Raw genomic sequence first — 62,182 nt, forward strand, 5'->3', positions numbered from 1 at the left:
CTTTCTTTTATCTCGATCATGCGTGCGCGCACACACACACATCCCACGTATACATGTATACCTCTCACACATGCATGTTCAAGGTCTCTATGTCTCCATACATAGTTAATTACCCTCAACCCTAACGCCACATCGAATCGTTCTCTTCTTGTGTGCACATAACTTCCGCCTGGATGGGTAAAACACACACTCACACTTAACAATCTCCTTCTAGCTACCCCCCTCTCACTCTTCCCCTATATCCCCGAAACCAATAAGACCATCCCTTCGTTTAATTCCCGCCTACATGCACCATCGATATATAGTAGTCTTCATTGGTGTCTCTCGAACAAACACGTTCTCTCGATGTCGACTACTCTCAAGCGCATGCACCTTCTCTTCCCTCTCTACGGGCATTTTCTCTCTCGCACCCCATCGTTGGTGGCCTCTGCCATACACATCTGAAAGCACAAGTGCTCCCTGGGTGATTTTGATAATTAATGTCAACATATATCTTGTTGGACTAATGTTTCTATCTAGTATGTTTCAGATAAGTTCAACAATGGAGTGGCGTGGACAAGAGGATGTGGAACCCCTTCAAGTGCCAAAAGACAAGATTGGCTCAAGCTCAAAGCTCAGGACTCTACATTTTCTATTTTAGTGATCAAGATCACATTGAGTCCATAGGAAAGCCAATACTATTAAGAAGGGATGAGGTGTTGCTTAATGGCTTACTTGCTCAAAAGTGCTTAGTGATATGCTCCAAAGCCCTCACCCACTTACTCATTTCCACATCTGTCCCAAACCCAAAAAGTCCAACTCGGCCTCACCGATTCTTTCTATCCGGCGCCACCGAGTTCAGTTGACATAGCCACTGCTAGAAACCCTAATCAGTTCGGTCTCACCGATGGGATCTCGGTCTCACCGAGATGGGCTTGCAAACTCTCTCTTGCCTATTGCAATAATTTCGGTCCCACCGAGATATGCAATCGGTCCCACCAAGTTTGCTTGGCCAACTCTCTGTTTCGCTCATTACCAAAATTGGTCCCACCGAGTTTGCGTAATCGGTCAAACCGAGTTTTCGATTTACCCTAACCCTAGCACATCGGTCCCACCGAGTTGATCCAGTCGGTCCCACCGAAACACCTAACGGTCACATTATGAACCAATTCGGTCTGACCGAGTTCTCTGAATCGGTCCCACCGAGTTTGGTGATTTGTGTGTAACGGTTAGATTTTGTGTGGAGGCTATATATACCCCTCCACCCACTCTTCATTCATGGAGAGAGCCATCAGAACATGCCTACACTTCCAACACATATTTTTTGAGAGAGAACCACCTACACTTGTGTTGAGGTCAAGATATTCCATTCCAACCACATAAATCTTGATCTCTAGCCTTCCCTAAGTTTCTTTCCACTCAAATCTTCTTTCTACCAAATCCAATCCTATGAGAGAGAGAGAGTTGAGTGTTGGGGAGACTATCATTTTAAGCACAAGAGCAAGGAGTTCATCATCAACACACCATTTTTTGTTACTTCTTGGAGAGTGGTGTCTCCTAGATTGGCTAGGTGTCACTTGGGAGCCTCCGACAAGATTGTGGAGTTGAACCAAGGAGTTTGTAAGGGCAAGGAGATCGCCTACTTCATGAAGATCTACCCTAGTGAGGCAAGTCCTTCGTGGGCGACGGCCATGGTGGGATAGACAAGGTTGCTTCTTCGTGGACCCTTCGTGGGTGGAGCCCTCCGTGGACTCGCGCAACCGTTACCCTTCGTGGTTGAAGTCTCCATCAATGTGGATGTACGATAGCACCACCTATCGGAACCACGGATAAAAATCTCCGTCTCTCCAAATTGCGTTTGCATACTCCAATCCCTTCTCTTTACTTTCTTGCAACTTGCATGCTTTACTTTCCGTTGCTCATATACTCTTTGTATGCTTGCATGCTTGCTTGATAAGTATTGTGAATGTTTAAACTTGTGCTAAAACTCCACATAAACCTAAAGAATTAAAAACTGCAACTTTTCTTGATTAGCGTCTATTCACCCCCCTCTAGACACCTCTTCTCGATCCTTTCAATTGGTATCAGAGCTTTGGTCTCCATTGCCTTGGTTTAAACACCTTTGGAGGAAGATGGATGTGTCTACTTTGGGGAGTCTTAGACGTAGAGTGCATATTCTTGATGAAGAGTTCTTCTATGAGTGGAAAAATGAAATGCTTGAGATTTTCAATGAATATCATTTGAACAAGTACATTACTAGTCCTTGTGCACCTCATATTGATCCTTTGCATCCTACACCCGAAGAGGATCTTGACATGATTCGCAATCTTAGAACTATCAATCTTATCATTAGAGGATTACCCAAAAATTTGATTGCTAGTTTGCCTACTCTTGATTGTGCCTATACTATGTGGAGATTTCTTGAGGAACGATTTCCAAATTATTCCTTGAAAAACTTAGACAAAATTCTCCATACATCCATTGCCTTGAGTAAGATGAATTCTAGTGATCCTAGCTTTGGTGATTGTCTATTTGAGCTTACCAATCTCATGCGTGCCAAAGGAGATGTTGGAATCATTAGCAATATCATCTCCGAAGCTATTAGAATTCATAAAGATAACCATAGCAATGATCATTTATCTAATGAATTACCCTCTCTGCAAGTTGATCAATCACAAGATGATGTTGAACATGGATAGTATGATGAGGATGATGATAGTGACTATGATCTTGATGATGCAATGAGACACTTTGGTCTTATGGCAATCTTCGCGGCTACATGGCTGGAGGAAAGGAATGGGTCCTTGATAGTGGATGTACTGATCATATGACCGGAGATAAAGATATGTTCCGTGAGCTTGCTGAAAATGACGGCCCTCGAAAGTATGTCACTTTTGGTGATAACTCAAAGGGTAAGGTAGTTGGCCTGGGTAAGGTGGCCATCTCACATGATAGCTCCATACAAAATGTCATGCTCGTTGAATCTCTTGGGTACAATTTACTTTCAGTATCTAGACTTGCTGATTTCGGTTTCAATGTCCTGTTTACTAAGGTAGATTGCCAAGTGTTTCGAAGAGACAATCGTAAAATGGTCTTTACCGGTATACGTAGAGGTGATCTCTACATAGTTGATTTCACTAAAAAGGCTCAACCTAGAACTTGCTTAATTGCTAAATCTTCTAAGGGTTGGTTGTGGCATAGAAGGCTAGGTCATGTGGGTATGAGAAATCTTGATGAGCTTATTAAGGGTGATCATATCCTTGGAATAAAAGATGTCATATTTGACAAGGATAGACTTTGTGGTGCTTGTCAGGCAGGAAAACAAGTTGGAGGAAGTCATCGCGCTAAGAACATCATGACCACAAGAAGACCACTCAACCTACTTCACATGGATCTCTTTGGTCCCAATGCCTACAAGAGTCTCAGTGGTAACTCATTTGGTCTAGTCATAGTTGATGATTTTTCAAGATTTACGTGGGTGTTCTTTCTTGATGACAAATCGCAGGTCCAAAAGATCTTCAAAAACTTCGCTAGGAAGGCCCAAAATCAATTTGACGTGAAGATCAAGAAGGTTCGGAGCGACAACGGAATGGAGTTCAAGAACGCAAATGTGGATACCTTTCTTGACGACGAGGGGATTTCACATAAGTTCTCGGCTATGTACACACCTCAACAAAATGGAGTTGTTGAGAGGAAGAACCGGACTCTTATTGAGATGGCAAGAACGATGCTTGATGAGTACAAGACTCCAAAACACTTTTGGGCGGAAGCGGTTGAGACAGCTTGTCATGCAACAAATCGCTTGTATCTTCACAAGCTACTCGGCAATACGGCATACGAGCTCCTCACCGGTAACAAACCCCAAGTTGGATACTTTCGAGTATTCGGCTCAAAGTCCTACATTCTTGATAAGCATCGTCGTTCTAAATTTGCTCCTAAATCTCATGAAGTTTTCCTACTTGGTTATGGCTCAAACTCTCACACTTACCGTGTCTACAACAATTTCACCCGAAAGGTTGAAGAGACGGTAGATGTGAAGTTTGATGAATGTAACGGCTCGCAAGTAGAGCAATTGCCAATTGATGTAGGAGACAAAGACCCTTCGGAAGCAATCCAAGACTTGCCTATTGGCAAGATTTGTCCAACGGAGGTGAAGGAGAGTACCTCGTCCGTCCAAGTGGAATCTTCCACCTCACGACAAGGTGAACCAAGAATTGATATGGAAGCATCCACAAGCGGGGCGCACCAAGACGAAGAAAACGAGGAAGTACACCAAGATGAACATCAACAACCTCCTTCTCCACTACCACAAGAGAATGACAACGTCAATAATGAAGAAGACCAAGAAGAAGAACAAGATGAAGAGGATGTTCCACCCCGAGCCAAGCCAAAGCTTACACGAGTTCGAGCAAGAATCGGCAAAGACCATCCCGTCGAGCAAATCTACAATGATATCCAAACCGGGAGAATCACTCGCTCTAAAACTCGTTTGGCTAACTTTTGTGAACATTAATCATTCATCTCTAGCATTGACCTATGAAGTTTGAAGAAGCATTGGAAGATCCAGATTGGATTAACGCTATGCATGAAGAGCTACACAACTTTGAGGGAAACCAAGTATGGACATTGGTCGAAAAGCCCGACAACAACCACAACATCATTGGTACCAAATGGGTGTTTCGCAACAAGCAAGATGAAGATGGTCAAGTCGTCCGCAACAAATCACGCCTAGTCGCCCAAGGCTACACACAAGTCGAAGGTATCGACTATGGTGAGACGTATGCTCCCATTGCTAGACTTGAGTCCATTCGCATCTTACTTGCCTATGCTAATCACCATGATATCACCTTGTACCAAATGGACATTAAAAGTGCTTTTCTAAATGGTTGATGAGGAAGTTTATGTTAAGCAACCTCCCGGCTTTGTCAATCCTAAGAAACCTAATCATGTTTACAAACTTCACAAAGCCCTTTATGGTCTTAAACAAGCTCCTAGAGCTTGGTATAAATGCTTGACAAGGTTCCTTATTGAAAAAGGCTTTGAAATTGGTAAAATTGATTCTACTCTTTTTACTAAAAGGGTTAATGGACAACTATTTGTGTGCCAAATTTATGTTCATGATATTATATTTGGTTCGACTAACCCTCATTTTAGTGAGAAGTTTGGAAAGCTAATGTCGGAGAAGTTTGAGATGTCTATGATGAGTGAACTCAAATTCTTTCTTGGTTTGCAAATCAAGCAAACTAAGGAAGGTACCTTTGTTTCTCAAACAAAGTACACCAAGGACTTATTCAAGAAGTTCAATATGCAATAATGCAAAGGTATGTCTACACCCATGCCTACTAGTGGACATCTTGATTTGACCAAAGATGGTGAACCGGTTGATCAAAAGTTTACCGCTCTATGATTGGTTCATTATTATATCTATGTGCCTCTCGTCCTGATATTATGCTAAGTGTGTGCATGTGTGCACGATATCAAGCGGCCCCAAAAGAGTGTCATCTTAAGGCTGTGAAAAGGATAGTGAGATACTTAATACACACACCAAATTTTGGCATTTGGTATCCTAAGAGGTCTTCTTTCGATCTTCTTGGTTACTCCGATTCGGACTATGCCGGAGACAAGGTTGATAGAAAGTCCACTTCGGGTACTTGTCAATTTCTTGGTAGATCTCTTGTGTCTTGGTCCTCCAAGAAACAAAACTCGGTATCCTTATCCACCGCCGAAGCGGAATACATTGCCGTTGGTTCATGTTGTGCTCAATTACTATGGGTGACCCAAACTCTTAAACATTATGGGATATATGTGAAACATGTTCCATTGCTTTGTGACAATGAAAGTGCTATCAAGATTGCTCACAATCCCGTGCAACATTCTCGAACTAAGCATATTTAAGTTCGTCATCATTTCATTCGAGATCACGTTGCCAAATGGGATATTGATATTAAGCATGTTCGTACCGATAAGCAACTAGCGGATATATTCACCAAACCGCTTGATGAGAAAGTCTTTTGCCGTTTGAGAGGTGAATTGAACATCATTGATGCTTCAAACTTGGAGTAGGAACTCCATTTGGACACATGCAAGGCATGAACCTTTGACTAATCCTTGATATTCTCTCATGATGCTATCTATATGTCTTGGATATTCTTGCACCCTTGCATGCAATCTAACCCTTGTAGGTACTTGGATGAATCAAAATCCATGAAATTGCAACTCACTCATATCTTGAGCAATTTCTACATCACCAACTCTCTACACAATGGTGGTTGAAGACAAGGAAGCACAAAACCCCTCAAATATATCCTTTGACCAATTCTATGTTAAATTTTATGATTGTCATTTTGGATACACAAGTGCTCTTCCTTGCAAAACTAACCCGTGTAGGTAGATGAACTCAAATTCCAAGTGGTGCTCCCAACTCTTGATGAGCTGTATCAACCTTGAGCAACCCACACAAGTTCAACTACATGACCAAGATCAACACCACCACCCAAGGTATGTTATTCCATCTTAGAGAAGCTTTACTCCAAGTCATGGGTTAAAGCAACTCAACAAGATGTGAATACATCAAGATGCTTAAACGAAAAATGGTAACCCCATTTTGAGCCTAAACGATGAGTGTGACCAAAGATCAAGTGACCTCACTTGACTCCTAAGTCAATATACTCTAACATAGGTGACTTTGTCACCACTCAATTCTAGATGAAGTTCTGTTGTGTTTCTCCCTTTAGAAAAAACTTCATGTAGATTCCTTTTCTGTTTATTTGTGTTCTGCATTCCCTGCATCCAATTCATTGCAAATCTTTCAGCTAATTCCTTGCAAATCCTTGTGAGATCTTACTTGCCTAGTGAGCTGAGGTGACAAGTGTTTTCACTGTGATGAACTCGGTCACACCGATTTGTTTCTTTCGGTCCAACCGAATCCTTTCGGTGCAACCAAAGCACACAACTCGGAGCTACCGATTTCACTACAGAAAAGACAACTTGCCACTTGTTCCTGTATTCTTTTTGCTCCAGCTCCACTAAATGATTCTTGTCCTCTACCAGCATCACATTCGACTTGTTGCTGTGTTCTGTGACTCAAGGACCAAACCCTTTTGTAACAAAATCAAGAAGAGCCCTTCTTGGAAATTGATGTCAAAGGGGGAGAGAGAGTTCACATCAAAGCTTAATCATTTCTATAGGGGGAGAGTGTAAGAAACCCAGATGCTTGGTGTTCAAGAGGAGAGAAGACACATGTCTTTAAAAGGGGGAAGGCATGTTCATATTTGATTGTGTCAATTAGCTCTGTTTCTTTCTTTGATTTGATTTTCTCTTCCCTATCTTCTCCAATATCCCATGCAAGATTCAGGGGGAGCAAGACATCTAAGGGAAGGAAATCCTCGAATTCTTTGCACACCTTTACCCTTGGGGACATGTCTATATCCAATAGAGTACTCAGTACTCACTACCTACATGTCATCCCAGTCTTGGTACTCTTGTGGTTTCTTCTGTTTGCTCTGGCTATTAGATGTATCTGTGTTATCTAACCTTGTTTACTCAGGTTCATTCTTTACAAAGCCAACTCAAAGACCACAAGGTAAGTATATGCATCTCAGTCATGTGTATGAGGATCTCTTACTATTGTACATACTGTTTGCAAGGACTCATGAGCATGAAGGAACATTTCCTATATTTACATCATTCACTCTGATGCATATAGCCAAGATACATGTAACACATGGCTTACTCTGTCATGCTTATGCATTCACATGCTCCTATGTTTCATATTTATATGATTGCATACATATAGGGGGAGCCTTTGCATGTTACATGTCCTTCCAAAGCTTTACTTGTTGTTCTCTATATCTTTATCTAAAGCTTTGATGTATGTTGTCCTCAATTACCAAAAAGGGGGGAGATTGAAAGCACAAGTGCTCCCTGGGTGATTTTGGTAATTAATGTCAACATATCTTTTGTTGGACTAATGTTTCTATCTAGTATGTTTCAGATAAGTTCAACAATGGAGTGGCGTGGACAAGAGGATGTGGAACCCCTTCAAGTGCCAAAAGACAAAGGATTGGCTCAAGCTCAAAGCTCAGGACTCTACATTTTCTATTTTAGTGATCCAAGATCACATTGAGTCCATAGGAAAGCCAATACTATTAATGTAACACCCCGGATGTAACTTTCCATATTTGTAACACCAACTCTTGCCATTTTCGGCTATGTGCTATGATATTCCCTCCGTGGTCGGGTTTTGTCTTTCGTTTTGCATTTTGTTCATGTCATGCATCTCATATCATGTCATCATGTGCATTGCATTTGCATATGTGTTCGTCTCATGCATCCGAGCATTTTCCCCGTTGTCCGTTTTGCAATCCGGCGCTCCCATCTCCTCCGGCGCACCCCTCTTGTTTTCTTTCGTGAGCGGGTGTCAAACATTCTCGGAATGGACCGAGGCTTGTCAAGTGGCCTTGGTATACCACCGGTAGACCACCGGTCAAGTTTTGTTCCATTTGGAGGTCGTTTGCTACTCCAACGGTTAACCGGGTAACCGCAGATACCTTCTGTGTGTTGCAACAAAACCTCCTCTCTAAACAGCCCAAAACCCACCAACTCTCTTCCATGCTGTAGGTCGTTCGATCACGATCATGTGGGCGAAAACCGCACCTCATTTGGACTCTCCTAGCACCCTCTAGCAATATATTTGCATCCATCCCGAGATACTTGCGCAGATAAAACCCTAACCCTATCCCTTCGCGCCGCCGGACACGTCCGTACGTCGCTGGACAGACCCGCCGCCGCCCGCAGCCTCTCCGCGCCCGCCACGTGGCGCGCCGCCGCTCGCCGCCGAAGCCGGCCCGCGAGCCCGCGCGGGGCCCTCCGGGCCCATCTCCGCCCGCGCCCCGCCTCCTTCCTCCCGAGCCGACGCCGCCGCCCGTCTTCTCCAGCGCCGTCGCCCCGCCGCCATCGTCGCTGGCCGGGGCAGCACCACCGTCACCGGCGAGCTCGCCCGTCGCCGCCCGCAGGTCCCTCCGCTGCCCCGCGCCCCTTCTCCTCCTTCCTCTCTCTCTCTCTCTCTCAGGTCTCTCTCCCTCTCTGCAGTGCGTCAGGCGCCGCCTCACCTCCATCTCCGGCGAACAGGAGCTCCGGCGAGCCGAACCCTAGCTGAGCCCCGATCGGATCTGGAGAGCACCGACGGTTGACTTTTCCCCGCATCCCGAAATTTCCCCGTCTTTTGCATTTTCACATTATATACCCCTGTTCATCATGGCATAACTCTCTACATATAGCTCCGTTTCGTGTATTTAATATATCAAAATGTTCGACTAGTGATGCTCTTTATTTTGTTACATTGCACCATGTTCATTTCAGGCCATCTTGATGCCGAAATCTCTGGTGCAAGAATGCTAGTTGCTGTTGTCTGCTGTTACTTAGCAGAACTTGAGGAATTGTTATTTTTGTATCATTTAATCTGTGCATCTTATGGGCATGAGCTCTACATTTGTTTTGTTGTATTCCATTCCATCTTTTCAGTGGTGTATGCCATGTATTTTTGTGATCTCTGTGGTGACTAGCACAAGCATGCAAACTAGGCTTCGTAATGTTTCTGATTTCAGGGACTTTGATTTCTCTAAGTCTGTCTGCTGTTATTTTGTTGCCATGTAAACTTGATGCTACAGAGAGATCCATGCATATTTTGGAGATGTTCAGTAAGGATGTTTTGTATATATTATTGTAATAGATCCATTCCCGCCCTTGTTTGCAATTATGGAGTGACATAGCATGACTCAATCTTGCTCTACTTTTGCTATAAAATATTTATGGCAGATTCTTAACATGATATTCAATTTTTCCAAGCTTGTTGTAGTTGATCCATACATGCTATGCTTTTGTTCTTGCAATGGATAGCTTCATGAACATTCCATCTTGCTGTAGGTATGCTTATTTTGTCAGGCATTGCTTTGTGGTGAGTGCATTAAGCTCACAAAGATGCTGCATATTATTGTTTCTGCCATGCTCTGTTTTCTGCAAAGTCTGAAACCTGTTAACGAAACTTGCTATGTTTACATGGTTGCCATCATATCTTCCGGTCCTTTTTGGCTTATGGTCAGTAAGGGACGTTTGTCATATGCATGTAGCATGTTCATTTCGTGCTCTGAACATTGCTACCTGATGCTGTTTCAGGCATGTCCAGTAATTTCACCAAGTCTGTGAACCTGATTTTTTTGCACTTTTGCCATGCTTGTTTGAGCTTGTTATGTTGTGAACTAGCCAAGCTCAGTGTTCATCTTTTGTCAAGCATCTCCTGTATATTACTGCCATATGCTTTGTTGCTACACCTCCAGAATTGTCTCCTTGCACGGCATTCCACAATTGATTTCTTCTGATCGTGGAAGCATCTTCACCTCTAAGTTCTGGGACTCCTTCCAGAAGGCCATGGGCACCAACATTCGGTTCAGCACAGCTTTCCATCCTCAAACTAGTGGCCAAGTCGAGCGAGTCAATCAAATTCTTGAAGATATGCTCAGGGCTTGTGTCATTTCCTTTGGCATGAAATGGGAGGATTGTCTTCCATATGCTGAATTCTCCTACAACAACAGCTTCCAAGCAAGTTCGGGCAAGGCCCCATTCGAGATTCTCTATGGCAGAAAGTGCCGTACTCCTCTCAATTGGTCAGAGACTGGTGAACGCCAACTTCTTGGCAATGACTTAATCACAGAGGCTGAAGAAATGTGTAAAGTCATCCGTGAAAATCTCAAAGCCGCACAATCGCGCCAGAAGAGTTACTATGATAGTACGCACCGTGATGTTGTTTTCGAGATCGGAGACCATGTCTACCTCCGCGTCTCTCCAATGAAAGGCACTCGTCGCTTCGGTATCAAAGGGAAGCTTGCCCCTAGATACGTGGGTCCTTTCAAGATCATTGGCAAAAGAGGCGACCTCGCTTATCAACTTGAGCTTCCTTCCAACTTCGCGAATGTGCACGATGTGTTCCACGTGTCACAGCTTTGCAAGTGCTTCAAGATGCCTGAGCGCATCATCGACTTCGAAGAGATTGACCTCCAAGAAGATTTGTCTTATCATGAGCACCCCATTGCTATTCTTGAAGAAACTGAGCGCAAGACTCGCAACAAGTCAACCAAATTCCTGAAAGTGAAGTGGTCGCACCATTCCGACCGGGAAGCCACCTGGGAACGCGAGGACCATCTCCGTTCCGAATATCCGGAGTTCTTTCAGTCCTAGATCTCGGGACGAGATCCTCTCGTAGTGGTGGAGTGTTGTAACACCCCGGATGTAACTTTCCATATTTGTAACTCCAACTCTTGCTATGTGCTATGATATTCCCTCCGTGGCCGGGTTTTGTCTTTCGTTTTGCATTTTGTTCATGTCATGCATCTCATATCATGTCATCATGTGCATTGCATTTGCATACGTGTTCGTCTCATGCATCCGAGCATTTTCCCCGTTGTCCGTTTTGCAATCCGGCGCTCCCATCTCCTCCTACGCACCCCTCTTGTTTTCTTTCGTGAGCGGGTGTCAAACATTCTCGGAATGGACCGAGGCTTGTCAAGTGGCCTTGGTATACCACCGGTAGACCACCGGTCAAGTTTCATTCCATTTGGAGGTCGTTTGCTACTGCAACGGTTAACCGGGTAACCGCAGATGCCTTCTGTGTGTTGCAGCAAAACCCCCTCTCTAAACAGCCCAAAACCCACCAAACTCTCTTCCATGCTGTAGGTCGTTCGATCACGATCGTGTGGGCGAAAACCGCACCTCATTTGGACTCTCCTAGCTCCCTCTAGCTATATATTTGCATCCATCCCGAGATACTTTCACAGATAAAACCCTAACCCTATCCCTCCGCGCCGCCGGACACGTCCGTACGTCGCCGGACAGACCCGCCGCCGCCCGCAGCCTCTCTGCGCCCGCCACATGGCGCGCCGCCGCTCGCCGCCGACGCCGGCCCGCGAGCCCGCGCGGGGCCCTCCGGGCCCGTCTCCGCCCCCGCCCCGCCTCCTTCCTCCCGAGCCGACGTCGCCGCCCGTCTTCTCCAGCGCCGTCGCCCCGCCGCCATCGTCGCCGGCCGGGGCCGCACCAACGTCGCCGGCGAGCTCGCCCGTCGCCACCCGCAGGTCCCTTTGCCGCCCCGCGCCCCTTCTCCTCCTTCCTCTCTCTCTCTCTCAGGTCTCTCTCCCTCTCTGCAGTGCGCCGGGCGCCGCCTCACCTCCATCTCCGGCGAACAGGAGCTCCGGCGAGCCGAACCCTAGCTGAGCCCCGATCGGATCTGGAGAGCACCGACGGTTGACTTTTCCCCGCATCCCGAAATTTCCCGTCTTTTGCATTTTCACATTATATATCCTTGTTCATCATGGCATAACTCTCTACATGTAGCTCCGTTTCGTGCGTCTAATATATCAAAATGTTCGTCTCGTGATGCTCTTCATTTTGTTCCATTGCATCATGTTCATTTGGGTCAATCTTGATGCCGAAATCTCTGGTGCAAGAGTGCTAGTTGCTGTTGTCTGCTGTTACTTAGCAGAACTTGAGGATTTGTTATTTTTGTATCATTTAATCTGTGCATCTTATGGGCATGAGCTCTACATGTGTTTTGTTGTATGCCATGCCATATTTCCAGTGGTGTATGCCATGTATTTTTGTGATCTCTGTGGTGACTAGCACAAGCATGCAAACTAGGCTCCGTAATGTTTCTGATTTCAGGGACTGATTTCTCCAAGTCTGTCTGCTGTTATTTTGTTTTCATGTAAACTTGATGCTACAGAGAGATCCATGCATATTGTGGAGATGTTCAGTAAGGATGTTTTGTATATATTGTTGTAATTGATCCATTTCTGCCCTTGTTTGCAATTATGGAGTGCCATAGCATGACCCAATATTTCTCTACTTTTGCTATAAAATATTTCTGGCAGATTCTTAACATGATATTCAATTTTTCCAAGCTTGTTGTAGTTGATCCATACATGCTATGTTTTTGTTCTTGCAATCTATAGCTTCATGAACATGCCATCTTGCTGTAGGTATGTTTTGTTTGTCATGCATTGCTTTGTGGTGAGTGCATCAAGCTCACAAAAATGCATGCATATTATTGTTTCTGCCATGCTCTGTTTTCTGCTAAGTCTGAAACCTGTTAACGAAACTTGCTATGTTTACATGGTTGCCATCATATCTTCCGGTCCTTTTTGGCTTATGGTCAGTAAGGGACGTTTGTCATATGCATTTAGTGGAATACTGCCATGCCTTGTTTTGCCATGTTAACTTGCTGTAGCATGTTGATTTCGTGCTCTGAACATTGCTACCTGATGCTGTTTCAGGCATGTCCAGTAATTTCACCAAGTCTGTGAACCTGATTTCTTTTGCACTTTTGCCATGCTTGTTTGAGCTTGTTATGTTGTGAACTAGCCAAGCTCAGTGTTCATCTTTTGTCAAGCATCTCCTGTATATTACTGCCATATGCTTTGTTGCTACGTTGGAGTGTTGTAGCATTGTTACTTGTTGCATTTTAAGTGCTATCATGCTGTTAATCGCAGATTCGTGTCATTCTTGTTTTGCTTGCCATTTGCAAACCGTGCATCCGTTTCCGGTGATCTTTATATCGATTTCGACCGAAATCATCTCATCTTTCCAGTGGCATGCTTGGTTTGCCAAGTTACTGCCTTGTTCATCATTTTTCTTCCGGAGCACGCATATGCACCGCATATCATATCTTGCATATCATTCATGTATTGCATCATGTTGCTTGTGCATTTCTCGTGATTGATTGTGGTTCCATTGCTTGTGTTCTTGTCTTGGGTAGAGCCAGGATACGAGTTCGTGAACGAGGAACCTGTTCAGTACGCTTACGAGGATCAAGCTTTCGACAACTCTGAGAACCTTGCAGGCAAGATGACCACCCCTCGAAATCACTTCTATCTTTGCTTTGCTAGTTGTTCGTTCTATTGCCATGTTGCGCTACCTACCATTTGCTATATCATGCCTCCCATATTGCCATGTCATCCTCTAACCATCCTTTCCTAGCAAACCGTTGTTTGGCTAAGTTACCGCTTTTGTTCAGCCCCTCTTATAGCGTTGCTAGTTGCAGGTGAAGTTGAAGTTTGTTCCATGTTGGAACATGGATATGTTGGGAATCACAATATCTCTTATTTAATTAATGCATCTATATATTTTGGTAAAGGGTGGAAGGCTCGGCCTTATGCCTGGTGTTTTGTTCCACTCTTGCCGCCTACTTTCTGGCTTACCGGTATTATGTTCCTTGAGTTTGCGTTCCTTACGCGGTTGGGTGATTTATGGGACCCCCCTTGACAGTTCTCCTTGAATAAAACTCCTCCAGCAAGGCCCAACTTTGGTTTTACCATTTGCGACCTTAGCCTTTTTCCCCCGGGTTTTCGCGAGCCCGAGGGTCATCTTATTTTAACCCCCGGGCCAGTGTTCCTCTGAGTGCTGGTCCAAACTAGAGCACCGTGCGGGACCGTCCCTTGGCAACTTGGGTTATGTTGGTACATGTACGCTTCGCTCATCCGTTGTGCCCTGAGAACGAGATATGTGCAGCTCCTATCGGGATTTGTCGGCACATTCGGGTGGCTTTGCTGGTCTTGTTTTACCATTGTCGAAATGTCTTGTAAACCGGGATTCCGAGACTGATCAGGTTTTTCCGGGAGAAGGTTTATCCTTCGTTGACCGTGAGAGCTTATGATGGGCTAAGTTGGGACACCCCTACAGGGTATTATCTTTCGAAAGCCGTGCCCGCGGTTATGAGGCAGATGGGAATTTGTTAATGTCCAGTTGTAGAGAACTTGTCGCTTGACCCAGTTAAAATACATCAACTGCGTGTGTAGCCGTGATGGTCTCTTCTCGGCAGAGTCCGGGAAGTGAACACGGTCTGAGTTATGAATGACGTAAGTAGGAGTTCAGGATCACTTCTTGGTCACTACTAGATGACGACCGTTCCGTTGCTTCTCTTCTCACTCTCTTTTGCGTATGTTAGCCACCATATATGCTTATTGCCTGCTGCAGCTCCACCTCATTACACCATCCTTTCCTATAAGCTTAAATAGTCTTGATCTCGCGGGTGTGAGATTGTTGAGTCCTCGTGACTCACAGATTCTACCAAAACAGTTGCAGGTGCCGACGATGCCAGTGCAGATGATGGGATCGATCTCAAGTGGGAGTTCGATGAGGAGCGTGGTCGTTACTATATGTCTTTTCCTGATGATCAGTAGTGGAGCCCAATTGGGACGATCGGGGATCTAGCATTTGGGGTTATCTTATTTTCATTTGGATATTGACCGTAGTCGGTCTATGTGTGTATTTTGGATGATGTATGAATTATATTTATGTATTGTGTGAAGTGGCGATTGTAAGCCAACTCTCTATCCCATTCTTGTTCTTTACATGGGATTGTGTGAAGATGACCCTTCTTGCGACAAAACCACAATGCGGTTATGCCTCTAAGTCGTGCCTCGACACGTGGGAGATATAGCCGCATCGTGGGCATTATAAGTTGGTAATCAGAGCCATCCCCGACTTAGGAGCCCCTGCTTGATCGAATTGCTGGCGTTGTTGAGTCTAGAACAAAAATGTTTTGAGTCTTAGGATTATATATATCGGAGAGTAGGATTCTTTTTACTCCTCAGTCCCTTCGTCGCTCTGGTGAGGTCTCCTGACGTAGAAGTTTTGACTCTTCTCTCCTCAAATTTCACCCAAAAAAATAGGATCACGCGGGTAACTTAGAATCGTTCCGATGGTTTTGTGACGAGAACATTGTTCTTGGTGCCTCCTGACATTTAGGGGTTGTGGCAGTGTCCCGGGGAGTTGAGCTCCGAGGTGTTTTCGTCACAATTTTATCGTTGCAGTTCTGGAATACCTGAGTTTCGCCGACATCGAAATCTCTTTTATGCAGTTGTTGGTGAGATCACCTCGACGCCACCCAGTACTGGGGTGGGAGTTCGGGAGTATTGCCATAACTCGTATAACGGATGCTTTTCGAAGGTTGAGGTACACGATTTCCGAAGGTTTCTTGGTTATGTGTTGACGGATGGATACAGCTGGATCTAGGGATTGCTTGTTTGGGTGATATATTTTGTGTCCCCTGTATCCCCAACACCAGATTGCATAACCAAAAAGTTTCGGGAGTTTATAAGTGGGAATTCAAGTAGCTCTTAGGATATCTTTCCGACAGACGCATGGTATGAGATTGGGGTTCGACGTCTAGTGGTCCGCCTTTACACGGTTGGTTTTAAAGTGGTCTCGTAGTGTCTTAAAGAGTCCTTGGCTATGCCGACTCGGGGACGCTTCGTATGTCATGTGCACTGCCTTGTACATGATGGTGCTGTACGATCGAGCCCGTGTGGGCCCCACCACGAAAACTTCGGACGAAATCTCTATCATATGTTTGTTCCGGCTTATTCTGCAAGCCAATACTTTGTTTTGTTTTGAATTGTGGTATTCGAGTTGCTTCGAAGTCATATGTTGAATCCATACCTTTTCTAAGTGGCTTCTCAATTTATGGAAGTGTGATGATTTACTACGGAATTCATTTGTTCATCCTCGTTCGAATGTTTATTGTGAAGACTATATGTTGCAATTTCTATCCGTTGATTCTACTTATCTATTTGTCTATCAACATGCTAACGGATGTCACCCTCTTCAGGATGGCTCTGCCAACTCGTCAGAATCCGGATCGCAATGAAGGGAGTCAAGCGAACCCTCCGCCACCACCTCCGCCTCCGGAGGCATGGCAAGCTATCATGGCAGCCACCAACGCCAATGCTCAGATGATTCTGCAACTCTTGCAAGAACGCACCCAAGGGCAAGGCAATCAAGGAAATCAAGGTCAAGGCAACAATCAGCCTCACTTCGCTACACTCAACCAGTTTCTCGCAAATCAGCCCAAGTCTTTCAGCTACTGTGTCGAGGCCACGGATACCGATGATTGGCTCGTGGACATCAACAAGCATTTTGAATGTAGCAATGTCAGGCCTGAGGACTATGTCAAGTTCGCTTCTTTTCAGCTCAAGGACCAAGCTGCTGATTGGTATCAACAATACAAAGATTCCAGAGGAGGTCGTGTGATCACTTGGACTGACTTATGTCGGGACTTCAAAGCGCACCACATTCCACAAAGTGTTGTTGAGAGCAAGCGTGAGGAGTTCCGCAATCTCAAGCAAGGCAACATGTCTGTGTATCAATACAACATCCAGTTTCAGAAACTTGGTCGCTTCGCTAAACAAGACGTTCCTGATGAAAAGAGCATGATCTATCACTTCAGAGGTGGCCTTAGACAGGATCTGCAGTTAGCTCTCGTTCTTGTTGAGCCTACTCAGTTTGATCAATTCTATAACATGGCACTGAAGCAAGAGGCTGCTCAGCTCAAGTGTGAGGCTTCTAAGAAGAGAGTCAGAGACGCAGTTCAGTCTTCTTCTTCCTCACTTGTGGCAGCTAAGCAACAGAAGTTCTGGTTGCCTCCTCCTCCTCCGTTTCGTCAGCCTTACCAGCAGAAGAACAAAGGTGGCCATGGTTCTTCCAACTCTTCCAACTCTTGCTATCAGAACAAGTCTCAAAATCAAGCTCCAAAGTCCAATGCTCCTTATCATCGTCCACTCTCAGAGGTGACTTGCAACAAGTGTCAGCAGAAAGGTCACTATGCTAACAAGTGCTTCAACCAAAGGCGTCTTCCGCCTCCTCCTCCTGTCAGATCTTCCAGCAATGCAGTGGTCAAGCATAATCCAAAGTCTGCAAAGGTGAACATGATGAATGCAGCTCAAGCGGAGGAATCTACTGATGTGATAATGGGTAATCTTCCTGTTAATGATATTCCTGCAAAAGTTCTTTTTGATACTGGTGCATCGCTTTGTTTCATGTCAAGACCTTTTTTGCCAAGCATGAATTCACTTGGTCTTATCTGGATAAACCATTGGGTGTTGTTTCTCCGGGGAAGTCAATGAGAGCCAACTCGATTGTTCCGGATGTTTCCATCAAGATGGGAAACTATAAATTTCGGTCTTCTCCAGTTGTTCTTGCTGACTCGGATATTGGTCTAATTCTCGGGATGGACTGGCTTTCTAAGCACAAGGCTCAACTTGATTGTGCTGCCAGGGAAATTCAATTGACACACTCTTCTGGGGATGTGATTATTTATGCCGCTCGTGATGAAACCATTCGGTTGTTTTCTCTTAATGAGAAGGGCGAATTGAATGCCATCTCTCAAATTCCAATCGTTTGTGAGTATCAAGATGTCTTTCCAGAAGAGCTTCCGGGTATGCCTCCTCACCGGCCAGTTGAGTTCGTTATCGATCTAGAGCCTGGCACGGAACCCGTTTGCAAGCGTCCATACAAGCTTGGACCCAAGGAGCTGAAGGAATTGAAGAAACAGCTCGATGAACAAGAGCGTCTGGGTTTGACTAGACCGAGTTCATCTCCATGGGGTTGTGGTGTTCTTTTTGTCCGGAAGAAGGATGGCACGGACCGACTCTGTGTCGACTACCGTCCATTGAATAAGAAGACAATCAAGAACAAGTATCCACTTCCCAACATCAATGAGCTATTCGAGCAACTCAAAGGTGCTAAAGTATTCTCCAAGCTTGACCTCCATATGGGTTATCATCAGATTCGCATTCGTGAAGAAGATATTCCCAAGACAGCATTCAGAACAAGTTTTGGTTCTTATGAATATACTGTCATGTCTTTCGGCCTTGTCAATGCTCCTCCAGTTTTCACTCGGATGATGAATTTCATCTTCAACCCCTATACCAATGAATTCGTCCTGGTGTATCTCGATGATATATTGGTCTTCTCCAAGAATAAGAAGGACCATGCCAAACATTTGCGATTGGTGCTCAACAAGCTCAGAGAGTATAAATTCTATGCGAAGTTCTCAAAATGTGAGTTTTGGCTTGATGAAGTTCTTTACCTTGGTCACATCATCTCTGCCAAGGGCATCCCTGTTAACCCCGAGAAGGTGTCCGCAATTGTGAATTGGGAACCTCCTCAGAATGTCAAGCAGCTCCGCAGTTTTCTGGGTCTTGCAAGCTATTGCCGAAGATTCGTTGAGAATTTCTCTAAGATTGCAAAGCCTCTTTCCAACCTCCTCCAGAAGCATGTGAAGTATGTCTGGTCTCCTGAGTGTGACGTTGCTTTCAACACTCTCAAAGAGAAACTAGTCACAGCTCATGTCTTGACTCCTCCTGATGAATCCAAGCCATTTGAAGTTTTCTGTGATGCTTCTCTTCAAGGTCTCGGTGCTGTGTTAATGCAAGAGAAGAAAGTTGTGGCCTATACCTCTCGTCAGTTGAAGCCAAATGAGAAGAACTACCCCACTCACGATCTTGAGTTGGCGGCAGTTGTCCATGCATTAATAACGTGGAGACATCTCTTGTTGGGAAGACAAGTGGACATATTCACCGATCACAAGAGTCTCAAGTACATCTTCACTCAGCCCAACCTCAACCTCAGGCAGACTCGATGGGTCGAAATGATTCAAGAGTACAATCCGAGTATTGAATATACTCCAGGCAAGGCCAATGTCATTGCAGATGCTTTAAGCAGGAAGGCTTATTGCAACAGCTAAATTCTCAAGCCTTTCCAACCGGATCTTTGTGAAGCTTTCCGCAAGTTGAATCTGCAAGTTGTTGCTCAAGGCTTTCTTGCCAACCTCATAGTCTCTCCTACTTTGGAAGATCAAATTCGTGAGGCACAACTTCTTGATGCCATGGTAAAGAAGGTGAAACGTGGTATCGACAAGGGTCCTTCCAAATACAAGTGCTACCGCATTGATGATAGAAACACTTTATCCTTCGAGGACCGGATTGTGGTTCCTAAAGGTGATCTAAGGAAAGTCATTATGAACGAGGCACACAATTCTCTTCTTTCCATTCATCCTGGAAGTACGAAGATGTACCATGACCTCAAGCAGTCGTATTGGTGGACTCGAATGAAGCGAGAAATTGCTTAGTTCGTGAATGAATGTGATGTCTGTCGAAGAGTGAAAGCAGAACACCAACGACCAGCTGGTCTCCTCCAACCTCTTGCTATCCCAGAATGGAAGTTTGATCATATCGAAATGGACTTCGTGACTGGTTTTCCAAAGTCCAAGCGCGGAAATGATGCTATCTTCGTTGTCATTGACAAGCTTTCTAAAGTGGCTCATTTCCTTCCAATCAAAGAATCTATCACAGCAGCTCAGTTGGCAGAGCTATACACCTCCAGAATTGTCTCCTTGCACGGCATTCCACAATTGATTTCTTCTGATCGTGGAAGCATCTTCACCTCTAAGTTCTGGGACTCCTTCCAGAAGGCCATGGGCACCAACATTCGGTTCAGCACAGCTTTCCATCCGCAAAACTAGTGGCCAAGTCGAGCGAGTCAATCAAATTCTTGAAGATATGCTCAGGGCTTGTGTCATTTCCTTTGGCATGAAATGGGAGGATTGTCTTCCATATGCTGAATTCTCCTACAACAACAGCTTCCAAGCAAGTTCGGGCAAGGCCCCATTCGAGATTCTCTATGGCAGAAAGTGCCGTACTCCTCTCAATTGGTCAGAGACTGGTGAACGCCAACTTCTTGGCAATGACTTAATCACAGAGGCTGAAGAAATGTGTAAAGTCATCCGTGAAAATCTCAAAGCCGCACAATCGCGCCAGAAGAGTTACTATGATAGTACGCACCGTGATGTTGTTTTTGAGATCGGAGACCATGTCTACCTCCGCGTCTCTCCAATGAAAGGCACTCGTCGCTTCGGTATCAAAGGGAAGCTTGCCCCTAGATACGTGGGTCCTTTCAAGATCATTGGCAAAAGAGGCGACCTTGCTTATCAACTTGAGCTTCCTTCCAACTTCGCGAATGTGCACGATGTGTTCCACGTGTCACAGCTTCGCAAGTGCTTCAAGATGCCTGAGCGCATCATCGACTTCGAAGAGATTGACCTCCAAGAAGATTTGTCTTATCATGAGCACCCCATTGCTATTCTTGAAGAAACTGAGCGCAAGACTCGCAACAAGTCAACCAAATTCCTGAAAGTGAAGTGGTCGCACCATTCCGACCGGGAAGCCACCTGGGAACGCGAGGACCATCTCCGTTCCGAATATCCGGAGTTCTTTCAGTCCTAGATCTCGGGACGAGATCCTCTCGTAGTGGTGGAGTGTTGTAACACCCCGGATGTAACTTTCCATATTTGTAACTCCAACTCTTGCTATGTGCTCTCCGTGGCCGGGTTTTGTCTTTCGTTTTGCATTTTGTTCATGTCATGCATCTCATATCATGTCATCATGTGCATTGCATTTGCATACGTGTTCGTCTCATGCATCCGAGCATTTTCCCCGTTGTCCGTTTTGCAATCCGGCGCTCCCATCTCCTCCGACGCACCCCTCTTGTTTTCTTTCGTGAGCGGGTGTCAAACATTCTCGGAATGGACCGAGGCTTGTCAAGTGGCCTTGGTATACCACCGGTAGACCACCGGTCAAGTTTCATTCCATTTGGAGGTCGTTTGCTACTGCAACGGTTAACCGGGTAACCGCAGATGCCTTCTGTGTGTTGCAGCAAAACCCCCTCTCTAAACAGCCCAAAACCCACCAAACTCTCTTCCATGCTGTAGGTCGTTCGATCACGATCGTGTGGGCGAAAACCGCACCTCATTTGGACTCTCCTAGCTCCCTCTAGCTATATATTTGCATCCATCCCGAGATACTTTCACAGATAAAACCCTAACCCTATCCCTCCGCGCCGCCGGACACGTCCGTACGTCGCCGGACAAAACCACCGCCGCCTGCAGCCTCTCTGCACCCGCCACATGGCGCGCCGCCGCTCGCCGCCGACGCCGGCCCGCGAGCCCGCGCGGGGCCCTCCGGGCCCGTCTCCGCCCCCGCCCCGCCTCCTTCCTCCCGAGCCGACGTCGCCGCCCGTCTTCTCCAGCGCCGTCGCCCCGCCGCCATCGTCGCCGGCCGGGGCCGCACCAACGTCGCCGGTGAGCTCGCCCGTCGCCACCCGCAGGTCCCTCTGCCGCCCCGCGCCCCTTCTCCTCCTTCCTCTCTCTCTCTCTCTCAGGTCTCTCTCCCTCTCTGCAGTGCGCCGGGCGCCGCCTCACCTCCATCTCCGGCGAACAGGAGCTCCGGCGAGCCGAACCCTAGCTGAGCCCCGATCGGATCTGGAGAGCACCGACGGTTGACTTTTCCCCGCATCCCGAAATTTCCCGTCTTTTGCATTTTCACATTATATATCCCTGTTCATCATGGCATAACTCTCTACATATAGCTCCGTTTCGTGCGTCTAATATATCAAAATGTTCGTCTCGTGATGCTCTTCATTTTGTTCCATTGCATCATGTTCATTTGGGTCAATCTTGATGCCGAAATCTCTGGTGCAAGAGTGCTAGTTGCTGTTGTCTGCTGTTACTTAGCAGAACTTGAGGATTTGTTATTTTTGTATCATTTAATCTGTGCATCTTATGGGCATGAGCTCTACATGTGTTTTGTTGTATGCCATGCCATATTTCCAGTGGTGTATGCCATGTATTTTTGTGATCTCTGTGGTGACTAGCACAAGCATGCAAACTAGGCTCCGTAATGTTTCTGATTTCAGGGACTGATTTCTCCAAGTCTGTCTGCTGTTATTTTGTTTTCATGTAAACTTGATGCTACAGAGAGATCCATGCATATTTTGGAGATGTTCAGTAAGGATGTTTTGTATATATTGTTGTAATTGATCCATTTCTGCCCTTGTTTGCAATTATGGAGTGCCATAGCATGACCCAATATTTCTCTACTTTTGCTATAAAATATTTCTGGCAGATTCTTAACATGATATTCAATTTTTCCAAGCTTGTTGTAGTTGATCCATACATGCTATGTTTTTGTTCTTGCAATGTATAGCTTCATGAACATGCCATCTGGCTGTAGGTATGTTTTGTTTGTCATGCATTGCTTTGTGGTGAGTGCATCAAGCTCACAAAAATGCCTGCATATTATTGTTTCTGCCATGCTCTGTTTTCTGCTAAGTCTGAAACCTGTTAACGAAACTTGCTATGTTTACATGGTTGCCATCATATCTTCCGGTCCTTTTTGGCTTATGGTCAGTAAGGGACGTTTGTCATATGCATTTAGTGGAATACTTCCATGCCTTGTTTTGCCATGTTAACTTGCTGTAGCATGTTGATTTCGTGCTCTGAACATTGCTACCTGATGCTGTTTCAGGCATGTCCAGTAATTTCACCAAGTCTGTGAACCTGATTTCTTTTGCACTTTTGCCATGCTTGTTTGAGCTTGTTATGTTGTGAACTAGCCAAGCTCAGTGTTCATCTTTTGTCAAGCATCTCCTGTATATTACTGCCATATGCTTTGTTGCTACGTTGGAGTGTTGTAGCATTGTTACTTGTTGCATTTTAAGTGCTATCATGCTGTTAATCGCAGATTCGTGTCATTCTTGTTTTGCTTGCCATTTGCAAACCGTGCATCCGTTTCCGGTGATCTTTATATCTATTTCGACCGAAATCATCTCATCTTTCCAGTGGCATGCTTGGTTTGCCAAGTTACTGCCTTGTTCATCATTTTTCTTCCGGAGCACGCATATGCACCGCATATCATATCTTGCATATCATTCATGTATTGCATCATGTTGCTTGTGCATTTCTCGTGATTGATTGTGGTTCCATTGCTTGTGTTCTTGTCTTGGGTAGAGCCAGGATACGAGTTCGTGAACGAGGAACCTGTTCAGTACGCTTACGAGGATCAAGCTTTCGACAACTCTGAGAACCTTGCAGGCAAGATGACCACCCCTCGAAATCACTTCTATCTTTGCTTTGCTAGTTGTTCGTTCTATTGCCATGTTGCGCTACCTACCATTTGCTATATCATGCCTCCCATATTGCCATGTCAGCCTCTAACCATCCTTTCCTAGCAAACCGTTGTTTGGCTAAGTTACCGCTTTTGTTCAGCCCCTCTTATAGCGTTGCTAGTTGCAGGTGAAGTTGAAGTTTGTTCCATGTTGGAACATGGATATGTTGGGATATCACAATATCTCTTATTTAATTAATGCATCTATATATTTTGGTAAAGGGCGGAAGGCTCGGCCTTATGCCTGGTGTTTTGTTCCACTCTTGCCGCCCTAGTTTCTGGCTTACCGGTATTATGTTCCTTGAGTTTGCGTTCCTTACGCGGTTGGGTGATTTATGGGACCCCCTTGACAGTTCGCCTTGAATAAAACTCCTGCAGCAAGGCCCAACTTTGGTTTTACCATTTGCGACCTTAGCCTTTTTCCCCCGGGTTTTCGCGAGCCCGAGGGTCATCTTATTTTAACCCCCGGGCCAGTGTTCCTCTGAGTGCTGGTCCAAACTAGAGCACCGTGCGGGACCGTCCCTCGGCAACTTGGGTTTTGTTGGTACCTGTATGCTTCGCTCATCCGTTGTGCCCTGAGAACGAGATATGTGCAGCTCCTATCGGGATTTGTCGGCACATTCGGGTGGCTTTGTTGGTCTTGTTTTACCATTGTCGAAATGTCTTGTAAACCGGGATTCCGAGACTGATCGGATTTTTCCGGGAGAAGGTTTATCCTTCGTTGACCGTGAGAGCTTATGATGGGCTAAGTTGGGACACCCCTGCAGGGTATTATCTTTCGAAAGCCGTGCCCGCGGTTATGAGGCAGATGTACCAGTTAGTATTCGGCATGCATGCAAATCTAACAATAGATTCTGCAGATAATCCCGGAGTGAATCCAAAGATTGTACAGGGGGATGAGCAACATGCTCAACGACAGCTAGAGGCTGGCGAGCGCGTGCTTACGCAGGTTAGGTGGGAGAAAAACGATCTCCAAGATGCCAATACCCGGCTGGGCATTGAAATGAAAGATGTTCAAGCCCAACTTGCTGACTCCGTGAAGGAGAATAAGAGGCTTCGACGCGGCATTTTTAGTAAGTGCTTGAATGAACTTTTATAGAGTTCGGCGAAGAAATCGGCTAACAGAGTTATGTCTGTAGGTATGCTCACGAGTCATCTCGAAGAGGAGATGCCTGGATCTGCAGGCGATCTTCTGCAAGAGCTCTCACAACTGCACGAACAAGTTCGGCAGGTGATGCAGGGCATTGCCCAGGCCTTGTGGCCATCCGCCTCCCTGCCAGGAGACATGGGGGAGCTCGTAGAGATGCTCAAGGGAGTGCGGCGGCGCTTACGATTATGGAAGATATCGGCATGCCGACAAGGTGCAAGGGAAGCCTGGGCCATGGTGAAGACGCGATATGCCAAGGCTGGCCCGAACCACATGGCCGAGGTCGGACCTGTAGGGTCTGATGGGAAAGAGATTCCCGTTAGTCTGGTATATGACCAGGTAAAATTAGCCGCAAAGTATTCCCAACAGGATTTTAGGCTAGACAGCCTGTTGGATGGTATAGAAGAAGAATTTAGTCAGTCTAAGTGACTGTGTACTTCAAATGACATATTTTGTCCCTAGCCGGATTGTAAATCATTTGTCATGGCAGACCTTTTCGCTTCGACCTCCGGACCCGACAGTCCGGAGTGTATCCGAATACCCGCTCAGTTATGTAAAAACCGGGGTACGCATGAAAACCAGGCGTAGGGGTCATAAGTGCTTGAACAGACAAGTACCCAACTATCTATGTTATATTACATGGATAGTAAGAAACATCTTCCAGGGAGAATAGTTTGATTAAGGGTTCCTTCCCATGGGTACACATGCATTAATGTGCATGTCCGAACTGCGAAAAGAGACGCAGGATATAAACATCTGGGAGCACGTATTGCAATAAGTAAAAGTCATCTTTTGTTCACCGACCGAATATTCCCTTAAGAACGCTAGCTTTCGGCTTCACCTAGTCTGAGGTACACATCTGGCTGACAATCGCAGAGGTGCTCCCCTTATGCCCTAGCCGAATTATCTGGAACATAGGGCATAAACACAAGAGCCAGGCAACCTAGCTTAGCCAAAACTTAAGTCATATCGATGCATATAATGGCAAAGAAAAGGTGCATGTGGAAAAGTAACACATGTGCAAGGGGCATGAAGCCCGGGATATGATTATATTAAGCTTCTGTATAAGAAGCCCCCAGGTATAATGAGCATGCACGGTGCGTCAAGATTGTGTAGTCAAGACACATTTTAAGCTTGTGAGGCCATGGAGAAAAAGGGAAGAAAGAAAGACAGATAACGGATATATATATATATATAAATATTCGGAGGTAAGGAGACGAACACAGAGTCTGGCACTAGGCGTAGAACCGTCGGAGTCTGGCCGCGTTCCATGGGTTTGGCTCGAGTCGATTGTCCACTGCATCACGTAGATGGTACGCTCCAGCGGTTAGAACTTTATCGATGATGAAGGGGCCTTCCCATTTGGGCTTGAGCTTGTCCTTTTTCTTCTCCGGTAGGCGTAGAACAAGTTCGCCAATGTTGTAAGTTTTGGCCCGTACTTCTCTGCTTTGATACCGTCGAGCCTGTTGCTGATAGAATGCGGAGCGAGCTTTTGCAACATCACGCTCCTCCTCCAGGGCATCTAAACTGTCTTGCCGATCAAGCTTGGCTTCTTTCTCTTCGTACATGCGCACTCGAGGTGAGTCATGAATGATGTCGCAGGGCAGTACCGCCTCTGCGCCGTACACCATAAAAACGGTGTGTATCCGGTAGTGCGATTCGGCGTGGTCCGCAGCCCCCATAGTACGGAGTCGAGCTCCTCAACCCAGTGCGTATCTGATTCCTTGAAGGATCGCACTAATCTGGGTTTAATGCTGCTCATAATAAGACCATTTGCTCGTTCGACTTGACCTTTTGTTTGGGGGTGATAGACGGAGACATAATCGAGCTTAATGCCCATGTTGCCGCACCAAGTTTTTACCTCGTCAGCTGTAAAGTTCGAGCCATTATCGGTGATGATGCTGTGGGGGACACCATAATGGTGTACAACCCCAGATATGAAGTCTATCACTGGTCCGGACTCGGCCGTTTTAACTGGTTTGGCTTCTATCCATTTGGTGAATTTATCCACCATGACCAATAGGTACTTTTTCTTATTGCTTCCTCCTTTAAGGGGTCCGACCATATCAAGCCCCCAGACCACAAAGGGCCAAGTAATGGGGATTGTTTGGAGAGCGGTAGGTGGCATATGGCTTTGGTGTGCAAAAAGCTGGCAACCGACGCAATGTTGGACGAGGTCCTGTGCGTCTGCTCGGGCTGTCGGCCAGTAGAAACCTGTACGGAAGGCCTTGCTTTCAAGGGCCCGAGCTGCGGCGTGATGGCCGTCGAGTCCAGCATGGATTTCTGCCAAAAGTTGATGTCCTTCCTCTTCGGAGATGCACCTTTGAAGTACTCCGGTAGCGCTTTTCTTATAAAGCTCTCCCTCGTGGACCTTGTAGGCTTTAGACCGCCGCACAATGCAACGTGCCTCGTTTGGGTCCTCAGGGAGTTCTTTCCTATTTAGGTAAGCCAAGAAGGGTTCTGTCCACGGGGCGATGACAGCCATAATCACGTGGGCCGAAGGTGTTATTTCGGTGGTGGAGCCTTCGATTACGTCAGAGTGTTCGGGATCTGGTGTTGCGGCCGGATCCGGACTGTTGTTGCCGGTCTCTCCTTCCCATACCACGGATGGCTTAAACAGCCTTTCCAAGAAGATATTAGGTGGGACAGGGTCACGCTTAGCGCCGATGCGGGCGAGGATATCCGCCGCTTGATTGTTTTCTCGGGCCACATGGTGGAATTCGAGCCCCTCGAACCGAGCTGACATTTTGAGGACGGCATTGTGGTAAGCCGCCATTTTTGGGTCCTTGGCATCAAATTCTCCATTTATTTGAGATATTGCGAGGTTCGAATCCCCATGCACCTCTAGGCGTTGAATGCCCATGGAGACTACCATTCGGAGACCATGCAACAGGGCCTCATATTCTGCTGCATTGTTGGAGTCTGTGTATAATATTTGGAGTGTGTATTGGACTGTATCTCCGGTGGGGGATGTCAGGACGATGCCTGCCCCCAGACCAGCCAGCATCTTAGATCCGTCAAAGTGCATGATCCAATTGGAGTACGTGTCGTACTCTTTAGGGAGTTCGGCTTCTGTCCATTCGGCGACGAAATCAGCCAGTACTTGTGACTTAATGGCTCGCCGTGGTTTGTATGTTATGTCGAACGGGAGGAGCTCGATAGCCCATTTAGCAAATCCGGCTCGTGGCATCACGGTTATTTATTATGTCGTTGAGTGGTACTTCAGAGGCCATCGTAATTGAACACTCTTGAAAGTAGTGTCGTAGTTTCCGGGATGCCATGAAGACCGCGTATGCTATCTTTTGATAATATGGGTACCGCGATTTGCATGGAGTGAGGACAGTGGATACGTAGTATACCGGCTTTTGAAGCAGGAACTTATGTCCGTCCATCTCTCGTTCGACAACGAGCACTTCGCTTACAACTTGGTGTGTTGCCGCTATATATAACAGCATTGGTTCGCCGATATTTGGCGCGGCCAAGATTGGGTTGCTGGCCAAGAGGGTTTTTATTTCTTCCAATCTGGCTGTGGCCGCATCCGTCCACTCGAAGTGTTCGGTGCGTCGAAGAAGGCGGTAAAGAGGTAGTGCCTTTTCTCCCAATTGGGAGATAAAGCGGCTTAAGGCAGCCACGCATCCAGTTAATTTCTGGATTTGCTTGACGTGTGTTGGGATAGCCAACTATGACAGAGCTCAGATTTTAGCCGGATTTGCTTCAATTCCTCTATTGGAAACGATGAAGCCTAAGAGCTTTCCGGCGGGCATGCTGAAAATGCATTTTTCCGGATTGAGCTTGATGTCATATGTTCGGAGATTGTCGAACGTAAGCCTCAAGTTGTCTATTAAAGATTCGACGTGTCTGGTTTTGATGACCACATCGTCTATGTATGCCTCCACTGTTTTGCCGATTTGTGTTTCCAGGCATGTCTGAATCATGCGTTGATAGGTTGCACCGGCGTTTTTTAGCCCGAAAGGCATGGTGTTAAAACAGAAGGGGCCGTATGGAGTGATGAATGCCGTTACGGCTTGGTCAGACTCCCCCATCTTGATTTGATGGTATCCGGAGTATGCGTCGAGAAAACACAATGAGTCGTGTCTTGCGTAGCGTCGATAATTTGATCGATGCGGGGGAGGGGGAAGCGATCCTTGGGGCAAGCCTTGTTAAGGTCCTTGAAATCGACACATAGGCGCCAGGATTTATCCTTCTTTGGTACCATTACCAGGTTTGCTAGCCAGTCCGGATGTTTTATTTCTCTAATGAATCCGGCCTCGAGTAACTTGGCTAGCTCCTCTCCCATGGCTTGTCGCTTAGGCTCTGAGAAACACTGAAGAGTCTGCTTGACCGGCTTGTATCCCTTTAGAATGTTTAGGCTATGCTCGGCCAGCTTGCGTGGGATTCCTGGCATGTCTGAAGGATGCCAGGCGAAGATGTCCCAATTCTCGCGCAAGAACTCCCGCAGTGCGGCGTCTGTTGTGGGGTCAGCTGTGCCCCGATGGATGCTGTTTTTTATAGGGTCCGTTGGGTGGACCTGGAATTTTACTATTTCGTCCGCTGCTTTAAAAGAGGTGGACTTGGGTCTTTTGTCAAGTATCACGTCGTCCCTGTCCACTGTGGAGCGCAGCGCAGTTAGTTCTTCGGCCGCGAGGGCTTCGGATAACGCCTCGAGGGCCAGTGCGGCGGTTTTATTTTCGGCGCGGAGTGCTATGTTCGGATCACTAGCTAGAGTGATGATTCCATTGGGCCCGGGCATCTTGAGCTTCATGTACACGTAATGGGGTATAGCTTGGAAGATCATGAATGCCTCCCACCCTAAAAGGGCATGATATCCGCTACTGAACGGGGCCACTTGGAATGTGATTTCTTCGGACCTATAATTCCCCGGCGTGCCGAATACCACATCTAGTGTGATTTTTCCCGCACATCGTGCCTCCCGACTAGGGATGATTCCTCTGAAGGCTGTGTTGCTTTGCTCAATGCGACTCTTGTCTATTTCCATTTTGCTAAGAGTCTCCTCGTAGATGAGGTTTAATCCGCTGCCACCGTCCATGAGCACTTTAGTAAGCCGGAAGTCGTCCACAATTGGACTAAGGACCAAAGCGGCTGGTGCTCGGGCTGTTCGGAATTGAGGTTCGTCACTGGCATTGAAGGTTATGGCCGTATCATTCCATGGATTTATTGCTGCAACGTGGCAGACTTCAGCGAGGCTGCGGAGTGCTCGCTTGCGCCTATTATTTGAGGCGAAAGTCTCGAACACTGTCAATATTGTATTGTTATTTTCCACGGGATGGTGCTTTGTGTTATTGTTGATGAGGAGATCCTCGCCGCTCTTGGCCACCTGCCGGAGTATCCAACATGCTCTAAGGATGTGTGTTGCCATGGTATCCGGTGTACTGTGAATTTTGCATGGCCCATTGAGCCATCCCTCCAATACAGTTCCACACCCTGTAGGGGGCTTTGGTTTCTTTATAATTGGATTGGGTGACTTACGAGAGTACACCCTTTTAGTTCGGACGGGGGGTTTAGTGAGAGCCGGAGGATCCCAGAATTTTGTTTGGGTTTTCCAGGCGTTTTCCATCGCACAGTACTTCTATACTATGGCCGCCAAGTCAGCGAAGTGTGCTATGTCACGGCGACATATGGCGTTTTGGATTCCCTTGTCCGTGCAATTTTTGCAAAAGAATGAAATTGTGTCTTCCTCGCGATAGTCCTTGACCTTGCTCATTACAAGGAGGAATCTGGCCCAATAGTGATGTACTGTCTCTTGGGGATCTTGTCTAATGTGGGAAAGATCACTTATGTCTGGGTGGGTGGGTAGATTTAGGTCCAAACCCTGACCCGATCTGAGACCCAGAGGCAGAGGAGTTTCCGAGCTTGGTAGTTCAGGCTCCAGGATATTGCCCAATAGTTCTGGCCCGCTGTCCGATTCTAGGTTCGAAGCTTGGGCCATGTCCTCCCGTAGACGGGTATCCGGCTCGGAGAGCTCGGGAATCCGGACATAGTTTGTCCTCAAAATAGAGGAAGAATCGCTACATTTCTCCTCCACCACCACTATCTGATGGGTGACCGGCGGAGAGTTAATCTCCCTTTGGTCGGGTTTAAGCCCGATCCGATCATAGTCCGTAGCAACTCCCCGGGCAGCGATGCGATCCAAGAGCTCGTTCAAGGAAGAGAGCTCCATTGGATCCATCTGCTCGGTGAATCCCGAGCCGATGTGGAGGCTGTTTTTGATGACCCAAGAAGTCATCGTCGGCGCGACGGCCGAACGGGTGGTCATGACGAAACCGCCTAGTCGGAGAGTTTGGCCTACAGCCAGGGCTCCCCCAGAGGTAATGTTGTCCTTGACAACAAGACGAGCCATCAAGCCTTATCGTGACGGCAGAGTGGTACTATCAATGAAAGCACCAATGTCGGTGTCAAAACCGGCGGATCTCGGGTAGGGGGTCCCGAACTGTGTGTCTAAGGCTAATGGTAATAGGAGGCGGGGGACACAATGTTTACCCAGGTTCGGGCCCTCTCGATGGAGGTAATACCCTACTTCCTGCTTGATTGATCTTGATGATATGAGTATTACAAGAGTTGATCTACCATGAGATCGTAGAGGCTAAACCCTAAAAGCTAGCCTATGGTTATGATAGTTGTTGTCCTACGGACTAAACCCTCCGGTTTATATAGACACCGGAGGGGGCTAGGGTTACACAGAGTCGGTTACAAGGGAGGAGATCTACATATCCGAATTACCAAGCTTGCCTTCCACGCAAACGAGAGTCCCACCCGGACACGGGACGAAGTCTTCAATCTTGTATCTTCATAGTCCAACAGTCCGGCCAAGGTATATAGTCCGGCTGTCCGAGGACCCCCTAATCCTGGCCTCCCTCACCCCCCCCCCAGGTTAAAATGGTGAGCATGATATACGTTACCCATATCCCCAAGAGGGAGCGCAAACGAGCGCTCAGGGACGTCTACGCAATAGAGCCAGTCGTCCCAAAATTCAACCCATGGTCGTCCTGCCCGATCACCATCGATTGTAGAGATCATCTGACCAGTATCCGCATGGCGGTTCAGCCGCTCTCGTCCTCGACCGAATCATTGATGGACTTCACCTCACGCGCGTCCTCATGGACGGTGGCAGCTGTCGTGGTCCTAAGATTGACAGTACAATGAGGGGTAGGTATGAGGAGGCAAGATCCTAGCTATGATGAAGTTGTGCACGCAAGATTTACGAGTTCAGGCCCTTCTCGGTGGAAGTAACAGCCCTACGTCTCGGTGCTCGGGAGCTCGGTCATTGGATTATGCGTGAAGTTACAGGGGTGCGAACCCTTGTGTCTGAGGAGGGGTGGCTTATATAGAGTTCGCCGGACCCCTCTGGCCCTCAGTTACACAGGGTTCAATGTACATAAAGATAGGATGTTACTGGTAACACCAGCATTAAAGTCATATAAATGACCATTAAAACTACGGAGTGAATGCCTGGTTGTTTCCATTCAGAGTGACTTTAGGTCTTCTTATACTCCGAGTGGTTTCTGATATGGTCGAGTGAGCATACTCTTGTCGAATGGAATTGGGTTGTCCGAGTGGAACTCTTAGTCGAGTGGGTTGGACCATATAGTGATTTCAATCGGTATAATCTATTGTCCCTTGAATGGTCTTGACCGTAGGGCAATGTCCTTGGGTAGGGTACTTAGATCGGGTCTATTGCCCTACCCTAGGTACATGTCATCGTCATTAGCCCCCGAATGGTTCTGGGTCCGAGTGGAATTGAAGTTGAAGGTGGTTCCGATTCAACTTTCCTGATTCAGGAGTACTTTACTTAGATTGATGGACCACGCGAAAAGTTGCAACTTCATTTTCAGTCGCCTTGAGCCATTCTGAAGTTGTCGAGTGGACTTTCATTGATAAGCTTCGAGTGTTTCAATATGGTATAAAATCTTCGGCCTGAGAGATTGATCTGCCATCCCCGGATCTTGCGGGATTCAAAATTTTGGGAAGTGCACGGGGCAGAGGAGGCCGCAGTAATCGGAGTGGATTAGGCAGGGGCGCCTCGATCTCCGTGCCACCTTTTTCGCCATGTACTGCGCGCGTGACTGTTGCGGGATTTGACAGGATTACCTGGGCCCATGGGTCAGCCACTCGGGAGAAGGCCTTATATAAAGCGCCGCGGCTGGGGTTTTCTGCACAGCGCACCCCATTCTCTCCCTTCCTCCTCTGTTTCTCTATCACATCGACCTCCTTCCTCGGTGCCGCCACTCTACTCGAGCTCCACCCTCCACAATGGGGAAGGAGAATACGGTGGCTCTGGAGCGCGCGAAGAAAGCGACGGGGAAGGCGAATGGGAAGAAGACGAGCCGGGGAGGGTCTTCGTCGATATCCGGCCTGCCGCCCGGCTGGATCCAGGGCAACTGGATTCGGTCGACGATCCAGCAGGAGGACATGGAGGATTTGGCCGATGGGGGACTTATTCCCCACGGATCTTGGCGGCTTCAGGAGGACGAAACCGAGCCGCGGCCGCAGGAGGGTGAGTGCGTCCTTGTCGCCACTCATGTCGACCGTGGTTTTTCTTTGCCTCCCCGTCTTTTCTTTCGAGGATTTCTGAACTTCTTTGGAGCCCAACTTCACCACTTTTCCCCCAACACTATCACGTACCTTGCCGCATTCGTGTCCATGTGTGAGAATTTTCTGGGGTGTCGACCGCACTGGGGTCTCTTCAAACACATTTTCACCTGTCATTCTCAGTCGGTCAAAAAGGCCAACCCGAGTGATGCGAGAACGCACGTGATCCAGATGTGCGGGGGTCTTGGGATCCAAAGGAGGGGTAAGAGTACCTTCCCAGCCATGATTCTGCCCGAGTCTGTCAGAGGGTGGCAGTCGACCTAGTTCTACTGCAAAGACCAGCCGACTCCTGGCTAGTCGACTGGTCTTCCCCCCTTTTCCATGGCTCGAGTCGAAAAGCCCTCTACCTTGAAACTGACTCCAGCGGAGAAAGCGGAGGTGAAGGTGTTGGTCGAGCGAGTGGTCCAGCTTGTCCGTGACCGCGTGACTGGCATGGATCTGTTAGAGGTCTTTCTCAGTCGACGCATTCAGCCGCTTCAAGCTCGTGATCATCTGATGTGGCTGTATTCGGGCATTGATGACACCACTCGGATCCACCCGGAGGAAGTTGACGGGGATACGGTGGCGCAGTGGCTGCAGGGCATCACCGAAAACAAGGATAACCCCAGAGGGTCTAGGAGGATTCCTCCACTCGACAACTCTTATGAACCAGACAAGGTCCGACTCCAAATTTCCGAGTGTCTTCTTGATTTATCATATAATTGTTCCTGTCAACCGACTGTCATTTGTTCAACTTGCTGTCTTGCAGGTCTTCACTGAGATGTACTCGATGCCCAATGGAGAGCTCGAGCAGGAGCCAGAAGGGGAGGCGAGCGGTGGTGAAAGCGGCGAGTGGCACTCTGATGGAGGAGAAGACGATGAAAGTGACGAGTCAGGTGACAATGAAGAAGTCGACTCACCACCTCGCACTGAAAGGCGAACCAAGCACGACCATGACCCAGCAAGTATCCGTGGCAAAGCGACTACGCGGACTGGTCAGACTTCGAAGCGCCCTCGAACGTCCTCTCCTGTGCCGACTGAGAATATCCTAAAGCAATCCAAAGTTACGCCGTCAAAACCTCGAAAGGCCTTGCCCAAGATCAAAGTTGTTGTTCCCATTTCTTCCGGGTAATATTTGGGCTCGATTTCTTAGTTTGGCATGAATTGATCTTTGGTTGACTTACTTCGGAAGATCTGACCGACTGAAATTGAGATTTGCAGTGCTGCTACTTCTGGGACTTCTGCTTACAGAGATAGTGACGAGGAAATGGAAGACGCAATCACTTCTAACCCGGGTATGTCTCTTACAATTTTTTCTTTGCATTCTCAGCCATTTTGTTGGTCGGCTGAAGTCTGGCGATTGATTCTTTTGCAGCTCCCCCCAATGTCATTGATCATCCAGATGAAGACGAGGATGTGGCGGCCCATGGGAAGGAGAAGCAGGAAAACATCAACCGGCAAGATGCCTCAGTCGACACCAATGACGGAGCCGGTGATCCAGGAGACCGGCGATGCCAACCAGGCTTCTTTGACTTTTGTCTTACCATTGTCGAGTGCCCAGCCTTCAGCGTCGACTGCACAGATTCCAGTCGATCCACCGTCTTCACTCTTCACTACGCATCACGTCCCAGAGGACCAAGTGGGTGCTGCCAAGGAAGCAATATGCCAGGCAGGCATCATGATGGAGCAGATGAAAGTGGTTCGGGAGGCCAGTCAAGCTGCTTATGACGCCAGCTCAGCTCTCCAGAGCAACGTCCAGGTTGGTTGATTTCTGACTGATCCTTTAGCTTGTCGCTTGTTCTGTTAGGATATGCTACCTGAAAACTTTTCTTGTGCATCTTTTTGTCAGTCTGCATTTTGCATCTGTACACCCACTGGGTGTTTAAATTTCTGCTGAATAATTTTGCTTCTTGAGTTGACTAGGTTGTGTCAATTAAGTCTTTGAATTAGTGGGGGCACGCTGAGTGCACCCACTGGGTGTAGTCCCCGAGACCATAGTTGACTGCGAGCAGTCGGCTATGGTATGAGAATCATAACTTTCTCACTCGGTCTGAGCGGATCACGTCGAGTGGATCCTAAACCAGTGGGGGCACGCTGAGTGCACCCACTGGGTGTAGTCCCCAAGACCGTAGTCGATTGCGGGCAGTCGACAGTGGTCTGAGAACAACTTTTCTTTTTTTCCGAGTGGACGGACCAAGTCAATGAAAAAGTCAAACCAGTGGGGGCACGCTGAGTGCACCCACTGGGTGTAGTCCCCGAGACTGCTATTGAATGTTTAATTCAGCAGTAGTCTTAGAACTCTTAGAACTTGTTATTTTATTGCTCGGAAGCAGCCAATCTCCGTGTCTGTCGACTGACTATCTCCTGACCACAGAAATCCTGTGAACTTGGAGCTCGGTTTGCTGACTTGGAACAGAAGCAGATTCACCTCAATCTTGATCTGGAGCTGGCCAAGACAAACTTGCAGAAGGCCAAGGATGAAGCCGCTGGTATGAAAAACTTGTCGACTAATTCGTTCCTGACCCGAGTGTTATCTCCTTCTTCTAAACCGAGCGTTATTTCCTTTAGAAACAATGAACCAGGCTCTGGCGAAGAAGGATCTGGACCTTGCAGCCGCGCAGAAAGCAGCAGAAGAGAAAACTGCACTCGCCGACCAGAAGCTGGCTTCAGTCGGTAAACTGGAGGAAGAGAACACCAAGCTGAAGGCTGCCCTTGATGAAGCCAACAAGGAGGCGACTCGTCTGAAGAAGGACAAAAGGGCCCTGACCGACAAAGTAGAAGACATCGCCCGCAAGGGAGATGAGCTGGAGAATTATCTACGAGGACTTGCCAAGAAGTTATTCGTTATGCTTGAAGGTGCTTTCCTTTGTCTGACTGACTTGTTGTTGTCGGCTCGATATATAGCTATTAACTCATCATTGTATTGTGTGTGCAGAATTCTGCCAGAACTTCGAGGAAGAGACTGGGCGAATTGAGACAAGCTTGGACCCCATCCTCTCTCCTGTTAAGGACAAAGATGCCATGAACGTGCTCCGACTGGAATCTCGTGTCGCTGGTGTTGTCGAATACCTTGCTCGGCTAAAGGTCGCGGTGTCGCGAATCGACACAGCACTCTGGCCAAGGGCGACGCTGCAGAACGACCTCGAGACTCTGATGACTCGACTCAATGAAGTCCCCGGCCGAGTGCAGGAATGGAAGAAGTCTTCTACCCGGTTTGGTGTTGATGTAGCTCTGTCTCTGGTTCGAGTCCACTGCAAGGAAGCCAAAGAAGAGAAGCCGGCAGCAATCAAGGTTGCTAACACCAAGAGGCTTGACTTCCAGTCCTTCATGGAGACTTTCATTGCTGCCGCCACTCGTATTGCAGATGGAATCGACTTGGACGAATTCATCGAGCCTGCCAGTCCTCCCCCTGCGGAGTGAACAAACTCTTATGATCTGATTAAATTTGCCTCGGTATGCCGAGTGGTTTTTGTAACCGTTAAACTCCTTCGGGTCTAATGCCCGAGTACTTTAATCCGTGGTCTAGAACCTCGTGGGATTTATCTTAAACTTAGCCTTTCTCTGAATACGCTTGTGTTTGCCTTCGAGTGGAACTTATTTCTTCACTCGGAATAGCCTTTGTATTTGTGATGTAGCTCTGTGGAGAAGGTCGTAGTCGACCTGCACCTCATCATCCTTGCGGATCAGGATGGAGCGTACATTGTATTTATGGCGCAGCTCTGAGGAGAAGGTCGCAGTCGACCTGCACCTCGTCGTCCTTGCGGATCAGGATGAAGTGTGTAGCCTAGTCCCCGAGTGAGAAGATCGTTCTTTACTCGGAACGTGTTTCAAACTTAGGCGAGTACTAGACTGCAGCTAAGCCCCCGAGTGAGAGGCTTACTCTTTGCTCGGTGGGATTTTTAGAACTTAGGCGAGTACTGGACTGCAGCTAAGCCCCCGAGTGAGAGTGTTGCTCTTCACTCGGTGGGATTTTTTCAAACTTAGGCGAGTACTGGACTGCAGCTAAGCCCCCGAGTGAGAGGGTTGCTCTTCACTCGGTGGGATTTTTTCAAACTTAGGCGAGTACTGGACTGCAGCTAAGCCCCCGAGTGAGAGGGTTGCTCTTCACTCGGGGGATTTTTAGAACTTAGGCGAGTACTAGACTACAGCTAAGCCCCCGAGTGAGAGGGTTGCTCTTCACTCGGCGGGATTTTTTCAAACTTAGGCGAGTACTGGACTGCAGCTAAGCCCCCGAGTGAGAGGGTTGCTCTTCACTAGGGGGGGGTTTCAAACTTAGGCGAGTACTGGACTGCAGCTAAGCCCCCGAGTGAGAGGCTTGCTCTTCACTTGGTAGGATTTTTTCAATCTTAGGCGAAATAGATTTGCAGCTAAGCCCCCAAGTGGGAGGCTTGCTCTTCACTCGGTAGGATTTTTTCAAACTTAGGAGAAATGGATTCGCATCTAAGCCCCCGAGTGGGAGGCTTGCTCTTCACTCGGTAGGATGTTTTCAAACTTAGGCAAAACGGATTCGCAGCTAAGCCACCCACTGGGGGATTTGAAACACATGTATAATCGACAACAAACATTTAGAAGACTGTAAAATTGTGTCTTTGATAAACAAACTAAAAAGGTATTTCTTATTACATCTCAATAGTCTGAATGCTTAAGTATAAAAACGACGGAGCAACTTTGCGTTCCAAGCGCGTGGCTCGTCCTTATTGTTCTCCACATTATAGAGGTGATACGCTCCATTGTGGAGCACCTTAGTGATGATGAAGGGACCTTCCCATGCGGGAGCAAGCTTGTGCGGCCGTTGCTGATCCACTCGGAGAACCAGGTCTCCCTCTTGAAATGCTCGACCTCTCATGTTTCTAGCATGGAATCGACGAAGGTCTTGCTGATAAACGGTCGAGCGGATTAGGGCCATCTCTCTTTCTTCTTCTAGAAGATCAACAGCATCTTGTTGAGCTTGTTCTGCTTCGGCTTCTGAGAAAAGTTCCACTCGGGGTGCATTGTGAAGCAAATCACTCGGGAGCACAACTTCAGCCCCGTAGACTAGGAAGAACGGAGTGTGACCAGTCGACCGGTTTGGAGTTGTTCTCAATCCCCAAAGTTCTGATGGCAGCTCATCAACCCAAGCGCCTGCTGCATGCTTGAGATCACGCATCAATGGAGGCTTCAGCCCTTTGAGGATCAAACCATTTGCTCTTTCTGCTTGCCCATTCGACTGTGGGTGGGCGAATGAAGCATAATCGACCTGAGTGCCTTGGGAAACGCAGAAAGCTCTGAATTCATCTAAATCAAAGTTTGACCCATTATATGTGATGATGATGTGCGGAACTCCATATCTGAATGTTAACTCTCTGATGAAGCTGACAGCAATACTTGCTTCGAGGTTCTTGATAGGTTTAGCTTCAATCCATTTAGTGAACTTGTCGACTGCTATGAGCACATGGGTGAAACCACTCCTGACAGTCCTCAAAGGTCCGACCATATATAATCCCCAAACTGCAAATGGCCAGACGAGTGGAATGGTCTTCAAAGCTGAAGCAGGTTTATGGGACATGTTGGAGTAGAACTGGCATCCCTCACACTTGTTGACTATTTCTTTCGCCATCTCGTTGGCATGTGGCCAGTAAAACCCGGCTCGGTATGCTTTGGCCACGATGGTCCGAGAGGACGCATGGTGACCACAGGTCCCCGAGTGGATATCATTGAGGATCATTCGGCCTTCTTCTGGCGTGATGCATTTCTGACTGACTCCAGTGACACTCTCTCTGTAAAGCTGTCCACCCGTCACAGTAAAGGCTTTGGATCGACGGACGATCTGACGAGCCTCTTCTTCATCCTCTGGGAGTTCTTTCCTAAGAATATATGCAATGTATGGCACTGTCCAATCAGGAATGACGACCAAAACCTCCATGACCAAGTCGACCACGGCTGGGATTTCAACTTCAGTCGGATCAGTGGAGCTCTTAGGCTATGGGGGTTCTTCGGTGAAAGGATCTTCTTGAACTAAAGGTGTGTGAATATGCTCCAAAAACACATTGTTGGGAATGGGTTCCCTCTTGGAGCCTATCTTTGCCAAGTCAGCGGTTGCTTGGTTTTTCAGTCGGGGTATATGGTGAAGCTCTAACCCCTCAAACTTCTTTTCCAATTTTCTCACTGCATTGCAATAACAAGTCATAGCTGGACTCCTAACATCCCATTCCTTCATCACTTGATTGACTACCAAATCTGAGTCGCCGTAAACCATTAGGCGCTGAACGCCGAGTGAAATGGCCATACGCAACCCGTACAAAAGTGCCTCATATTCAGCTTCATTGTTAGAGGAGTCAAAGTGAATCTGGAGAACATAACTGAGCTTGTCGCCACGCGGAGATACCAGGACTACCCCAGCACCTGAACCATTCAACATCTTGGACCCGTCGAATAACATAGTCCAATGTTCCGACTGGATTTGAGTCGGCGGCTGTTGTTCAATCCACTCGACGAGAAAATCTGTTATTGTCTGGGATTTGATTGCTTTCTTTGCCTCAAACTTGATATCCAGCGGAAGGAGTTCAATCGCCCATTTAGCCACTCGACCAGTTGCATCCCTGTTATTCAATATTTCTGACAATGGAGCATCGCTGACGATTGTAATTGAATGATCTGAGAAGTAATGTGCAACCTTCTTTGTAGTCAAGTAAATCCCATAGACAAGCTTCTGATAATGCGGGTACCTTTGCTTGGATGGGGTTCAAACTTCAGAAATATAGTATACTGGGCGTTGAACCTTGTAGGCCTTGCCTTCTTCGCGCTCGACCGTGAGTACTGTACTGACAACTTGTCCAGTGGATGCAATATAAAGCAGTAAAGGCTCTTTGCTGATTGGGGCAGCAAGCACCGACTGGGTGGAAAGCAGGGTTTTCAGCTCTGCAAATGCTGCGTCAGCTTCAGGAGTCCACTCGAACTTGTCATATTTCTTCATCAGTTGGTAAAGAGGTAACGCCTTTTCACCGAGACGAGAGATGAATCGACTCAACGCGGCCAAGCAACCAGTAAGCTTCTGAACGTCGTGTATACGCACGGGGCGTTTCATTCGGAGGATTGTGCCAACCTTCTCTGGGTTTCATCGATCCCACATTCGGAAACGAGGAAACCGAGTAACTTGCCACCTCGAACTCCAAACGTACACTTCGACGGATTGAGCTTGATATCATATCTCCTTAGATTGGCAAAGGTTTCAGCGAGATCAATCAGCAGGTCGGAACCTTTACGTGACTTAACCACGATGTCATCCATATATGCCTCCACATTCCGATTGATTTGAGTGAGTAGGCACTTCTGTATCATGCACATGAATGTGGCACCAGCATTCTTGAGTCCAAAGGGCATGGTGACATAACAAAAGCACCCGAATGGGGTGAGGAAAGCTGTTTTTATTTCATCGGGTCCATACAGTCTGATCTGATGGTACCCGGAATATGCATCCAGGAAAGACAACCGCTCACATCCCGCAGTCGAGTCGACTATTTGATCGATGCGAGGAAGAGGGAAGTGATCCTTCGGGCAGGCCCGATTGATATGCTTGAAGTCGATACACATGCGGAGTGAATCATCTTTCTTAGGCACCATGACGACATTGGCGAGCCACTCGGAGTGGTAAATCTCTCGGATGAACTCAGCCGCCAAAAGTCGAGCCACTTCTTCACCAATTGCTTTTATCTTCTGTACGGCGGACCATCGAAGATGCTCTTTGACTGGTTTTACCTTTGGGTCCACTCGCAAACGGTGCTCAACCAATTCCTTGGGCACACCTGGCATGTCAGAAGGTTTCCATGTGAAGATGTCCCAGTTCTCACGGAGGAACTGGATGATCGCTTCTTCCTATTTGCTGTCGAGCGTTGTTGAGATGTGAGTCGGAGCAGCATTGGGGTCAGTTGGGTGAATATGAACTGCCTTTGTTTCACCAGTCGACTTAAATGCAGAATCTGAAGCAGGCTTCTTAGCTCTCAACAAATCACTCGGATCTGCGTTCTTCTTGTATTCTTCCATTTCAACTGCTGCTATTTGCTCATCAGCGATTTTTGAGCCCTTCTGGAGGCACTCTTCTGCTCGCTGCTGATTGCTAGTGACTGTGATCACGCCCCTAGGGCCAGGCATTTTTAGCTTGAGGTACACATAACATGGTCGAGCCATGAAATGAGCGTATGCGGTCCTGCCCAGGACAGCATGATAGGCACTATGAAACTCCACAACTTCAAATGTCAACTTTTCCTTACAGTAATTGGTCGAATCACCGAAAACCACGTCAAGAGTTATCTGGCCGAGTGAATCGGCTTTCTTCCCAGGAATGACTCCATGGAATCGCATGTTGCTTTCGCTGAGTTTGGACATCGGAATGCCCATCCCTCGGAGGGTCTCAGCGTACAGAATATTGAGACCACTGCCTCCATCCATCAAGGCTTTAGTCAGTCGGGTGCCCCCAACGACCGGATCGACCACCAACGCTTGCCTCCCGGGGGTGGCAACGCGTGGAGGATGGTCGGACTGGTCGAATGTGATGGGAGTCTTGGACCACTTCAAATATGTTGGTGTTGCCGAAGCAACCATGTTTACTTCTCTGTTGATGACCTTTAATCGACTTTTGCTTTCAACGTCAGCAAAAATCACCAAAGTGGAGTTGACATTGGGGAAACCATCATTGTCTTCTTCCTTATCCTCATCTTTGTCCAACTCCTTTTCCTTCTCACTGGGTTGTTTCTCTCGGAACTGCTGGATCAGGAGCCGACACTGTCGAGTGGTGTGTTTAGGATAAATCAGATTACCCTCTTCATCCTTCTTGGTGTGAATGTGACATGGCAAATCCAACACATCATTTCCTGCTTGATTTTTCACCTTTTGGGCGGTCCAAGGCCCTTTGGGCTTCCCCTTAAACTTCCCTTGGGTCACAACTGCTGCAGTTTCACCAGGCCTTGCTGGCTCGGCTTTGCGTTTCTGTTTCCGACCTCCTCCGGTGTATTGGGCGACTGGTTTGCCCTTTCCACTGCGGAGTCGATCCTCTTCTTCTCCATTGGCATACCGAGTGGCTATCTCCATCATTCGGGTCAGAGTCATGTCGCCTGTCCGACCGAATTTCAGATTAAGCTCTCGATACCGAACGCCCTCCTTGAAGGCGCAAACCGCTTGATGCTGGGATACATTTTCCACTGTGTGATGCAAAGTGGTCCACCTCTGAATGTAATCTCTCAGGGTCTCATTCGGCTTTTGTACACAATGTTGCAACTCTGCCAACCCCGTTGGTCGTTTGCAAGTACCCTCGAAAGTTCTGACAAACACTCAGGCCAGCTCTTCCCAGCTGAATATACTGCCATGAGCCAACTGATTCAGCCATGCATGCCCTGGCTGAACCCTCTAACATCAGAGGAAGATGTTTCATAGCTACTTCATCATTTCCACCACCGATCTGTACAGCCACTCGGTAATCTTCGAGCCAAGTGTCAGGCTTCCACTCACCGGTAAACTTACTAACTCCAGTCGCTAACCTGAAGTTGGGAGGGATCTCAGTGGCTCTGATGTCTCTGCTAAAGCACTCGGGGCCTGAAACGTGAACTCTGCTTCCACTCGGGTGGTCTCTGTCTCGCCCTTCTCTGTATGTCCGGTTCCTGTCGACCAGACCTTGCACCAAAATTGACCTGGCATCAAACCCAGGCTCCCTTGGGTCGACTAGCAATCTCCGCTCATCGTTGTATGGGTGCCTGTCATCATGATGATGGGGCACATATGACCCGTACCTCGGAGGGGGCGTAGGCACTCGACGGCGGTCATCGTGACTGAAACGATTATCAAACTGTTCATGATTCCGACCCAAGTATTGTCCTTGACGATGCCCACGTCCTTCACGCCTCTGAGGCGATCTTGGGTTGTGAGCCAATTGGACTGTATCAGGCATCACGGATCTGCTATGGATTCTGTCCCGCGACCGAGACACCGCTGTGTTCTGCTCTCCTGCTGCCCGGAGCAAAGCCCGAATCTGCATCAAACATCTTCCAGCCTCCGACTGGGAGGGCTGAATGGACTCTGCTATACGGGCTGCAGCTGTAAGATTCTGAATCGGAGTGCAGTATACCTGAGGTTGTGGCGGGAAAAGTTGTCGCGGCCGTCGACTGGACTCAGGGATCCGTTGCTGAGCACGCTCGTCGAGTGCATGCTGAAGGTTCTCTAGTCAGGTGCGCTCAGCCAAATTGGCCAGGCGCGCCTCCTCCAAGGCCCGGGCCTCAAAGGTCTCTCCAACGATGAGTGTGTGGAGCGCCTCCATGTTCCGGCGGTGAAGCTCCTCCCTCTGCTGTGAAGAGAGAGTTTCGGGGTGGTACTCTTCGTGAACGAGCGACAGATTGTTGCCACCATCGCCGCCACCGTTGCGACGGAAACCAGGCGGGCTGCACGGCGTGTCAACCATCAGGACTTCTGCCGCAGGATCGCTGTTGTCGCACTCGGATAAGGTCTCAACGGAGCCAGTCGACAGATCGAACAAGCCATAGAGTGATTCATCGGGCTCGATTGCTACGTCTTGGGGGTGGCCGACTGGTGTGCCACCGCGTGTTTCACCCACCGCTGGAGCCGCGAGCGACCAGATCGCTTACGGTGGCGAACGGCGGGAAGCAAAGAAACTACGGGAGCCGACCGATACTGAGTCGACGGCTGCCGCAGAAGGATGCCGCGAACGCACGCGCGCAAGTGCGTCGCCCCGCGGACGGGTAGTGTCTCGACGTCGAGGGGTGCCTCCTGGAGCCAGCGGAGTCGTCGGCGACGAAGACGTGCGCGCCGAGACGGATCTCGCGGCCCTCTGCCAATCCACCGCCCGAAACCATGATGATGGGAAACGGAAAAACTGCAACTTCACCAGAAAGTCGCTAAGACACCTGCCCCACGGTGGGCGCCAACTGTCGTGGTCCTAAGCCTGACAGTAGAATGAGGGGTAGGTATGAGGAGGCAAGATCCTAGCTATGATGAAGTTGTGCACGCAAGATTTACGAGTTCAGGCCCTTCTCGGTGGAAGTAACAGCCCTACGTCTTGGTGCTCGGGAGCTCGGTCGATTGGATTATGCGTGAAGTTACAGGGGGTGCGAACCCTTGTGTCTGAGGAGGGGGGTGGCTTATATAGAGTTCGCCGGACCCCTCCGGCCCTCAGTTACACAGGGTTCAATGTACATAAAGATAGGACGTTACTGGTAATGCCAGCATTAAAGTCATATAAATGACCATTAAAACTACAGAGTGAACGCCTGGCCATTGCCATTCAGAGTGACTTTAGGTCTTCTTATACTCCGAGTGGTTTCTGATATGGTCGAGTGAGCATACTCTTGTCGAATGGAACTGGGTTGTCCGAGTGGAACTCTCAGTCGAGTGGGTTGGACCATATAGTGATTTCAATCGGTATAATCTATTGTCTCTTGAATGTTCTTGACCGTAGGGCGGTGTCCTTGGGTAGGGTACTTAGATCAGGTCTATTACCCTACCCTAGGTACATGTCATCGTCAGCAGCAGCCTCAACCTGCTCTATCAGGATACAGTCCGCAAGATGGGCATCGATCCATCAAGGATCAAGCCCACAAAACTACCTTTAAAGGAGTAATACCAGGTGTAGAGGCCCGCTGCACAGGCTCAATCACATTGGGAGTCGTCTTCGAATCCCCGGACAACTTTCGAAGTGAGGACTCGATCTTCGATATCGTCCCTTTCGGCAGTGGCTATCACGCACTGCTCGGACGAACTACATTTGCTCGATTCAATGCGGTGCCACACTATGCCTATCTCAAACTCAAGATGCCCGGACCACGCGGGGTCATAACAGTCAATGGAAACACGGAACGCTCCCTCCGTACCGAGGAGCACACCGCGGCCCTAGCGGCGGAAGTACAGAGTGGCCTTGTCAAGCAGAATATTAATTCAACGGCCAAGCTCCCGGACACTGTCAAACGAGTCCGGACTACTTCGCAGCATGATAGTCCAGCTTGTCAGGAGTTCGACTAGCAATTCAGCCTCCGTCTCAGTCCCGATCGAATGACGGCATACCTACCACGCGTACATAACTACACACTCAAAATACCATGGGCAAAGAAGAAGGCGTAACTCGATTGTGGTCCATAATACGGCTCGACCTTCCCTAGGCACACATACTTTCCCCTTTCTTTTTTTTCCTTTTCAGGTTTCTTTTCCACAGGCCCCTCACAACGGCCTAATCATCGATCCTTTCAAAGGATGGATATACCAAGTGATGCGGCGCATCCTACGGTCATCTCCTTGTACACCTTCATAGCACCTCAAGCCCCAAGTGGACCTACAGGACTTAAGGTGAACCCGCTCCTCTTCGAGAATTACATGAATATCCATTGGACGTGGTTGCTACCTCACCATGGAACGTTGTGCATCATTAGGTACAAGGGAAACCACCACCACGCAGCTAGGAAGCTTCCCGGAGGCCAAGGAGAAGGACCCCAAGACCCAAGACCTGATCGGAGGTGTCAAGATGAAGAAAACGAAGCGTGCAGAAATTGCACTACCGGATAGTCCGGTCCTCACAGCGGACAGTTCGGTCGCACCGAAATTGCACTACCAGATAGTCCGGTCCCAACAGCGGACAGTCCGGTGGCACCCGAAATTGCATCTGTCCTCACTGGACTGTCCGGTCCTTACCACCGGACTGTCCAGTCCGCCCAGTTTCGCTATGAATCGGGCTAAAAAGCCCATGTAAACACCGAGGCCCATACCCCTTCGCCCCTAGACTATATATTCCGTGCTCCTCTCAGTTTTTAGGGTTAGCTAAGATTAGAACTAGACATTAGAGCTTAGCTCATGTATCTCCCCTTGTGGGTTTCCTCTTGAGGGAGAAGACTCCATTGGAGTTCAAGGCCTCCATTGGAGAAGATCCCTAGGGATTCAAGACCCCTTCTAGGGAAGGATCTATCTAGATCATCAAGACCTCATCTCCTTTGGATTGGGATAAATTTACCTTGTATCTTTCCCTTTGTTGTTCTTGTACCTTTGTGGATCTTGTGTGATTGTGAGTCTAGTGGATGTGTGATTGGACTTGTTCTAGAGTGTTTTCCTCTTGTGATTTCCCCTCTTGTTCTTCGCGTTCTTCGTGGATTCCCCTCCAATTCGTGAAAGATCTCCACTTAGGGTCTCCACCCTACAACATCTTGGTATCATGAGCCACGTTGATCACGAATTTGGAGTCTCCCCCACCATTTTCTAGCCTTGATTTGCTTGATTTCGTCATAAAATCCGAAAATCCCCACCAAAAATAGCCCCAATTTTTTTTGTGATTTGTTGGTTTGATGATATTTTGTTGATTTTGAACCATGGATTCGTTGTGTTTTGAGTGGATCTAGCTTCCCCACAAGTTTCCACACCTTCCATCCACGAAATCTCCTCAATTTTGACCCCAAAATCATCCATTTCCGCCAAAAAAATTCAATTTCGAGCCTTCCCAACCCGCACCGGACTGTCCGCTCGCATCAGGAGCAAATCGCTCACAGACCGGACTGTCCGCTCCCCAATACCGGACTGTCCGCTCGAATCAAAAGGTTTTCGGATGAAGACCGGACTATCCGCTACCCAGGACCGGACTGTCCGCTAGTTTAAAAACTACTTCGGCTGATTTCTTGTTTCGGCCATATCTTCCACATCCGGAGTCCGATTTTGACGTTCTTTAGCTCGTTGAATAGCTATTAACATCCCCCATCCATCTAGATATGTTCCAACATCATTCGACTCCATCAAAATTTTGACATTTTGACACCTTTGCCTAGGCCCTCCACCATATCATCCATAAAACCACCATAGCTTTCCGCAACCTAACCCATTTTGATCCATATAGCATTTGTGGTTGCTTGAGTGGTGACTTGAGTCTCCTAAGGTGTTTTGGCTACTTAGGGACGGTTGCTTCTTCATCAACCACCACATCCACTTTCGCATTGTCAACTCCGGAACCACCATCGCATTCCGCTACCACCATTTGACATTTGAGATTTTGAGTTTGCGGTTTTTCCATTTCCTAAGGTGTTTCGGCTAATTAGGAACGGTTCTACATCGAGAACACCACCAATCATCATCGCCATGAGGTCATCATCGACATTGACCACTTCACCATTTTCACGACCTAACCGTAAGCAAGAACGGTAACCTCTATATCATCTCGGTATCGTGCTATCCCATCATTGTACATTCATTCTTGCCATTGCTTTGTTAACCCCTAGCCATTTTGCGTCACTTGCCTATCGAGACTAGCCATTTGAGTATTGCCGGCAACGTTACTTGTGCACATTAGTGACCATTGATCTACACCTTCCATTGCATACATACCATATCATCTTGGTATCAACATATCATCTCTTGTGTCACAAGATTGTTCCCGCATATACACAATTGCTATCTTGGTTTGTGCATTTTGCATAGTGGCCATACAAAAAAAAGAGAATAAGCTTTTAAGCAAAGAGAAAACAAAGAGCTTGTAAGCAATAGCCATAGCATCGCCATATTGCATATCATACTACCATATTGATCATCTTGGATCATCGTGTGCGAAACACCGGGAACCATACATAATAGCATACTTGGGATAGAAAGTTTATCCATTTTGCATCGTATAGGTTGTGCACAAGTGTCGTATCCGCCTATTGAGAAATCGTGCTAGCGTCTCTCTTGAGTTGTGCAACACGAGCGTTTTCCGTGGATTCCACATTTTGTGCTCACTCCTTGGTTGCACAACCCCATTTATCTATCCATGTGTGCGTTTCCATGTGCCATTCTTTGCTATTGGTCTACTTGTTGCACTTGCGAATTTGTGAATCTATTTCAACATTATTGACCCTTGCTAACATTTTGCATCAAAATTGTGTGCCACTTGTCCTAACCAAGCCACTCGATAAGCTTTACTTTGTAGGTGTGAGTGAGCAAGTCCGGTACCAATTCCACTATTCTTTCATTTCACATTGAGTGAAATGGGATACATCCTAAACTTTGGGAAAAGGGAGCTTGGTATTGTTTATCTCATTTCCTACTCACCTTTGCTTGAGTCTTGTGATGGATAGGCAAAGCACACCTCCTTCGGTCTACAACAACGACGAGTTCGATGCCACGAACAACAACTTCAACGCCAAGATGCAAGCTCAAATCGAGGAGATCAAAGCCCTCATCAAGTCCTACAAGAGATCTTCCTCATCTTCGAGAAGACACTCAAGAGCACATCCTTCCAAGCTACAATCTCCGGCAAGATCACATCGGCATCGACACCATCACCACCAAGAACGTGAAGGTCAAGAGCTCAACACCAACTACAGCTCAACGACTTCACCATCTCCCTTGGCATCTTCGCCAAGCAACTTCAAGTCATCTTCGCCTACGGACATACGGCATCTTCGCCAACAAGCACCCCAAGACTACGCTCAAGAGAAGCTCCCCAAACTCAAGTCCGCGACTTCCACAAGCTACTACGACCTCGACATCGACCACGCGATTCCTTTCTATGGGACTCAAGAACCCGAGGAGTATCTCGAGTGGGAGCGCCCAATGGACCACTACCTCAAGCTACATCAAGTTCCTCCCGAAGATCAAGTGAAGTGTGCCTCAAGAAACTTCCACGACTACGCCTCGACATGGTGGCTTCACACACCTTCAGAGAGCTACAACATGAGTTGGCCCAAGACGAAGAGAGCTTTGAGGCGAGAGTTCGTGCCTCCAACCTACACGGAACAACTTCTACGCCAATTGGAGAACACCACCCAAGGATCCAAGTCCATCGACGCGTACTTCAAGGAGATGAAGATTGCCTTGCGAGGAGCCGGCGTGGACGACCCCATTTCATTGAAGTTCCACTTCATGATGGGATTGCACAACGACATCACTATCTTCCTCGAGAACTACAAGTCCCTCGACGACAACTACATCGGTGCTCTCATGGCGGACAAGAACTCATGAAGGCCAAGGCTTCTCCACCCCAAGCACACTTCGTGGCGACCAAGCTCTACGACAAGCATGAGGCTAGTACCACCACGATGTCCAAGCCCGACGAGCTCCAAGACGATGCTCCCAAGTTCGACTTCACCACCATCCCTCTTTGTGGCATTGATGATGCTGAGTCTACCTCGACTCTTTTTCAAGATGGTGCGACGACAAGTACGACCACGGAGACCTTCAAGGGCCAAGCTTTGGAGGCGAGCGACAAGGTGGCGAGCAAGGATGATGCTTCCATCTTAGGAGGCGAGAGTGATGATGTGCCATCTTCAGCCTTCATCCACGGCGACGGCGACGGGATGATCGCGCATGGCATTTTCCCTTCGGTCATGGAGGAGAGTGATGATGTGCCATCTTCGGCCTTCATCCACGGCGACGATGACGAGATGGTTGAGCATGGGATTTTCCCTTCAACCACGGAGACGTATGATGACTTGAGTGACTTTTGCCACCATATTGAGAGTGAGAGTTACTTCACCACTAGCCCCATATACGACGAGTTGCCCCAATTCCCATGTGAGGAGAGCCACAATCCCCACCACTTGAGTGAGATGAGTGACTCTGCCATATGTGAGATTGAGTGCACCTACTTTGAGGGAGTGAGTGAACCACCACATAGAGAGAGTGAGATAGTTGATAGGTCTCATGAGGCCATTTGCATCTCTAACAACTTGACCTCTACCTCTATTGTGTCTTCTCATTTGGTGCTAGGTCCCATCTATGATGACGCGCCAATTCACGATGACTTCGTCCTTCCTTTGGACAAGATGATGGCCATGGTGGAATATGATGCACCCCCCCACATGGTTCCATCAAGATGAAGATGACCACCATTTGGTCTTTCCCACCTCACTTACACCACATGAGTGGAATGACAATGGTAACAAAGGTGACGGTGATGCGCTAGTCCCACTAGTGGACATTCTTGACATTGCTTGCTTGCATGATGTTGATCCACCTATTTCCATGATTCATGCTAGTGCGACTTCCTCATGTGATGATTTCTTTCCCATTTATGATGATTCTCATGTGGAGTCTATTAGTTGTGATGCCATGTTACATAGGATTTCTTGTGACAATTCCCTTGGTCACATCATGTTTGATAATCCGCTTGACTTGTCATATGCTATGCATGAGATCAACCATATGTCTTATTTGCAATCTCTTCATAGTGACTATGCATATGCCATTAAAATAAACCCAATTTACACATATGGCATAGATGACAAGCCCATGGTTATTGGCATTTGTTTTTCTTGTGATGATATTGATATGCTCCCTTTGCATCATTTATCTCATATGCCATGCCATGCCCACCTAGCTTCGGATATGCATTGTTTTGGATGTTGTCCATTTTCTCCATATGATGTTTCCAATGTTGTTCATGAGGAGACCCCCATAGTTTCCTCAAACATGTTAGGAGATTTTGATCCATCCCATCCATTGCATGATCCCAATAATTATGTGCACCATATGTTCCCCATGAATGAAAATGCTATTGATGTGCCATATAATTGTATGCTCAATTTGCATCCCCATCGTGTAATACATAACAACTATTCTTTCATGATGGATGACATGTTCTTATACCATGCATCAAATTTCTCTGAGCGATGCTTATCTTGTGCTAATTCACACGTGCACATACACATCATGATGGATGATGTGTACATTTACCACGCGCATAATTTCTTTGGTTTGTGTGCATGTGTAGGATACTTGGACTTTGTGTCGACTTCCACTTCACGTGAGTTGACCATTCGAGCTCTTGAGAGCGAGCCTCATACATTCTACCACGACTCGCTTCTACACCGCATTTGCTTCCACTTCGACATTGTGAAGAATGCACAAGGACACGCCTTCAAGGTGACATCCTTCTTGAGCTTGGATATTGTGGATCATACTTCATGTGTTGCTTGCACCATTTGCACGCATGTTTGAGATATTGCTTTCACCCATGATTACCACATTTCCTTGCTTCATGATATATATACCTTGTGTGTTGCATCCAATTCTTGGACTACTTGCTCCTATTATATGGTTGGTTGCACCAATATCATTTCTTCACATATGCCATGTCCCATTGCTTGTCACATGCTTGACTTGATTGCCTCACACATGATGAACAATTGCTCTTTCTAGTGTGTTGAGTGCCACACTATATTCACTACACCCTATGCACGTTATGCTAGGATTGTCTTGCACTTGACCCATGTGTTTAGACATCTCATCTTCTTCGGTGTTGTGAATGATTCTTATGCCTACCATAGACCTTTTGTCGAGCACTTTGTGAATGCTTGCTATGACCTTGAGGTAGATGCTTATTATCTTGTCACACATATTTGCATCACAACCTCACATTTACATGCTTGTCCCCATGATATCTTTGCTTGTGCTCGATTGATCGACTTACATGCCATGTCACAATCATTTGTCACACCATATGCTATGCATGATGACGACACTTATTTGGTGAATCACCTCTTGAATGCTTGGTTTTGCCATAACGCTAACCACATTTGTTTTTCCAAGTGTTTGTTGTCTTTGTTCCTTTTGAAGGAATCACTAGACAGTGCGACATTGGAGGGTGCCCTTTCCGAGATTGAAGATGATAAGTACTTGGTGATCGTCCACTCCTACACGGCGAAGCCATCTCTTTCCCATGGTGATTTGGTTGTCGATCCGAGGTCGGATCTTTCCCAAGGGGGAGGGGATGATGCGGAGCATCCTACGGTCATTTCCTTGTACACCTTCATAGCACCTCAAGCCCCAAGTGGACCTACCGGACTTAAGGTGAACCCGCTCCTCTTCGAGATTTACATGAATATCCATTGGACGTGGTTGCTACCTCACCATGGAACATTGTGCATCATTAGGTACAAGGGCAACCACCACCAAGCAGCTAGGAAGCTTCCCGGAGGCCAAGGAGAAGGACCCCAAGACCCAAGAGCTGACCGGAGGTGTCAAGATGAAGAAAATGAAGCGTGCAGAAATTGCACTACCGGACAGTCCGGTCCTCACAGCGGACAGTCCGGTCACACCGAAATTGCACTACCGGACAGTCCGGTCCCAACAGCGGACAGTCCGGTGGCACCCGAAATTGCATCTGTCCTCACCGGACTGTCCGGTCCTTACCACCGGACTGTCCGGTCCGCCCAGTTTCGCTACGAATCGGGCTAAAAAGCCCATGTAAACACCGAGGCCCATACCCCTTCGCCCCTAGACTATATATTTCGTGATCCTCTCAGTTTTTAGGGTTAGCTAAGATTAGAACTAGACATTAGAGCTTAGCTCATGTATCTCCCCTTGTGGGTTTCCTCTTGGGGGAGAAGACTCCATTGGAGTTCAAGGCCTCCATTGGAGAAGATCCCTAGGGATTCAAGACCCCTTCTAGGGAAGGATCTATCTAGATCATCAAGACCTCATCTCCTTTGGATTTGGGATGAACTTTACCTTGTATCTTTCCCTTTGTTGTTCTTGTACCTTTGTGGATCTTGTGTGATTGTGAGTCTAGTGGATGTGTGATTGGACTTGTTCTAGAGTGTTTTCCTCTTGTGATTTCCCCCCTTATTCTTCGTGTTCTTCGCATTCTTCGTGGATTCCCCTCCAATTCGTGAAAGATATCCACTTAGGGTCTCCACCCTACAACACCAAGGCAACAAGTAGCATCGATGTGTGGGGGAATCTCTAGGTGGTCTTATTGATGATCACTCTACCTGTTTTCAGGACCCGTACACAGCTTCCCCTTGGTCTCGGTATGTTAAATAGCCTTGTTGCTTATCACACTATTTGTACAAATACGCTTTGACGTATTAATAAAATTATAATGGAATCAGTTTGCGGCCCAACTTATGCGGCACTGGCTTACTACTTCATTTCATTTCGCTATTCTTATCGATTGCACCCGTACACTTTGGTACGCTTTAAACTCGCCACGGGCTTCATTGCGCTCCATATTATGGCAACAAAGTCCGAACACTTTCACAATATAGTTCAGCACCCCGAATTTAGCATTATATGCATCGGCTCCGAATCATGTCTTTGGTCAATAGTTGGGTTGCCCGGCTCCTGTGCTTACTACCTTATGTTCCGTCCTATCGGCTAGGGTAGTAAAGGGAGAACTACTATGATTGTGTTTCTGGTTTACCCAGACAAACACCTCAGTAGAGAAAGCCGGAAACTGACTGTCATGATGCGGCGAGAGCTGGTCAACTATTCGGATGTTAAAATCTCTTGCGATTTTCCTGCATTATGCGACGGATCGGCCTCCACCCGATCAGGTGTCTACAGCACCCTAGTCCGGTTTAACAAATACTAACTAGGGGATGCGCCTACATTTCTATTGTCAAACTCCTATGGCTAAGTGAACGTGATAAAGCCACATAGTCCGATTGCCTGGTTCGTTGCGCTAAACACCACCTTCAAGGACCAAACTCTTGGATCAAGAGTGTTTAGGTTCCAACCCGAACACCCCTGTACTATCTACGTGGGGGTTGAAGCCAACGACTGGCCAACTCTCAGATTTAATAAAACGGCCGCATAGGAGGCAAAATTTTAAACAAACAACAAGCATTATATTACATATTGGCTTTGTTTCATAATACAGGACGGGATAACATGAATGTATTCATTCAAAGATAATGACTTTTGCACACCGGCCCTCTACAATGCGGGATCCCTTTAGGACATCATCAAAATACCGCTCGGGCGTGCGGAGCTCCTTGCCGGCGGGCGGTCCCTCGGTTGCGAGCTTGACGGCGTCCATCTTTGCCCACTGCACCTTGACACGGGTGAAGGCCATCCGCGGACCTTCGATGCAGACCGACGGCTTGATGGCATCAAGCCGAGGGCAGGCATCAACTAGCCGCTTCACGAGCCCGAAGTAGCTGCTGGGTATGACTTCGGCAGGCCATAGACGGATTATCAAATCCTTCATGGCCAATTCGGCCACCCTATGCAGTTCGGTCAGCTGTTTCAGCTGATCGCTAAAGGGCACCGGATGCTCTGGCGCAAGATATTGCGACCAGAACAGCTTCTTCGTTGAGCTCCCCTCTTCGGCTCGGAAGAACTCCACAGCATCGGCAACACTGCACGGCAGATCCGCAAATGCTCCTGGAGAACTCCAAATCCGGGTCAGTAAGAAGTACCTTCTCTTCACATATTTGCTTTGCATAATAAAGGCCTTACCCGCCGTGATTTTCCTGGCCTCCTAGATTTCCTGGAGGGCACCCTGGGCTTCAACCCGGGCCTCTTGTGCGCTTTGGTGGGCCTTGGCAAGTTCGGACTCTTGGTCCGCACTCTTGCGCTCCAAGGACCCGCACTTCTTTACGGCGTCCTGGAGCTCCTGCTGGACCTCCCCGACCCTCGCCTCGTGTTTTTCGTGGGCGGCTTGTTCCTTCGCCGCCCTCCTCCAGGCCTCGGCCAGCGCTTTCTTGAGGGACTCCACCTCGGTCGCAGCTCCTATGAAATATCATGATAACATGATCAACACAAACAATTCATATCTTTCTAGATCTGAATAGGCCATTGCATACCTTGCTTGTCCTCTAGTTGTTTTTTCACACAGCCGAGCTCTTCCTCGGCCTGCTCCAGATTTTGCTTCAGTTTGGAGACTTCGGCAGAATGGGAGGTCGCAGCCAGCATCGACGCCTACTTATTCACGTAGACATGTATGGTTAGTCTCCTGCTCAAATTATTTGATCATCTGTCCGGCTTTTCTTTTCGAGCACCGGACAGAGTCTCAGGGGCTAATGTCTATACTATAACATTCTTTTTGCATAATTACGTCGCATACCTCAAAGCCTGTTAGAAGGCTGGTGCAGGCTTCGGTCAGTCCGCTCTTAGCGGACTGAACCCTCTCAACCATCGTACCCATGAGGATACGGTGTTCCTCAACAATGGAAGCACTTTGCAGCGCTTCCAGTAGAGTATCCTGTGCCTCTAGATGGACAGAGGTCACCGGCGGGATAGGTGCACCTCCTTCTTTTGAAGGAGGCTGCTTGCCTGACTCCGAAGCTGTATGGGCCTCCGGAATAGTATTTGGCTGGGGGTCGAATTGGATATGGCCCCCGTCGCCAGTCTCTAGGGGGGATTTGCTCCCCCATGTGTCCGGCGGCCGAGGTATCGCCCTCTGGAGCCACCCCGACGACCTCCTGTACCTCTCCCTGGCCTGGGAAGGTCCTTCGGGACAACACCTCGGCGTCGTCTGTGGCCTTGGGAGAGGAGGCCGCCGGAAGTGACCCGCTGTCCATCACATTTGGATCCATCGAATTCCCCGAAGATGAGGATCGCTGGGGGCGGGCGTGGGCCGGACTGCAGTGCATGATTCGACATATTAAAACCACGAAGTAAAGAAGTTGGATATATATATGTATAAGTGCCTTTGAGTACTTACAATTCGGCCAGGAGCTTCTCCCTAGGGCGCCACTCGGAGCTGCTATCAGTATCCAACGCGGAGTTGTCCGCGAGGGAGACCCTCCCCTTCTTGGACGCCTCGGCCTCCAAATCCATGGAGGCCGTCCTTTTCTTCCTTCCCCCTCGGGGGGAAAGCTGCTTTCCTCCTCGTCGTTGTCGTCCTCGGTGGTAGGGGAGGAGTGGGTTTCGGCGTCTTCTGGCGTGCCTTTATAGCGGAGGCCACTTCTGGTCTCCTCGGCCTTCTTCTTGGCCTTATTCTCCGGCGCCTTGTAGGGCGCCGGAACAAGCATCTTCGTCAGAAGTGGGATAGCTGGGTTTTCGGGTAGTGGAGCCGGACACTGGATCCGCTCCACCTTCTCTGTCCAGCCCTGAAAAGACAGATAGAGAAGCTTAGACATCTTCCTTGAACGTACGGGTGAAGGATACACCTTGAAATATGAAAAACTTACCGGACTGGCGGGATGGGCCAGGTTGTACCCACGGTCCTCGGTCGTCTTCGGCCACGTCTCATTGGCCTTAAAAAGCACCTTCCAGATGCCTTTGTGTGTAGCGCCGAAGAACTGTTGCAAGGTCTGGTGCTTGGCCGGATCGAACTCCCACAAATTGCAAGTCCGACTTTGGCAAGGAAGTATCCGGCGAAAAAGCATCACCTGGATCACATTGACAAGCTTGATGTTCTTTTCCACCATACTCTTGATGCACGTTTGCAGCGCTGACACCTCATCCAACGACGCCCAGTCCAGGCCCTTTCCTTGCCAGGAGGTAAGCCGCATTGGGCCCTGGAATTGAATTCAGGAGCCGTGGCCCAGGTGGTGTCGCGGGGCTCTGTGACGTAGAACCACTGCTGTTGCCACCCTTTGACGGTGTCCACGAAGGTACCTTTGGGCCATGTGACGTTGGACAGCTTGCTCACCATAGCGCCTCCGCACTCTGTGTGTTGACCACCCACCACCTTCGGCTTCACACTAAAGATCTTCAGCCACAATCCAAAGTGAGGTGGGATGCGGAGGAAGGCCTCGCACACGACAATGAATGCCGAGATGTTGAGGAAGGAGTTTGGGGCCGGATCATGGAAATCTAGCCCATAGTAGAACATGAGTCCACGGACGAAGGGGTGGAGAGGAAACCCTAACCCCCGGACGAAGTGGGGAATGAACACCACTCTCTCATGGGGCTCTGGGGTGGGGATGATCTGCCCCTTGGCCGGAAGCCGGTGGGCGATTTCCTGGGCCAAGTACCCCGCCTCCCGGAGCTTCGTAATGTCCTTCGTGACGGAGGAGGCCATCCACTTGCCCTGCGCCCCAGATCCGGACATGGCCGGAGTGCTTTTTTGAGGCGGAAAGGATGGAAGCTTGGGCGCTGGAGCTCAAGAATGGGTAGGCAGAGAGAATCCTTATCTCTTTATAAAGGCAGCGAATATCAAGCGCCTCCCCACTCGCCTTAAAACTCACCTTTTCCCCAAGGGCCATGCAGACGGCGCGGTTGGATTACCCACGCCCGTATTGATGGGAATCCCACAATAAGGGGACACGATCTCTGCTTCAACAAGACGTGCCAATGAAAACCGCGTCTCGAAACATGGAGCGGGAGGCTAAAAAACGGTTCGAAATAATGACCGGGTGGAGACGTGGCGTCTCACTACAAAAAATGTCAGTAGATGGGACTTGTTAAATATTATACTCTTTGTGGAGCTTGTTTTACAGATCCGGACACGTTCTTTGTGTTCGAGGACTACTTTGAAATATTTGGAGGAGGAACCCGCCTTGCAATGTCGAAGACAATCTGCGCGCTGGACACATCGTCATTGAAGCCTGGTTCACGTGCTACTGAGGGAGTCCTGGATTACGGGGTCCTCAGGCGTCCGGGCTATGTGACGTGGGCCGGACTGATGGGCCATGAAGATACAAGATAGAAGACTTCCTCCCGTGTCCAGACGGGACTCTCCTTTGCATGGAAGGCAAGCTTGGCATTCAGATAAGAAGATTCCTTCCTCTGTAAACCGACTATGTACAACCCTAGGCCCCTCCGGTGTCTATATAAACTGGAGGGTTTAGTCCGTAGGGGCAATCACAATCATACAGGCTAGACATAGAGGGTTTAGCCATTACGATCTCGTGGTAGATCAACTCTTGTAATCCTCATATTCATCAAGATCAATCAAGCAGGAGGTAGGGTATTACCTCCATCAAGAGGGCCCGAAACTGGGTAAACATTGTGTCCCCCGTCAACCGGTACCATCGACCTTAGACGCATAGTTTGGGACCCCCTACCCGAGAGCCGCCGGTTTTGACACCGACGGTCACCTCCATAAACGAGAAACATATCCTTAGTCCTTTTCAGGTATTTCAGGATGTTCTTGACCGTTGTCCAGTGATCCACTCCTGGATTACTTTGGTACCTCCCTGCCAAACTAATAACAAGGCACACATCAGGTCTGGTACACAGCATTGCATACATAATAGAACCTACGGCTGAAGCATAGGCAATGACTTCCATTTTCTCTCTATCTTCTGCAGTGGTCGGGCATTGAGTCTGACTCAACTTCACACCTTGTAACACAGGCAAGAACCCTTTCTTTGCTTGATCCATTTTAAACTTCTTCAAAACTTTATCAAGGTATGTGCTTTGTGAAAGTCCAATTAAGCATCTTGATCTATCTCTATAGATCTTGATGCCCAATATATAAGCAGCTTCACCGAGGTCTTTCATTGAAAAATTCTTATTCAAGTATCCTTTTATGCTATTCAGAAATTTAGTATCATTTCCGATCAACAATATGTCATCCACATATAATATTAGAAATGCTACAGAGCTCCCACTCACTTTCTTGTAAATACAGGCTTCTCCAAAAGTCTGTATAAAACCATATGCTTTGATCACACTATCAAAGCGTATATTCCAACTCCGAGAGGCTTGCACCAGTCCATAAATGGATCGCTGGAGCTTGCACACTTTGTTAGCACCTTTTGGATTGACAAAACCTTCTCGTTGCATCATATACAAGTCTTCTTTAAGATATCCATTAAGGAATGCAGTTTGACATCCATTTGCCAAATTTCATAATCATAAAATGCGGCAATTGCTAACATGATTCGGACGGACTTAAGCATTGCTACGGGTGAGGTCTCATCGTAGTCAAATCCTTGAACTTGTCGAAAACCTTTCGCAACAAGTCGAGCCTTGTAGACAGTAACATTACTGTCAGCGTCAGTCTTCTTATTGAAGATCCATTTATTCTCTATGGCTTGCCGATCATCGGGCAAGTCAACCAAAGTCCATACTTTGTTCTCATACATGGATCCCATCTCAGATTTCATGGCCTCAAGCCATTTTGCGGATCTGGGCTCATCATCGCTTCCTCATAGTTCGTAGGTTCGTCATGGTCAAGTACCATGACTTCCAGAACAGGATTACCGTACCACTCTGGTGCGGATCTTACTCTGGTTGACCTACGAGGTTCTGTAGTAACTTGATCAGAAGTTTCATGATCATTAGATTCCTCACTCACTGGTGTAGGAATCATTGGAACTTATTTCTGTGATGAACTACTTTCTAATAAGGGAGTAGGTACAGTTACCTCATCAAGTTCTACTTTCCTCCCACTCACTTCTTTCGAGAGAAACTCCTTCTCTAGAAAGGATCCATTCTTAGCAACGAATATCTTGCCTTCGGATCTGTGATAGAAGGTGTACCCAATAGTCTCCTTTGGGTATCCTATGAAGACACATTTCTCTGATTTGGGTTCGAGCTTATTAGGTTGAAGCTTTTTCACATAAGCATTGCAGCCCCAAAATTTAAGAAACGACAACTTGGGTTTCTTGCCAAACCACAGTTCATAAGGTGTCATCTCAACGGATTTAGATGGTGCCATATTTAACGTGAATACAGCCGTCTCTAAAGCATAACCCCAAAACGATAGCGGTAAATCAGTGAGAGACATCATAGATCGCACCATATCTAGTATAGTACGATTACGACGTTCGGACACACCATTACGTTGTGGTGTTCCAAGTGGTGTGAGTTGTGAAACTACTCCGCATTATTTCAAATGAAGACCAAACTCGTAACTCAAATATTCTCCTCCATGATCAGATTGTAGAAACTTTATTTTCTTGTTACGATGATTTTCCACTTCACTCTGAAATTCTTTGAACTTTTCAAATGTTTCAGACTTATGTTTCATCAAGTAGATATACCCATATCTGCTCAAATCATCTGTGAAGGTAAGAAAATAACGATACCCGCCGCGAGCATCAACACTCATCGGACCGCATACATCAGTATGTATTATTTCCAACAAGTCTGTTGCTCGCTCCATTGTTCTGGAGAACGGAGTCTTAGTCATCTTGCCCATGAGGCATGGTTCGCAAGCACCAAGTGATTCATAATCAAGTGATTCCAAAAGTCCATCAGTATGGAGTTTCTTCATGCGCTTTACACCAATATGACCTAAACGGCAGTGCCACAAATAAGTTGCGCTATCATTATTAAACTTATATTTGTTGGCTTCAATACTATGAACATGTGTATCACTACTATCAAGATTTGGTAAAAATAGACCACTCATCAAGGGTGCATGACCATAAAAGATATTACTCATATAAATAGAACAACCATTATTCTCTGATTTAAATGAATAACCGTCTCGCATCAAACAAGATCCAGATATAATGTTCATGCTCAACACTGGCACCAAATAACAATTATTTAGGTCTTAAAACTAATCCCGAAGGTAGATGTAGAGGTAGCGTGCCGACGGCGATCACATCGACTTTGGAACCATTTCCCACGCGCATCGTCACCTCGTCCTTAGCCAATCTTCGCTTAATCCGTAGCCCCTGTTTCGAGTTGCAAATATTAGCAACAGAACCAGTATCAAATACCCAGGCGCTACTGCGAGCATTAGTAAGGTACACATCAATAACATGTATATCAAATATACCTTTCACTTTGCCATCCTTCTTCTCCGCCAAATACTTGGGGCAGTTCCGCTTCCAGTGACCAGTCCCTTTGCAGTAGAAGCACTCAGTCTCAGGCTTAGGTCTAGACTTGGGCTTCTTCACTTGAGCAGCAACTTGCTTGCTGTTCTTCTTGAAGTTCCCCGTCTTCCCTTTACCCTTTTTCTTGAAACTGGTGGTCTTGTTGACCATCAACACTTGATGCTCCTTCTTGATTTCTACCTCCGCGGCCTTTAGCGTTGTGAAGAGCTCGGGAATTGTCTTATCCATCCCTTGCATATTATAGTTCATCACGAAGCTCTTGTAGCTTGGTGGCAGTGATTGAAGAACTCTGCCAATGTCACTATCATCAGGAAGATTAACTCCCAGTTGAGTCAAGTGGTTGTGGTACCTAGACATTCTGAGTATATGTTCACTGACAGAACTATTCTCCTCCATTTTGCAGCTGTAGAACTTATTAGAGACTTCATATCTCTCAATCCGGGCATTTGCTTGAAATATTAACTTCAACTCCTAGAACATCTCATATGCTCCATGACGTTAAAAACGTCGTTGAAGTCCCGGTTCTAAGCCGTAAAGCATGGCACACTGAACTATCGAGTAGTCATCAGCTTTGCTCTGCCAGGTGTTCACAACATCTGGCGTTGCTCATGCAGCGGGTTTGTCACCTAGCGGTGCTTCCAGGACGTAATTCTTCTGTGCAGCAATGAGGATAATACGCAAGTAACGGACCCAGTCCGTGTAATTGCTACCATCATCTTTCAACTTAGCTTTCTCTAGGAACGCATTAAAATTCAACGGAACAATAGCACGGGCCATCTATCTACAACATAGACATGCAAAATACTATCAGGTATTAAGTTCATGATAAATTAAAGTTCAATTAATCATATTACTTAAGAACTCCCACTTAGGTAGACATCTCTCTAATCATCTAAGTGATCACGTGATCCATATCAACTAAACCATGTCCGATCATCACGTGAGATGGAGTAGTTTTCAATGGTGAACATCACTATGTTGATCATATCTACTATATGATTCACGCTCGACCTTTCGGTCTCAGTGTTCCGAGGCCATATCTGCATATGCTAGGCTAGTCAAGTTTAACCCGAGTATTTTGCATGTGCAAAACTGGCTTGCACCCGTTGTATGTGAACATAGAGCATATCACACCCGATCATCACGTGGTGGCTCGGCACGACGAACTGTAGCAACGGTGCATACTCAGGAAGAACACTTATGCCTTGAAATTTAGTGAGAGATCATCTTATAATGCTACCGCCGAACTA

The 62,182-nt window shown here is 47.6% G+C and overlaps 1 protein-coding gene across 1 annotated transcript; it reads right to left on the bottom strand.

Moving 5' to 3' along the window:
* Window positions 1-41,388: 41,388 nt before the first annotated feature.
* LOC109758030 (uncharacterized) lies at window positions 41,389-41,961 on the bottom strand. Its single transcript, XM_020316874.1, has one exon. It carries the CDS (start codon window positions 41,959-41,961, stop codon window positions 41,389-41,391), a length of 573 nt encoding a protein of 190 aa, XP_020172463.1.
* Between the last annotated feature and the right edge of the window lie 20,221 nt (window positions 41,962-62,182).

This window comes from Aegilops tauschii, chromosome 2, assembly GCF_002575655.3.
Source record: "Aegilops tauschii subsp. strangulata cultivar AL8/78 chromosome 2, Aet v6.0, whole genome shotgun sequence".
Taxonomy (NCBI): domain Eukaryota; kingdom Viridiplantae; phylum Streptophyta; class Magnoliopsida; order Poales; family Poaceae; genus Aegilops; species Aegilops tauschii.

Excerpts from the sequence above, each read along its gene's own strand:
- LOC109758030 (XM_020316874.1), bottom strand. The coding sequence starts at position 41,961 with ATGGATGGAGGCAGTGGTCTCAATATTCTGTACGCTGAGACCCTCCGA.